Genomic DNA, 71,809 nt, shown 5'->3' with positions numbered 1-71,809 from the left:
TTTCCAGGAAGGCTGTCATCTGATGACAAAATTTCAGCTAACTTCCTAGAATCTCACACCCTCCATAGAACCTAGATTCATCTATTACTTCATTTAATTGTAGGAAATGAGTTGCTTCACACGCATAGATATTTGGGGCCAACAAGCACAGCTTCCTGGATGTCTCCATTTTAAATGTGAGATTCCATCAACATTCTAAAGGCAGCAGCACACCTACGTGTCTCACAATTGCAGAAAAGAATTGAACCCTTTCCCTACACCGGGCCTCCCAGGGTGCTGGATCTGGTCCCTTGGAACCAGGAAAACCTGCTGAGCTCCTTCAAGTCTTAGTTTACCCATGTATAAAATAGGGTCTGGGCCTGATGCTCTGCAATGCCCTGTGCTTCACTCCAAGTTACCGTCACGCTTGAGAGGGAGGTGCAGGAGAGCGGGGACCGCAGCACCAGGGAACGCACCCCATGTGCAGGGAGAGGGCCCCAGCCGAGGGCTGCAGGAGGAGAAACGGGGCTGGTCTGGACTCCTCTGAGTTTCCAAGAGAAGGTGGAGGAGCTCTAAAGGCTGCGTCACTGTTTGCTGCTTTGCCATGGGATGCAGGTTAAGCTGGAACCAGGGTCAGCCTTAGAGGCTGTGCCCAAGGGTGTGACTTGGGGAGGGAAGCAGGGCTCTGCAGGACAAGGAGCCAGGCTCCCGTGTGGCCCCTGTGGAGAGGGCTCAGGGAGGAGGAGGACAAGCCTCATGGCCCGGATCTCATCCTGAGCAGCGCCAAGTCCACCCCGAGTCAGCACAGTCCCCATCCACACCTGCTGGACCCTAGGGAATGCCACGGTCACGGCACAGGCACAGCGGCTCCTGCAGGTTAAAGGAGGTGGAAGGGACAGGACCGTGGCCACAGTGCATGTCCTGGGACCGGCCTTGGACATGAAGGCCGTCAGCAGAGAGTCAGGGAAAGCCGAATGAGTCTGAGCATTAGATCATGAATGTGTCAGTGTTGATTTGCTGGGAATGCCCTTGGGGGTGGAGTGACAAACCAGGTTGGGACTCAGGACCCCTCAGGTGGTGGCGGCACCCACCTGCTCTCTGGCTCGCAGCGTCCGAAGTGGGCGTCTGTAGTATGCATCATTGGTGGCCTCATTGTACTCGCTGATGGCGAAGCGAAGGGCACGCTGTACCCACTCATCATTGAGGTCTGCATCATGGATGCCACCCACAAAATTCTTATTCTGCTCCTGGGGGCTCAAAAGTATCCTATCCTCCTCCTCCGGACTCGGAAGTATCCTGTCCTCCCTCGCCGCCAGGGCCACAGACAGGGAGGCCAGCAGAAGCAGCGGGAGGCACAGCAGCCGGGCCATGGGCTCCTCAGAGGCAGAGCACAGAGCTGGAGCTGCAGGAGGGGAGGCGGAGAGCTGAGGCGGGATGCCCAGACCAGCAGCAGCTGCGCGTTTATCCTGCTGGAGCAGCCCAGCCCCACCCCTTCCATGCCCGCCCCTCACTCCTCCTCCTCTTTCTGTCCAGGCCCCTCTTCCTCCATCTCTACTTTCACTGCCCCACCCCCCAGCAAGCTCGTGTCTGCCTAAGTTCCCCCTGTCCATATCCAGCCTCCTACCCCATCTCCTCCTCCTCCCCAATCCTGTCCTCATTGCAGCCTCCCCCGAACTGTGTCCCGCTTCCCCAGTGCTCCCCACTTTGAGTCACCCTGATCTCCACGGAGGTAACATTGATCCTTTGGCTGTGAAAGCAATGTGACACCCTGTTTACTCAGAAAAGGGGAAAAAAAAAACCCAAAAAACAAACAAAAAAAACCACAGGGTTTGGTCTCCTGGGGTCTTCAGATGTCAGGGGCATCCAGGAGCACTTGGTCACATTCTCAGAATCTCTGGAGCAGGGAGGTTATTTCAGAAAGTTCCAGAAGACCTTGCCCACACCCTGCTGTAGATAATTTCTTCGTCAAATTTAAGGGAATTAACCTTTTTGTAAAAGGTCACTGGCTTGTGTTTTCATAACTCATTATTCAATGAACAAACCTGTCACCAGCTACTCCCCGTGCCAGGAGTTCTAGGACTTGAAGACTGAACCTGGATGAAGAGCCACAGAGGTGACGTGCAGACCTGCCACCCAACAGAGATGTGACCCGAACCCGTGAGCAATTTAACATTTCTAGTAGATGCATTTTAAAAGATAAGAATAAATGGGTGAAAGTCATGTTAAAATATGTATTTAACCTAAGATAGCCATAACATTATTTCAGCCCATGGGACCAATTATTGAGATGCTTCATGGGTTTTTTTGTCTTGGTTTGTTTTGTAAGCCATTGAAATAATTCCCTGTGTATTTTTCACTCTTAGATCAGGAGTCATTTTGGACTGGCCCCATTTCAAGTGTCCCGTGGCACACGTGGCTGGTGGCTGTGGCAGTGCACAGTCCATTCCTGCACAGTGTGTGTAGGGGCGGTAGGTTATGATCACAAATTGTTATCAGGGAGTTAGAATTGCTCTGTTGGAGTGAAACAGAAGGGGGGGCTGCAGAGAGACCGCAGGACTCTGGTCAGCAGTGTGGTATCTGTGAGATTGGAAAGGCTGAGAAGCCCCAGGCAGCGGGGGGACAGCCAGTGCAAAGGCGCTGAGGTGGGGCTGGGCGGGCCTGCTCCAGGAGGAAGCTCCTGGAGCGGGTGTGAGCAGGGAAGGGAAAGACCTGGAGTCTCACTGTAACTGTGGGTGGGGCCGAGTAGAAGGTGCAGGGAGACCCCCGTGAGGGTGTCAGGAGAGGGAGCGGCAGCCGCAGGATGAATGTGGGAGCCCATGGGCCTCTCTTGCTCCAGCCCTAGGTGAGACATGCTTTGGACTTTTTTGCTCTGTGCACTGCTCCGAAGACTTGCCCTATATTTTAAAAATTGCCTTGAATGAGGTAGAATTTACATACAATGAAGTGCCTAATTGTACCTGCACAATCTGGAGGATTTCATTAATACGTACACCCATGTTACCACTTTGTCCAGACCTGTGACATCTGCCTTGCCCCAGACCGGGTGTCCTCCTGCCTCTGCAGCCCACTCTCGTGCCCACCCCGCCCTGGCAGCCCCCATCCAGCCCTGCAGACTGCGTTGTCGCCTGTCCTTAGCTTCCCAGGAATGAGTCCTGCAGTCCGAGCCCCGGGTGTCTTTGTCCTTTGCTCAGCGTGGCTTTCCAGCAGCCCCTGAGTTGCTTCATTGAGGGGATTGTGAGTTCTCCTCCCCAGACCCAGGACTGTCAGAGCCCCCAGCTCGGGAGGCTGTGGGCCTGGGCTGGAATGTGACTCCAGGAGCTGGGAGCAGGGGGATCTGAGCAGACAGCTGCTCCCCGTGTTGTCTCAACCCCACCCTGCAGGCCTGAAGGTGACCCTGTGGCAAATGCCCTTATGGTGAGGTGGCAGGCTTAGCCAGAAACACCCGGAAAACCTGGGCCTTTGCAGGGCACCCAGAGGACTCTCCTGGGAGTGGTGGAGATTGAGGGTCTGCCAGCGTCTGCCCGGACCCGCTGTGATCCTGGGGCTCGGCTATGGCAGGGCTGGATCGGCAGGAACTCAACAGTGGAAACAACGTTACTGATGGGTTCATGTTCAGTGTTAGAACTGGGGACCTTGTTACCCAAGGCCCAGCGGTCTTCTCACCCCACTGTGAATCCAGCACCCCTAGAAAAGCCATGCACCCCACCAGACACAGTAGGTGTTCCAGGCATGGTGTTTACTGCTGGGAGAGGGAGGGAAGGTCTTCAAACAGGGCTTCACATGATGCCTCCTATGAGACAGGAAAGTGGGGAGAGATCCCCAGACAGGGAAAGAAAGGAAGTCCCTTACTAGCATAGTGAGCAGAATGGTCATCTCCAAAGGTAGGAGCGAATTCTCTGCTGTGGCTCCCACCTTCCTGGGACACCTGGGAGTCCAGTCCCAAGAAGACATGTTGTGCAGAGGGTAAGCTGAGAGCCAGGCAAACTTCTCCAGTGACGAGAAGTTTGCGTGGCTTCTTTATCACTGGAAAGGAGACGCAGGTCACCCAAACTTCTTTATCACTGGAAAGGAGATGCAGGTCACCCAAACAGCGAGAATGTCCTGGTGGGTGAAGTGAGAGGGAGGGGCTAGAGTGCCGCCCTGTGCCCCATATGTGATGACATCGTGGGTAGTCATCCTCTGTCTGGATGCTGGCATGCACGGCTGGGAGGATCAGCTGTCCTGATGCAGCAGCCTCTCTAATGTCAGTAGGAAACATACCAGTGTAGGCTGCTCTTAGGAGGAGGTACCAGTGGTGCCCAGTATGGAGTGATAGGAAATGGCAGGTTAGGGTAGGTGGCCAGCTGCTCCAGATGTCTGAAGACCTTAGGCAAATGTGTCTGTCATGCATCTGGAGAAAGAGCTACTTTGTAAAGCATAATGTCTGGGGGTTCAGACCAGCAGAGATGGGCAGGGTTCAGCAGTGAGGTATCAACGTGGTTGAAATGATGGAGCAGGCAGGTGTGGTGGGGTACCTGTAATCCTAGACAATTAGGAGGCTGAGGCAGGAAGATTCCTTGAGTCCAGGAGTTCAATTCCAGCCTGTGCAACACAGTAAAATCCCCATTCCAAAAAAAAAAAAATGAGAGAACACTTCATTCCCTGATTTCCGTAGTCCACAGTTTTAAGGATACACTAGGAGGGGCCTAGTGTAGGGATACGCTAGCAGCTATGGACTGAGGACCAAGCCTGGGGCGTCCAGCACCCACATAACCTGGAGGAGTCCAGCTGCCGAGGAGGGGGCATGTTTCCCTTCTGCCAGGTAAGAAGAGAAGGTCATGTTTGTCTAGGCTACCTGGGTGGCTACTGATCCCATATTCTGAATTAGTAAGATGAGAAATTAGGTGAGTGGTAGAAGTTCTCTGGAATAAATGAGCAATGGTAAGTGAACACTAAACAATACTATAATGAATGAATGACCAAGCACAGAGAGCATCATATAAAGGCCAAGTGGTGAGGACAAGTTGGCCAAGAGTTGAGAGTCTGCACATTTGGGTTTTGAGCAACCGACACCGTGGTCTGTGGTAGGAGCTGAGACTGAGGAGCCACAGAATTTGGTGGCTTCTCAAACGGGAAACCCAGGAGCCTTCTTTATGGAGCGCCTGGAATTCTCTGGGGTCAAGCTCACCTCTTACGCACTCCCTCCCTCCTTCTTTTCTCCCTCTCCTCTCACGTGGTGGATACCTGGATGCTCCTAAAGTATGAGCCCCAATGTTGACGACACATTTGGCTCTGCTAGGACACGTGGATGCTTCTAAACTATGGGCCAGTGTTGGTAACACATGTGGTTCTACCACATCGTTAGGAAGCTGTGATACTCACGAGAAAGCCTGCTGGTAGCCCCTGCAAGGAAAAGCGAGGGAGGGCAGAGCCCAGTGTCTGAGGTCTGACTGTTTTGCACTCCATGGAGGGAAAGAGAACCCTTTCTCTCAGGGACCAGAGTATGAACAGCCTTCGTGACTTTGGAAGGCAAGTTGACATTTATTTTTCAAAAAGAGCATGTGCCACTGCAAATTCAGTGATTGAAGAACCATGTATGAATGGAGGGGTCTAGGGGAGGCCTCTGGGCTCTAGGGCTGCAGGCTGGTGCAGCCAGGGCTCCATCTGATTCCTTGGGCTGCAGCCTGCTGAGGCCTGGCCACGAGGAAAACTGATGACTCTGAGGAGGTGAGTCATCTCCTGGACATCTCTGGATGAACAGACTTTCTAATTCTGTTTGGGTTACTGCTGAGACTTCCCTGTCACTGTTTGTGTAGCCTTAAATATCAATTCCATTAGCAAAGTGCAGTGACTGTGGAGAGTGTTTCCTGTTCCTGCTTGGAATCCTGTTCAACCCAGTCACTGAGTGCTGGAGGTCATCGGGACAGACCTGCCTTCTCCGTGACCCTGACTGTCCTCTCCTCCCTGTCACAGAGGAGCTGGATCCAGAGACAAGACTCACCTTGACCAAACCTCAGTTAAGCTCCTCTGAGCCTTCTTCTCCCCTAGGCCTCAACTAGTCCCTAGCTCCAGACCTCCTGTCCTTGCCAGGGCCATGATGCTCAGTTTTAGGAAAGAATCCTGCTAAGTCAGTTTAGAAAGAATCCCCCACTGTTGGTATCTGATCACCCTCAACATCTGATCAAGTTCCTCGTTCCTCAACTTTGACGTCTAAGGCTTTGTCCTGCCTTTAGCAAGAATTCTGTCAGGTCAGTTTATCTAGAAACTTCTACCTTTGATGTCTCTGCTTTATCCAGTAACCCTACCACCCCGATCCTTGGCTATAAACCCCCACTTCCCACTTCCCCTTGTATTTGGAGTTGAGCTCACTCTCTCTCTTACTGTGAGAATGTTGACACCTACTGCAATCATCTTGAATCATCTCAACCAAGCTCAGGCTTCAAGCAGTAAAACTGCACATCCTCTTGCCCATGACGTCATCACTGGACATCCTGCAGGCTCCAATCATTCATCATGTCCAGTGTTACGATCATTTTGGCCCACACCCCTGCCTCCCATCCTGTATCCCCCTGTTAGATAATAACCCCACTATTCTCTATGGTCCTGCCCAGAGATTGGCTGTGACTACCGGCAAGTTATTCAATCTCCCACTGCTTTAGTCTCATCATTTTAAAAACAGGGATACAATGCTTCCCAGCATCAGTGAGTTATTATGACGGTGGGCTGTGTAATAAGATGCTTGCACGATTTCATTGGCCTATGGCATCGACCGATTAGTTATTTTGTTCACATCTGTAGTCATGCTGATAGTCACTCACCTAGGATGGGATTGTCTGGGCTGGCTCTGCTCCACGCCTATCATCCTTCTCCAGGGACCAATGGCCGACATTTTTCATATTCTCAACATGGCAAGAGCAGTGCACAAGAAGGCAAGGTGAATCGCTCAAAAGTCTCTGAAGCTTCTGGTTACTTCACACCTGCAACTCTCCCTTGGCTAAAGCAACTCACATGGTCCAGCCCAAAGGAAGGTGATGGGGAAGTGCACTCTGCCATAGAGGCCATAGAGGGTAGAAAACAGGGAGTTAGTATTTCGAAAAATAGTCTAATATGTCCCAGTAGTGTGCCACACTGACTCATGGGGCATCAGGAGAATTTAATGAAATACTTGTGAAGTGCTTAGTACAGTGCCTGGCATATCTATGCTTCTAGCTATCAATCTCTCAATTAGTCTAATCTGCCTAATTAATTTAGGTATGCAGGTGTGAAAGGAAAATAAATCTCGGGATCCCTAAATCATTAAGCCAAAGGGAAAAGTCAAGGTGGAAACTGCACCGGACGAAACTGCCTCTCATTCTATTCCTAAATAAGATAGCTACAAAGATTTAAAAAGCTGCCTACTTCTGGCACAACTTGCCCACAAGGAAATTCCTCGTGGGCAAAGGACAGACAGAACTCAAAGTCATCCCTCTGCTTACGTGAGACAAATGCATATCTGATTGCTTCCTTTGCCGTATTGTTTCATTAAATATTATTCCTGTAAATTGCTTATTCAGTTAAAGGCTAATCAGATACTCAAATGAATGCAGCCGTTTGTCTTTTATTTACCTATGACCTGGATGCCCCCTGCCTACTTCCAGTTGTCCTGCCTTTCTGGACTGAACCAATATATACTGATTGATGTCTCTAAAATGTGTAAAACAAGGTGTAACCCAGCCACCTTGTGTCAGGTCTTTTAGACTGACTGACCCTGCCATATGTGGCGTGGTAACCTCTGTGACCTGCACATACACTCCAGATGAGTTCCTGGAACTAGAAAGTCTGAAGTAACTGGACAGTCACAAAAAGGGGAAGAATGATCAGTGTTTGTGGCATCTAATTAACTTTGAGAGATTCTTCTATTGTTCCTTATTCCTGCCTCAACTGATAAGGCAATTGGACTTTATAACTGACCTTGGTCAACCTCCTGACTCCAGATCCTCTGACCCCCTCCCAGCTTGCAAAAACTGCCCTAAATTGTAACTTCTGTAACTTTCCTCTGCCTACTTCAAACCTATAAAGCCAACTCCTATCCCACCACCCTGCACTGACTCTCTTTTAGCTGGGTTCTGTACTCAACCTGCCCATGCCCTGGTGAATAAACAACCGCATTGCTCACACAAAGCCTGTTTGAGGGTCTCTTCATTCAGAGTGCGTTTAACACCTTGGACGCAAGTAATCAAAAAACTACCTGAAGCCATGTCATGGGAGTGTCCTTAATCTTGGAAAAATAAAAGATCTAAATTGAGACTAGTCTCAGATACTCTTGGACCAAAAGTAAATCTATTTATCTATCAGATCTATTTAATCTATCCATCTATGTGTCCATCCATCATGTTTCCTGTTTCTCATCTTTCCCTAACCAATAAATGTCGAAGTCCTGTAACGTTCTGTTATCTGTATGTCCAATGTGTCCTCCACACTGCCACAGCTGTGAGAACGCTCATGGCTGTCTGGTGACTGTGTCCAGTCTTTGAGGAATCTTCACTGTACTCTGTACCTCTATTCCTGTGGTGTCCTACTCACTGCTGCAAATCAGATTGTGATCTTTGGCTCATGGCCTTCAATGGCTTCCAAGTGTCCTTAAATTGAAACTCTGATGTGTACTTTGCATCTAAACCGGTCCCTGCCTGTCCCTGGCCTCCTTGGGGCTTCCTGCAGGCCAGGTGGGCTCTGGCTTGGCCTTTGGATGAGTGTTTGGACAGTTCTGCCTCTGGAAATTTCTGTGGAATTCTAAGTGCACCTGGTCCTGGACCTATTTAAGAACTTTTGGAAGGCTGATCCTCGAGGGGAAGCTTGATGTAGTTGTAGTGCTATGGAAAGAGGATGCAAGTCAGTGAGAAGGCAGATGGAGAGATGGAGATCATGGAATACAGTCTGGATTTGGAAGGAAAGGGCTGAGCCCCACGTGCCCCGTGGTAGTTGCAGGCAGAAGCAGAAACCACATAGTCTCTTGGGGAGGAGATTTTCCCTCTTTGGACCCCTCATGAAGTGTACTGTGGGTGTCTCCTGGGAGGAGTGTTCAGAACATCCTGTACCCATCAGTTACCTACTGTTGCATCAAGTATCTGGATAGAGATGAGGTATCCCAGAGGAAGGCACCGAAGCCAGGAGTCAGGAGCTGAGTTTACCATCCCCCACTCCATTCATCGTAGAATCTGGTGAAACCACTCCCTCCAGGCTGGCTTAGAAAATTCTAAATATCTGAAAAAGAAGCAAACAGAAATAGGGGAGCCAAGCTGGGAGTCCCCAGTCCTACCTGGGTTATTTCTCTTGTGCATCAGATTATAAAAGTTAAAAGTGGATTCCAGCCTCTGTGATTATTCCGATTTGCTCTCTAAAGGAACAGCCATTCAGTGGTCCCTTGCATTCTCCTTTGCCTTTCTTTCAGCATGTCGCTTTAGGGTGACGGTGGTGTTTGACAGTGTGAACTGGGATCCACCCCTTTTCTCACTGAAGTGCTGTCTTAACAGTCAGAAGCCAGGACTTGGGCAGTGTGAGGACCAGCGTGTTCTGCCTCCACAGACCTTCTGGGTTGCTTATTTGTATCTGGGAAGAGTTAAGAGCTGTCCTGGATCTCTGACATATGGGTGGCTTTTATGATTTGCCAAAAGGAAATTTTTAAAGCTTCTGTTTCTTTACAACCACCAGCTTAATTACTTATGGGATGTAGGTTGTCACGGGGGCAGAAAAGGGTTTATTCAGGAAAAGAGTGGAGAAGGTGAACCATGGAAAATGGGATAAATCATGTTTGAATCAGTTGCTGTTCCATAGGAAAAACCCTTAACATCTTAGGGACTTAAAGCAAGCAAATGTTCCTGTCACGCTCTAGAGCTTTCAGGTGGGCTGCACTCAGCCGATCTGATCTGGCTTGGCTTGTGTCTTCACCCTGGCGCCCATGCTGAAGGAGCAGTGTCTGCTTGGGTCACGTTATCTTCATGAAGGTTTGGAGGGAGCAGGAGGACCTGCCTCTCACATCTGCAGGGTTAAGGTCTCTGCCCTTGTCACATCTGTTAACATCCTATAGGCTCAAGCAAGTCCCGTGACCTTGCACAAAGGCAGCGGGGGTTTATGCTGCATTTTCTGGAGGGAGTTACTGCTGGCCACATGTCAGAAGGCATGGATGTATAGCTTTTTTCCAGCAAGAGAGACTGCTGCTCATCAGTCCTAGCCCACCCTCCTGAATCTAGGACAACCCCTCTTCTCTGTGCCGTGACATGGCACATGCTTCCAGGAAGTCTGTGGCTTTTGTGTTGGTGGTGACTGTCTAAACTTTTGCTAACAAGGCTGATGTTTTTCAGTCTCCTCTGTTCTCCCTGTGGTATCTGGGAGGAGTTGGCTCCCTAGAAGGGGGTCCTCCCTATGAGGAGAACTCCTTTCTGAAGGCCTGTGTTTATTCTCTATAAAACCAGGCCAGCCAAAGGGTATGGCCGTGGCCTGGTAGAATCTTTTTTGACTCACATTTTGTTACATATTAATTGCTGAGTTCTTCCTAACAGAGAATTCACTTCTCCCCTCACCCAGTGTGGGTCATGTGGTATCAGAATCATAGCCAAATAATTGTGAAGGTGTGCACGTGTGGGATGGGGTCTTATAAGGAAAACGCAAGAGAAAACAGAAGAAGGGGGCTGGAAACAGCAGTGACCCCCCTGAACTGCAAAGGGAGGTGCAGGTAGAATGAGGGGTGGGGACCCTGGCCATCTCCTGTGAGGTGACAGCATCTGGGAGATGTGGAGGGAGCTTCTTCTCAGCCTCTGCCCCTGCATTCTCTCCAGTACCCCAGTCCCTTCCTCCTCACACCCTGTCTCTGCTCTAAGGAACAGTGCAGGGTGTGGATGCTACTGAAATGTATTCTTAGTCATCAGCCAGTCTCAAGCATGCGATGGCTTGGCCATTTCCCTGACTTATGTACGCTAGGCTGAGAAGTTTCGAGCTGTTTCCGTGACTTCCCAGCTGGCTGACAACACAGGCCTGTGCATGTCGGGTGGTCCTGATGCAGAACTTTGCCGTATTTTGAATTTTTATTCTTTGCACCTTTTTTTATGGTAGTGATTTCAAACTTACAAAATGTGGAAAGAATAATGTAAAGAGCTCCTGTGGACACTCAAATTCTCCCACTCTAACATTTCTGTCTCGTGCTTTTCCTTCTCTTTCTGTACGTGTAAAAACTGTTACAGGTTTTTCTGAGTCACTAGAGGCAAATTGCAGAGATGACCTCTTTTATCCTTAGATGCTTTCCTGTGTGTGTCCTAGGACATTCTGTAACAACCTCAGTGCAGTGAGCAAAATCATGACTCTAGCGTGGATACATACCTTTCTTTCATCTGTTGTTCAGAGCTTATCAATGATGTATATTTGCCAAGCTTCCTTAGTCTCCTTTAATCTGAAACAGCTCTTCATTGTTTCTTGTCTTTGTGATCCTGCCATTTCTGAAGATAATTGGCTATTTTGTAGAACCTTTTGTTCTGCATAATTCTCTTCATTTAAAGAGGTATAATTTGTCAACGTTTATTTCATAGATTTATAGGCGAGTGTTGTCCGTATACCTATTGGTTTCACTTTGATCTTCTATATTCAGAAAAAAAAAACACAATCAAAAAGAGACTTTAATAACTAATTATAAGATAAACATGAAGAGTCTTGCTTTGGGCTTCAGTGTGCACTGTGCAGTTCATTTTGAAATTATTTTTGTGTTCATTCATTTCTCTTAATTTTTGTTGCAGTTGAGAGTTTATTTAAGCACAGAGATGAAGGACAGAGTGGAGTTCCGGACACAATTTCAAGTTGCCTTGAAGACTGATCTGTAGAACAAAAGAGAAACTCAAGATTTTAAGGAAAAATAAGTACAAATGAAGAGAAGGTGTGCATGCAAAGGTTGCTAATCAGTAATTCTCATTAGTTTACCGAAATAACTTTGACTCATGATTGACTATGCATTGTTGAATTATAGGGTGTATGGCATTTAAAAATGTATTTATTTGAAATTAATTTGTTTAGATTTTTATGGATTTAGGGGTCCAGGTGCAGTTGTGTTACATGGATATGTTGTGTGGAGGTAAAATCTGGGCTTTTAGTGAAGATTTCCAAAATTGTATATATTTTACACAATAGGCAGCATTCCACGTTCACCCTCGGTCCATCCTTCCACTGCCTGGAGCCTCCAATGTCCATCATTCCACTCAGTGTGTCCACGACCACGGTTTAGCCCCCACGTATAAGTGAGAACGTGTAGTTCTTGATTTTCTGTTTCTGAATCATTTCATTAAGGGTAATGGCCTCCAGTTCCATACACATTGTTGCAAAAGTCATAGTTTTATTCACTTTTATGGCTGAATAGTATTCCATGGTACATAGCAACCAGATTGTTTTATTCAATCACGTGTTGATGGACACTTAGGTTGACTTCACAAGTTTGCTATTCTGAATTGTGCTACAATAAACATACAAAAGCAGAAGTCTTTTCTATATAATGATTTCTTTCTTTTTGGGGGGTACCTGTGCAGTAGTGGAATTGCTGGATTGAAGGGTAGTTCTATTTTCAGTTTTCTAGATATTATCATACTGTTTTCCATAGAGGTCATACTAATTACACAGCCACCACCAACACATCTTTTCCAATATCTTGCTTTGTGACTTTTTTTGAGACAGGGTCTCCCTTCATTGCCCAGGTTGGAGTGGAGTGGCATGATCATAGGTCACTGGAGCCCCAGCCTCCTGGGCTTTAGTTCTCCTGGCTAGCAGCAAGGCCCACACTACCACACCTGGCTGTTTTATTCTTTTTTGTTGAGACAAGGTCTCACTCTGCTGCCCAAGCTTGTCTTGAATGCACGGGCCACCCACTTTGGCCTCTTAAAATTTTACGAGCATTTTTGACTGTTTAATAGCAGTCATTATGAATAGTATAAGATAATATCACATTGTGGCTTTAATTTTCATTTCTCTGATATTTAATGATCTTAAACATTTTTTTACATGTTTCTCATCTGTATGTCTTTTATTGAAAAATGTCTGTTCATATCCTATATGTTTATTTTCTATAAAAACAGGCCACCAAAAGGGTATGGCTGTGGCCTGGTAGAATTTTCTCTGGCTCACATTTTGTTATATATTAATTGCTGAGTTCTTCCTAATAGAGAATTCACTTCTCCCCTCACCCAGTGTGGGCCATGTGGTATCAGAATCATAGCCAAATAATTGTGAAGGTGTGCACGTGTGGGATGGGGTCTTATAAGGAAAACGCAAGAGAAAACAGAAGAAGGGGGCTGCAAACAGCGGTGACCCCCCTGAACTGCAAAGGGAGGTGCAGGTAGAATGAGGGGTGGGGACCCTGGCCATCTCCTGTGAGGTGACAGCATCTGGGAGACGTGGAGGGAGCTTCTTCTCAGCCTCTGCCCCTGCATTCTCTCCAGTACCCCAGTCCCTTCCTCCTCACACCCTGTGTCTGCTCTAAGAAACAGTGCAGGGTGTAGATGCTACTGAAATGTATTCTTAGTCATCAGCCAGTCTGAAGCATGCGATGGCTTGGCCATTTCCCTGACTTATGTACGCTAGGCTGAGAAGTTTCTAGCTGTTTCCGTGACTTCCCAGCTGGCTGACAACACAGGCCTGTTCATGTCGGGTGGTCCTGATGCAGAACTTTGCTGTATTTTGAATTTTTATTTTTTGCACTTTTTTTTTGCTAGTGATTTCAAACTTACAAAATGTGGAAAGGGTAATGTAAAGAGCTCCTGTGGACACTCAAATTCTCCCACTCTAACATTTTTGTCTCATGCTTTTTTCTTCTCTTTCTATACGTGTAAAAACTGTTACAGGTTTTTCTGAGTCATTTGAGGCAAATTGCAGAGATGACCTTTTCTATCCTTAGATGCTTTCATGTGTGTGTCCTAAGAACGTCCTAGGACATTCTCTAACAATCTCAGTGCAACGAGACAATCATGAGTCTAACGTGGATACGTATCTTTGTCTAGTCTGTTGTTCGGACAGTTTATCAGTGGTATTGATTTGCCAAGCTTCCTGAGTCTCTTTCATCTGGAGCAGCTGTTTACTGTTTCTTGTCTTTGTGATCCTGTCATTTTGAAGATAATTGGCTATTTTGTGGAATGCTTTCTATTGGGGTTGTCAATGGATTAGATTCAGGTTATGCATTTTTCCAAATGAAAATTAGAGAAGTGATATTGTGTTTCTCAGTATGTCATTCCAGGAGGCCACGACACCATTGTCCAACTGCTGATAGATGTCAACATTAATCTTGAGATTCAGATAGTATCTCCCATGTTTTTCCACTCTGAAGTTACTTTTATCTTTGTCTAATCAGTATTTCATGGATCAGTACTTACAAATTAGGTTTACATTTAACTTCTAATTAAACTGACTTTCAACCATTAGCATATAATGATAATTATTGCCTGAATCAATTGTTATTGTAATTATTGTGACTATTTTTTTCTAACTTCATCATTTCTTCTATATTTATTAATGGCATTCATTGCACTGTAAGGATAAATTTCTTGTCTCATCTTTCTATTTATCTATATTTCTACCTACCTATGTTCTTGCTCTCCATAGATCTAACTCATGTTCTTACTTTACTCAGTAAGTTATAACCTGTTACCACTATTATTCCAGTATGTAGATTATCTCACAGTTGGCTGTGAGAGCTCCTTTAAGCAGCTTCCTCTGTTCTCTTGACTTGTTTTCATTATTATTCGAGCCTAGCCTTATCTTTTCATGTATGAATAACAGTAAGTTTCAGATCTATTTTGTACTTTCCTTCACCTAATCTAGAATCACTGGCTGAAATCTGTGGTGAATCTAGAAAGCGAAACCACGTTCTTCCTGTGCTCACTCATTGCTACTGAAATGCCTCGGTACCTCTGTCACTAGGTATTATCCTGGGGTAATTTTGTTTTCTAGGGCACATTGATAATGTCTAGGACATTTTTGGTTGTTGCTACTTGAGAGGATGTGCTACTGGCATTTGCTGGATAGAGGTCAGAGATTCTGATAAACACTGTGCATTTTTTCCCCGTAATGGTAGTTTAGAAAATATCACGTGCCTCAACTGCTTGGAAATAGCAAAATAGTATACAATGATCCGCTGTGGGAGCTTTAACACAAGAAGGACAGTGGGAATCCACTGGAATCCGGAAGGACACCTCAGGTTCTGGAAAGGAAAACTCAGGCAAGTAGTCCCTATGACAATGTGCTCCTGAGAAAAACGAGTGATGGCCCAGAATGCGAGGGGGCAGAGATTTATCTTCTGTGATTTACCTTCCCACTGGGCATTCCATGGAACCAGGCTACTTTGTTTATCCCAAGCCCTGGAGCTAATTTGGGGAGATGCTCGGACACTCTGAGAGCGAAAGACACTGGAAAAACCTGCTGGCATTTTCCCAGACCTAGGACTAACAGCAGTGTGCCGTTTCTAACCTAGCCTCATGGAGTCAGTCATTCTTTGGTGTCCCAGCAGCTTGCCCACAAAGTCATTTTAGTCTTTACCCAGATTGGAGTGCTTGTGCTGGAATGGGGTAGGGGTCTTCACAGCTAGAATTGGGCAGTGATGGATGGACATTGCCCCAGTAGTAGGTACTGGAATTGTACTCACCCTTATTGCAAGTCTGGGGCAGGAGGAGGGCGACTGCAGCTATGGTTTCTCGTGGGTGATGAGACTTGCAACCAAGGTCATCTTGGTGCCAGGAACTGGTCTCTGAGTGTTCCTGCTGGATGCCCCAGACTTCTTCCCTGAGACTGTGGAGTAGCTGGACCCTCTCTGCTCCACACTCAGGCTGATCTTTAGGTATTTAGAGCAGCCACTCATTCAGATCAGCAGGCTAAGGACGCCTACCCTTCCTATGTATAGACTGTGGTGCAGCAGGACCCTCTGTACTCCACACCGAGGTAGATCTCCAGGCATTCAGAGAACCTGTGTGCCTAAATCAGCAGCCTTCACTGCCCTACCCTTCCTGTGCAGAGACAGTGGTGATGAGTGATCTGCCTCTGCTCCATGCCCAGGCAGAGCTCCAGACATTTAGAGCACCTCTCACCTGGAACAACAGCCTGAGCTGCCCCAACCTTCCTGTGCAGAGATTGTGGTATAGCCGCACCCACTGCCCTCCATGCCCAGGAAGATATCCAGGTACCTGGAGTACCCAATCCCTTGGATTAGGAATTTAGGCTTTCTACCACCTGCAGAGAACTTGAGTCCAAGGCGGTTTCTCACATCTATGCCTAGGCACATCTCTGGGCCCTCAATTGATGCCCACTGAACTCACACTCAGTGCTGGTACTTGAACCTGCTTTTGGAGGATGTGTAGGTGTGCCTGCCCATCTTGGTCCCCTCATCCAGTGATGAGCAGGGAGCACTTCAGGATCAGCCCATTGCCTGAGGCAACAGAAAGCTTCTTCCAGTAATCACAAATCAAGCATATAGCCATCTGCTTTAGCCACAGCCGACTCTTACAGACAAGCACTGTCTGTTGGCCCGTAGTCAAACCACACAGCCAATATAAAACCTGCTGACAAAAGAGTATAGCGTTATATAAACAAAGCCAAAAACCCTATAGTCACACCCCCTAAAGAGGGGTAGAAATGGAGAGAAAAACACTGACAGAGAAAAAAAGAAAAAGAAATTCTGTTTGCATGAAAATAATTACAAAAATTAGAAGTGCCAATGTGTCCAGAGGAGAAAAAAGACAGCACAAGAATTCTGGCACCATACAAAATCTGAATGTTGAGACATCATCAGAGGATCACATTATCTCTCCAGCAACGGTTCCGAACCAAAATGAAGACTCAAAAATGACAGATACTGAATTCAAAGCTTACATCATTGCAAGCTCAATGAGATCCAAGACAAGGTTGGAAATCAACAAAAAGAAACTTCCTAGGCAATCTAGGAGATGAAGAAAGAAAGACACATTTTAAAAAGAAATTAACCAGAGCTTCCAGAATTGATAAACTCCTCTTAAGAAGTTTCAAAATACAATTGAAAGCTTTATTATTAGACTAGACCTAACAAAACAAATCATTTCAGAGCTTGTAGATTGGTCCTTTGAACTAACTCGGTCAGACAGAAAAAACAAACAAACAAACAAACAAAAAACCCAAACCATTCTTTGATAAATATGAGGTTATATATAATGACCAAACCTCTGTATTGTTAGCATTCCTGAGAGAGAATGGGAAAACACAAACAACGTGGAAAACATATTTGAGGGAATAATCTAAGAAAATTTCCCTCTCCTTGCTAGTGTTGTAGACATCTATCCAGACACAAGAAATATAGACAACACCTGCAAGATACTATACAAAATGAACATCAAGGCCTATAGTTATCAGGCTTTTCAAGGTCAATTAAATAAAAAATCTTAAAAGCATCTAGAGAAAAATGTCAGCTCATGTACAAAGAAACTCCATCAGGCTAACTGCAAAGTTCTCACTGGAAACTCTACAAGCCAGAAGTGATGGGGGCCTATTTTCAGCATTTTTTATGTCTTTAAAAAGACATAAAATTTCAACCAAGAATTTCATATCCTGTCAAACTAAGCTTCATAAACAAAGAGAAATAAAATCTTTTTCAGACAAGCAATCACTAAGAAAATTTGTTACCACTAGACTGGCCTTACATGAGATACTTAAGGAAGTACTACACGTGGAAACTAAAGTAAGGTCTCTGCTACCACAAAAACAAACTCAAGCACACAGTCCACAGACCCTGTAGAGCAGCTATGCAACAGAAACTGCAAAGCAAACAGCAAATAACTTCATGAGAGGATCTAAATTTCATTTATGTTTTAAATGACCATATGCAGTAATAGTTATCATTCTTCCCATTGTACAGATGAGTTAACTGAGTCTCCTGGAGATTACATCCCTTGCTCTCTCTGTAGGGGCTCCATCGCCCTATTTTCCCTTCACCAGTGAGACTTCATTCTCTCAGCTGCTGGGAGTGTGGCCACTGAAAGTTCACAGCTGAGTCCTTCTGTGGGAATAGATCTGAGTCGAAGGAACCTCCTTTGTCCAAGTTCATGCCCCTCCTGGAATTGCCTATTTTGAATAATAGGTCTATATGGGGGTACAAAGTGTTGACTCTTTTGCCCACTACCACTCTGAGGCCATCCCCATTGCAGAGCTCCCCATGGGAGCCTGGCTGTGGCCTCTGCTGAGCAACACTCAGCCTGACTTCTCCCTCTGCCCCACCCCACATCCCTCCTTCCCCAGCACATGTGTCAGGCAGCCTCTTGTCCATGAATCCCATCTGAGTCTGTTTCCAGTAATGCTAACCTAGAGCTGGTGGAGTCAGGACCCACACGGCAAATATCCTGCCTTTTTAACTGCAGTGAGTGTTAGGTCCGTGAATGTTTGGAGGATGGGTAATTCTTGTCTAGGAGGTTAGAAATCTCTCTACTCAGGATTTGAGGGGTAGGATGTTCCAAATGTTCAGACGTGAGACCTATTTGGAAAAACGATGTTTTATCTGAAAAGGTACCTGCTCTTGAAAATCTCTTACTCAACCAGGAACTACTTCTCCCCTTTAATCCTCAACAATATGAAAAACAATGCTCCCATTTGTATTGAACTTGGTGAAATAGTTCACTTACCAGATTTCTTTTGATCTACCTGATGAGGAAAGTTGGGCAGGTAACACAAACCCCTTGTAATTAGGAGAAATTAAGTAGAAGGGAATTTGGAGACAAGAAAGCAGGTCATGTAATTTTCAGTTAAATTTTGTTCCCATTGCACAGTAAGCTTCATTTACCACCCTGCTCTGGGATTGGCGCTTAGTGGTGTGTCAGCCCCATCATTCCCAGAGCATCCTGGCTGCAGGTAGCAGGGTCCTGAGAAACACTGGCATCCTCTCCCATGAAGACACTGGTCATTTATCAAAGGCCGTGGGGTGGTGGTCACAGAGTTAGTGCAGTGTCCTCGGCAGGGGCCCAGGTGGTTTCCCTCCATCTTCTCCATCATTCCTTGAGCTCTTGTTCTTGAGCACACTGTTCATGAGTGAAAGGTGGACACCGTAGCCCGAGGCATCCTGTCCCACACTACAGCCTGAGAGGTGAGGAGCAGGAGCAGGGGGAGGTCACGGGGCATGAGAGGAGGGTGGGGAGAGAAAAAGAGAGAGAGAGAGAGGATTCTTTCCAAGGTCTCTTTCATTCAGTATAAGCTTTGTGTGTGTGTGTGATGACCCATCTGCCTTCTTAGATGTTACTGCCTGGACTTGGGTCCTTTGCCCCAAAGGTGAGGGAGGCTAAGAAGTTCATTGTCTGATGCTTTCAGCCTTTGCACCCAGGGGCAGGCAGGAGAAAGGAAGTAGGAAAAGGCTGGTGAGGTTTTCAGAACAAAGTTTCTTAATATGAGAGTCCACAAAGAGTTTGTAGAAACTCCATTGTACTCCAAAGGTTACAAGTGTGTATGTGCAGGAGTGCGCATACACACACACACACACACACACACACACACACACACCATTTCTACAACTTTCATCAGATTCCTAATGGGGTCAGTGACTGTACACCGTTCCAATGTTGAAGTGTGGATGCTGGGATGTAAATGCAATGTGATGAGCTTGCACTGAAATGAAAGGCAGACTCACCTCTCAAGCTTTAGATATCCATTACTTTCAGCTGAACTGGGCAGCAGTAGGCTACCGCCTCTTTACATTCAATATGAGTAGAATACAGGAGAATGAAAGAGGATACAATCAAACACTCTTAACCCGAGCCAGCAACCACCTGCTAATCGCAGTCATTGAGCCCGCAGTGATGAGTTCTCTGGTGGTGAAGGCTTTGTGGGAATGTGACCTAAGATACCCTCTCTTCCCCGGGAGCTGAGTAGAGCTGGGAGGGGATGTATCTGAAACCATTCAGTACCATGAAAAACAAGGAAACATTCATTAAGTACTAAGCGGCTTTCAAAACTCAGGGAGCACGTGAGAACACCTTATGCTGGAAATAAACTAACGATTAACTGGTAGCTGATAAGCTGTTAGGCATATGCGGGCATATCAACCACACCAATAGGTCATTCAGCCTTAGTATTTGTTAGTTATAAAAATGGAGATATAGGGAGGACCCAAGGAGAAATAACCTATAATCTCATCACCCAAACACTTCTACCTGACGCTAGAAAATGGGTAGAAAGAACACACACATTTTTGTAGTATTCAAGTAGAAGAGAAAGATTCTAAATAAAAAAAAGCAAAAGCCAAATTTTCTACCTCCCTACCAAAACTACCACCTCTCTTCTGTGAAAACCCACTGTTAATAAATGCAAATGACCGCTTGCCTCTCCCTTCTCCTACGTTTTGGATGTGTATGTGTATATACAGATGTGTATATATGTGTCTAAATGTCTATACAGCCACTCAAACACACACATATCTACTTTTGTTTTTACAGCAAGCTTTTTTATTGACACACCCTATATACCTTTCTTTCAGTATAATAATATATTCAAGATATATTAAAATTATTTTCAGTTTAACATATATAGTGCTATCTAATTCCTTTTTTTCTTTTTTTGAGACAGTGTCTCACCGTGACACCCACTGTGTCATGATCTCGGCTCACTGTAACCTCTGCCTCCCAGATTCAAGTGATTCTCCTGCTTCAGCACCACGATTAGCTGGGATTACAGGTGTGTGCCACCATACCTAGCTAATTTTTGTAATTTTAGTAGAGACAGGGTTTCACCATGTTGGCCAGGCTGGTCTCGAACTCCTGATCTCAAGTAATCCACCCGCTTCAGCCTCCCAAAGTAGTAGGATTATACATGTGAGCCACTGCACCCAGTCCTAATTGCTATCTAATTCTTAATAGCTCTTCCATCATATGTGTGCTCTACAATTTATTTGAGCAGTCTCTACTGATGACATCATTTATTGAAGTTGTGCTATTACCAGGATATTGTCATGCTCATCCACAGGTTTCACTGAGTATTGGTGACACTATTGATGATGTATTAATAGATTCTTGACAGTGATTGGTGTAGGGGGCGGGCAGGTGGTCTAGCCCTGGCCGATGAGGTGTGAGAAGGAGTGTGCTAAGGAGTGCATAGGAGGAGCTTACTGACATTCTGGAAAGAAATGTGGAACAGAAGCTTTTCCCTACGCTCTTTCTGCCTCTGGATGTTGGTGTTGATGGTGTGATGTCCGGAGCTGTGGCAACCAGCTTGCTACCAACTTGAGACTGAAGCATCATGAACAGAAAGGTAAGAATGAAAGAAACCCAGGAAAGCAGAGCTAGATGCAGGGACTTCTATCCCTAAAGCCTGTCTCACCTAAGGGCTTCTTTTTTTTTTTTTTTTTTTTTTGAGACGGAGTTTCGCTCTTGTTACCCAGGCTGGAGTGCAATGGCGCGATCTCGGCTCACCGCAACCTCCACCTCCTGGGTTCAGGCAATTCTCCTGCCTCAGCCTCCTGAGTAGCTGGGATTACAGACACGTGCCACCACGCCCAGCTAATTTATTTTTTTGTATTTTTAGTAGAGACGGGGTTTCACCATGTTGACCAGGATAGTCTCTATCTCTCGACCTCGTGATCCACCCACCTCGGCCTCCCAAAGTGCTAGGATGACAGGCTCGAGCCACCGCACCCGGCCAGGGCTTCTTATTATGAAAGGTAGAGAATTCCCTTTGCATTCAAGCCGTTTTTAATTGGGGCCTTTCTTTACATGCAGCTGAAAGTCTCTTGCCAGGTCCCAATGCCCGGGCCGGTATTTTCTGCTGAATCTCTCTTTCCCGCACTTCTTTGCCACGCCTCCTCCTACTTCTGTGGCTGGTAGAGTCCCATTTCCTTTTGCCCCGTCCACTCTTGCATACATTGAAATCTTCTTATAAAAATCCAGAAGACATTCAATGATGCTAATGATATTTAAGTACAGAGCTTTTCAAAAAACCCACAAAAGGCTCTGAGTGGCCTAGGTTTACTTGGCTGGGTGTTTTGTACAATTAAAGGTGTGTATTTTCATTGCAGTCAGCTAAGAACATTGGCTTTTTCTACTCTTTCTTCTTCCCATTCACATCCCTCTGGATGGCGTGGGGTGGACACAGGCATTTTGGTCTCTGGCTAAGAGGAAGTTGGGTTGGGAGGCATTTAACCCGGGGTGAGGGGAACACATTTCCATGCTGCTCAGTCACTCCTCTGCATAGTCATGTTGTCTCAAAATGTCCTGGTGTAGGAGTGGCCCCAGACAAGGCCCTACCGTCCCCTTGGGTTTTACCAAAGCAGCAAGGGGAGGTAGTACCTTGATCAGGAAATGTCCCCAGCACCTCACATTGGAAGCCTGTGATTAGCAGAGAGGAAAGAAGGTTTTCAATGTGTGGAGCCAGAGGCCAGTCTGTGGATAATTATTCCCAGAACAAGCATGGAATTTTTTTTTTAAAAATTTTACTTTAAGTTCTCGGGTACATGTGCAGATCTTGCAGGACTGTTGCATAGGTACACACATGGCGGTGTGGTTTGCTGTCTCCATCCCCCTGTCACCTACATCTCCCAGCACAGGGCACTGCCTCCTCATGTAGGACACCACGACCCAGCAGAGGGCACCATCTCTCAGCGCAGCACACCACCTCTCATAGCGCACAGCCTCCCAGCACAGGGCACAGCCCCTCAGCACAGGACACTGCCTCCCAGCACAGGACACAGCCTCCCAGCACAGGGCACAGCACAGCCCCTCAGCACAGGGCGCAGCCTCCCAGCATAGCACACAGCCTCCCAGCACAGGGCACTGCCTCCCAGCACAGGACACAGCCTCCCAGCAGAGGGCACTGCCTCTCAGCACAGGGCACAGCCTCCCGGCATAGCCCACAGCCTCCCAACACAGGGCACTGCCTCCCAGAATAGCACACAGCCTCCCAGCACAGGGCACTGCCTCCCAGCACAGGGCACAGCCTCCCAGCAGAGGGCACTGCCTCCCAGCACAGGGCACAGCCTCCCAGCATAGCACACAGCCTCCCAGCACAGGGCACTGCCTCCCAGCACAGGGCACAGCCTCCTAGCACAGGGCACTGCCTCCCAGCACAGGGCACTGCCTCCCAGCATAGCACCCAGCCTCCCGGCATAGTTCACAGCCTCCTGACAAAGGGCACTGCCTCCCAGAATAGCACACAGCCTCCCAGCACAGGGCACTGCCTCCCAGCACAGGGCACAGCCTCCCAGCAGAGGGCACTGCCTCCCAGCACAGAGCACAGCCTCCCAGCATAGCACACAGCCTCCCAGCACAGGGCACTGCCTCCCAGCACAGGGCACAGCCTCCTAGCACAGGGCACTGCCTCCCAGCACAGGGCACTGCCTCCCAGCATAGCACCCAGCCTCCCGGCATAGTCCACAGCCTCCTGACAAAGGGCACTGCCTCCCAGAATAGCACACAGCCTCCCGGTACAGGGCACTGCCTCCCGGCATAGCACACAGCCCCCCGACACAGCACACAGCCTCCCGACACAGGGCACTGCCTCCCAGAATAGCCCACAGCCTCCCGGTACAGGGCACTGCCTCCCGGCACAGCACACAGCCTCCCGACACAGGGCACTGCCTCCCAGAATAGCACACAGCCTCCCGGCACAGGACCCTGCCTCCTCATGCAGGGCACCACCTCTCGGCGCAGGGCACCACCTCTCATAGCACAGAGTCTGAGCACAGGTGGCACTTCTCTGTGCAGGCAAAACCTCCCAATGTAGGACCCCACCTCCCAGCACAGGGCACTACCTCCCAGCATAGGGCACTATCTCTCAGTGTAGGACCCCACCTCCCAGTGTAGGGCACCACCTCCCATCATAGGGCACCATCTCTCAGTGTAGAACATCACCTCCCATCTTAGCATGTAGCCTCCCAGAACAGGGCACCACTTCCCACTGTAAGGGACAACCTCCCTGCCCAGCATAGGGTATGAGCTCTCTGCATAGGGCACTGCTACATTTGCAAGAGGTCAGACTTGGAGGAGGGGCTGGTAGACAAGGAGACTTTCATAAAGGGTCTGTCAGACCCCTTCCTGTGTGCCCAGCCCCAGACAGCCAAGAACTCAGAGAGAGCCAATGCTTTTAATTGCAGTGTTTAATTGCAATGTTTAATTGCAGAAGGTGGGGCGTGTGCACCATGCATCAGTACTGTAAGAAGCAAGGAGCGAGGGCAGAATCCCCTGCTGTGCAAAAAGACCTCCTGATACTTTCTCTGCCTGTCTCCTGGTGCAGGCCCACAGAGGAGGCCTCCTCGACGGCAGGAACCACCAATCCAAGGGCGAGAGCACTACAATGGCATGGGAGTGGAAGGTGGTTGGTGGAGCTGGCCTGGCACAAAGCACTAGGCTTTCTCACACCTGGATTCCACCAAGGACATTACGTCCTCCCAAGGAACGTCATAGACCTGGAAAGAGCAGAACTGTTTCTGTGAAAGGAAAGAGAGAGGGAAAATCAGTGTGGCTTGTAGTTAAGGCAGGAGGTGACCAGCATGAGATATCAGAGTGGGGGCAAGGATGGATGGAGGTGAGACACTGGGCCCCACCTGCTCCTGCTGAGTCCCAGAGCACTGAGCCAAACTGAACAGTGATGGCTCCACTCCCTCGCAGGGGGGATGGAAGGCTCCAGGTCCCCAGGGGGCATTGCCCCCAACCCCAGCCTGCAGGATTCCTGCCCCAGCACAGCCATGGGAGGAGCAGCCTGTGCAAGGCCTTGGGAGCCCCAAGGGTGCCGGGAGGGGGAGGCGGCTCACTGCTCCCAGCTCCTTCCCCCTCCAGCACTAAGAGGGAAGAACCCAGGGCAGGGGAACTACCCCTCAAAGAGCTGGGGCATGGGGAGGGGGCATCAAGGGGATTGCGGCTCTCCCCAGAATGGAGACCTCACAAGGAGGCTGGTGTCGGCTGAGCGGGGCAGGTCCCGGGTTCCGCGGGTAACAGGCCTCTACTTTCCTCTAATCTGCTCAGTGTGGCTGTGGCTGCAGGCAGATGCCTGAGGCTGGGATTAGATAGAGCCCTTTTACCTGCCCAGCACCCAGCCCTGCAGCTGCTTACTGCAGTCCAGCAGGCAACACCCCAAAGCACACAGGGTGGAGCTCCCAGTACCCCCATTCCCAAGCTAAAGCCCTCTTAACAAATCAAATTCATCACCCCCCCACCCTTGCGACCCCATCTACATGCACACACATAGGCATCTATATGAACTCACCCCAACCCTCACCCACGTGGATCTATGCACAAACCTCCCTACCTCCCACACACAACATGCACACACACATGCTCCCATGCACCTCCCCACACACTCACACGTGTATGTATACACATGCAGCTTTCCTTGTGAAAACCACAACTGCATGCCTTATCTCACAAGTACATGCACAGTCACATAACTTCGAATGTACAACCCCCAAGTCCCTCCCAACACAAATCTGCCCGTGTGTGCACAACACACATGCGTCTCCCCATACACATGTACACATGCCTGCAGGCCCTGCTCCAGGCATACTCATACACACACACATGCTCTTCAACACATGTGAAGGAGCACGTGCACACACACACACACACACACATACACACCTCTGCAGTACACAACTGTCCCTGACCCACAACACGCACATACCTCCTGACAGTTGTCCAAGTTGGGCTGGGACTTGGCACACGTGGTTTGGGCCATCTCTATGTCAAAGTGGTAGATCGTCCCGGCCACGACCTACACATGGGAAAGAGCAGGATGCCCAGACAGTGCTCTCCATCAGTTTCATGCACACACAGGCCTTTCACTGTGACTGAGTCACTGGACTTCCTGGGGCTTCATTCCTGCCTTCATGAGCTGCCCCTACTGCTACCACAAGGCACACACTTATCTCCTGCCGGCTGACAGCAGCGATGTGCCCCAGGTCTCCCTGGTAACTTTTTTCTCTGTGCCAGTGCAAAGGATTCACTGAATCCTGCTGGCCCAGGGGGCAGGGACACTGTACTTCTTCTAAGAAGGTTGTCATCTGATGATTAGATCTCCTGTAACTTCCAGTTTCTAGCATTCAGCACACGGAGCACCTCACTTCTGCCATTTAACTCAGATTGATTCCCTCATTTGTCGGTAAGATATGAGACGCTTCACACACATCGATGTTTTAGGCCAATAGACTTTCTCTCTAATGCCTCCATTCTGAGTGGGATTTTGGCCCCAGTATTTCTAGACTCTCACACCTTAAACTTGCTCTGGCAGAAGAGAATTGAACGCTTTCCCTACACAGGGCATCCTGGAGACGCAACTTGTCAGAACTGGGGAGAAGGAACCCTGAAACCAGGCTGTGGAACCAAGAGGAAGTTACGTGCTCTCTAGGGTGTGAGTCTACCTGTCTGTAAATTAGGATCCCTGACTCAGTAATCCACATCATCCACTACTTCACTCTGAGTTACTGTCACACTTCAGGGAGACTTGCTGCCAGAGGGCCTCAGCTGATGGCTGCAGGAGAAACGGGGCTGGTCTGAACTCATGTAAATTCCCAGGAGAAGGTAGAGAAGCTCTAAAGGCTGTGTCAGTGTTTGCTACTCTGCCATGGCACACAGGTCAAACTGGGCCCCGTAGCCCCACTGAAACTCCTTCCTGACTCAACCCCCGACTCCGCATTGCAGGGTGACTGCTGTCCTCATCCAGCTGAGATCTAATTCTACATCACCTGGCAGAGGCAGAGTCATCAGGCAGGCTCCACCCCAGCAGGAACTCCCCAGTCCTGGGCTGCAGGACGTGGTCAGCCAGCCTCAGGGTGAGGGCTGCTAGCCCTAAGGGGCTGTGCCCAGGGGTGTAACTTGGGGAGAAAAGGAGGGTTCTGCAGGACAAGGAGCCAGGCTCTGGTGTGGCCCCTGCAGAGAGGACTCAGGGAGAAGGACCAGCCTCATGGCCTGGATCTCATCCTGAGCAGCACCAAGCCCACCTCGAGTCAGCACAGTGCCCATCCACACCTTCTGGACCCTGGGAAATGCCACAGTTGTGGCACAGACCCAGCGGCTGCTGCAGGTTAAAGGAGACAGAATGGACAGGACAGGGTTGAACCCATGCACTCGTGCTCGGGGCGCCGCTGGGCATCAAGGCTGTCAGTGGACAGTCAGGGAAAGCTGAACGAGTCTGAGCCTTAGATCATGAATGTGTCAGTGCTGATTTGCTGGGAATGCTCTTGAAGGGGCAAAGCAGGCTATGGCATCCCTGGTGTGGTGGTAGCACCCACCTGCTCTCTGGCTCGCAGCACCTGCAGCGAGTCAGTGTAGTACACGTTTTTGCTGTTCTTCTTCCACTCACTGATGGCAAACTCCAGGGCACGCTGTACTCTCTCATCATTGAGGTCTGCATCATAGAGGCCACCCACAAGCTCCGGATTCTCCTCCTCGGAGCTCCAGGCCAGGGCGCCCAGCAGGAGCAGCAGGGTGCATAGGAGGCGGGCCATGGGCTCCCAGAGGCAGAGCACAGAGCTGGAGCTGCAGCAGAGGAGGGTGAGAGTCTGAGGCACGACGCCCAGACCAGCAGCAGCTGTGCTTTTATTGGACAACCCTAGCCCCACCTCCTTCCATGCTCCACCCCTGACTCCTCCTCCTCCTTCTGCCCATCCCCCTCTTTCTCCATTTCTCTTTTCATTACACCGCCCCCTGCCCCCCCCCACCCCCACACACGCAACCTTCCTCCTTGCCTAGGTTCCCCTGCCCCTCCTGGGCCTGCGCCTCCATTTCCTCTCCTCCTCACTACTCTCCTGCTCCTCCTCTCCACTGCTCCCAAGCTTGGCTCACACTTACCCCTAGAGAGGGGACACTGTTCCCTGGGCTGTGAAAGCACTGTGACCTCCTGTTTCCTCAGGAAAGGGGAAGTGCAAGGCTTGGCATCCTGGGGTCCTCAGTGTTCCGAGGCATCTGGCAGAGATTGGTCAGGGTCTGGGAATCCCTGAAACAGAGATGATTTCAGGAGCTCCTGGAAGGCTTATTCCACATCCTGCTCCGGGAAACTTCTTTGCCAAACATAAGAGAATTAATCTTTTGCGAAAGGTCATTAGGTTCTCTTTTCATGAGTCCTCGCTTTTCAATAAACAAACCCTTCGCCAGCTCCTCCTGATACCATGTGGTCTAGGACCTGTAGATGGAGCCTGGGTGACCGAGCCATGGGCAGAGATGTGACACAAACCCACGAGCACTTTTCAGTTTTCTAGTAGACACATTAAAAAGGTAAAAAGAAACTTGAGGATGATTTTAATAATGTTTCTTGTTTAACCTAATATATCCAAAATATTATTTCAACACGTGAGCACAGTTGTTAATGAGATCGTTTACATTCTTTTGAATGCGGGTAAGTCTTTGAAATTCCCTGTTTTTGTTTGTTTGTTTGTTTGTTTGCTTTTTGCACTTAGATCAAATGTTACTTTGGACTGACCTCAGTTTAAGAGCCCCATGGCCACATGTGGCTGGTGGCAGTGATTCTGCATCTTAGGGTGTGTGGGAGGATGAGAAAGCCATAACCAATAATTCATATGAGGAAATAAGTCCCTCGTTGGAAGTAAGAGTATGGGGTAGAGAGAGATGGTGCCACCCGGCCTGGTCAGGGAGTCTCTGTGAGGCTGGAAAGGTGCGAAGCCCTGCCTAGACAGGAGACAGAGCCCCAGGCAGCCGGAACAGCCAGTGCAAAGGCCCTGAGGTGGGGCTGGGCGGGCCTGTTCAAGGAAGAGGAAGCTTCTGGAGGGGGTGTGAACAGAGAAGGGGACAACCAGGAATCTTACACTGACTGTAGCTGGGGCCAGGTGGAAGGTGCAGGAAGACTGCCATGGGGTGTCAGAAGAGGGAGCGGCAGCCGCAGGATGAATGTGGGAGCCCACGGGCCTCTCTTGCCCCTCCCCTCTGGGAGCCATGGTGCCAGCGCTGGTCCTCTGTGCACTGCTTGGAAAACTCACTTGATTTTTAAAAATTGCTTTGAATGAGGGAGACTTTACATACAATAAAATGCCTAACTGTATGTGTCTAACCTGGGAGATATATTTATTTTTATGGATTTTGGGGTACAGGTATAGTTATATTATGTGGATATATTGCACAGAGGTAAAATCTGGGCTTTCAGGGTACCCATTACCAGAGAGTGTACAGTGTACCCTCTAGGTGGCATTTCACCTTCACCACCGTCCCACTCTCCCACCATTGGAGCCTCGGTGTCTGTCATTCCACTCTGCATGTCCCTGTGTGCCCATTGTTTAGTTCCCACTTACAAGTGAGGGTATGCAGATTTGATTTTCAGTTTGAGTCATTTCACTAAAGATAATGGCCTCCTTATATGTTGCTTGAAAAAACATAATTTCATTCATTTTTGTGTCTGGGTAGTATTCCATAGTGCACGTGCACACATACACACACACACACACACACATATATGCATATACATGGAATAATATTCATATATACACACACACAAGCACATATATGCATATACATGGAGTAATATTCATACACACACACCCACCCACACACACACACACACACCAGATTGTTTTATCCAACTGTCCATCGATACCATGGCTTTGCTATTGTGAAAAGTGCCACAAGAAACATACAAGTGCAGATGTCATTTTTACATAATGATTTCTTTTTAGGATACCTATCCAGTAGTGGAACTGCTGGATCACAGGGTAGTCCTACTTTGAGTTGCTTGAGAAATCATCATCCTGCTTTCTGTAGAGGTTGTACTGATGTGCACTTCCACCAACAGTGTATAATTGTTTTCTTTTCCCCACATCTTGTTCAATGTCTGTTTGTTTTTGACTTCCTTTTGAGATAGGGTCTCATACTCTTAGTCAGGCTGAAAGGCAGTGGCAGAATCATACCTAACTATAGCCTCAAACTCCTGGGCTGAAATGATCCACCTGCCTCAGCCTCCTAAGTGGTTAGGACTACAGGCCCATGCCAAGAAATTTTTATTTTTTGTAGAAACAGGGTTTCACTATGTTGTCCAGGCTGGTCTTGAACTCCAGTGCCCAAGGAATCCTCCCATCTTGGCCTCTCAAAGTGCTGTGATTACAGACATGAACCACTGGGCTCTGGACTCTGCTGTCTTTTGACATTTAATAACAGCCTTTCACCCTGGCATACAATGATATCTCACTGTGGTTTCAATTTGCATTTCTCAGATATTTGGTGATGGGCATTTTTTCACATGCTTGTTTTCCACTTGTATGTTGTCTTTTGAAAGACACCTGTTCATATCCTATGCCCACTTAAAAAAAATTTTTACTTTCAATTCTGGGATATATGTACTAAATGTGTAGGTGTGTTTCATAGGTATACATGTGCCATGATGGTTTGCTGCACCTATCAACCTGTCATCTAAGTTTTAAGCTCTGCATGCAGTAGGTATTTGTCTTAATGCTCTCCCTCCCCTTGCCCCCCATGTGAGAACATGTAGTGTTTGTTTTTCTGTTCCTGTGATAGTTTGCTGAGAATGATGGTTTCTGGCTTCATCTATATCCCTGCAAAGGACATGAACTCATTGTTTTTATGGATGCATAGTATTTCATGGTGTATATGTGCCACCTTTTCTTTAGTCAGTCTATCACTGATGGGCATTTGGGTTCCAAGTCTTTGCTATTGTAAATAGTGGTGCGGTAAACACACATGCACGTGCATCTTTCTAGTAGAATGATTTATAATCCTTTGAGTATATACCCAGTAATGGGATTGCTGGATCAAATAGTATTTCTGGTTCTAGATCCTTCAGTAATCACCACACTGTCATCCACAACAGTTGAACTAGTTTACCCTCCCACCAACAGTGTAAAAGCATTCCTATTTCTCCACAGCCTTGCCACCATCTGTTATTTTCTGACTTTTTAAATGATTGCCATTTTAATTGGCATGAGAGGGTATCTCATTGTGGTTTTGATTTGCATTTATCTAATGACCAGTGATGGTGAACTTTTTTTCATGTGTTTGTTGACTGCATAAATGTCTTCTTTTGAGAAATGTCTGTTCATATCCTTTGCCCACTTCCTTTTTCTAATAAATACATTTAAGTTCCTTGTAGATTCTGGATATTAGACCTTTGATAGATGGATAGATTGCAAAAATTTTCCTCCATTCTGTAGGTTGCTGGTTCACTCTAATGATAGTTTCTTTTGCTGCGCAGAAGCTCTTTAGTTTAATTAGATCCCATTTGTCAATTTTGGCTTTTGTTGCAATTGCTTTTGGTGTTTTAGTCATGAGGTCTTTGCCTATGCCTATATCCCAAATGGTACTGCCTAGGTTTTATCTAGGATTCTTATGGTGTTAGGTCTTATGTTTAAATCTTAATCTGATTGCCATGCAATCTCTAATGATTGTTTCTTTTGCTGTACAGAAAATCTGGAGTTTAATTAGATGCCATTTGTCTATTTAGGCTTTTGTTGCCAGTGCTTTTGGTATTTTAGTCATGAAGTCTTTGCCTATGCCTGTGTCCTGAATGGTTTTGCCTAGGTTATCTTCTATGGTTTTTATGGTGTTAGGTCTTATGTTTAAATCTTTAATCCATCTGGAGTTGTTTTTAGTGTAAGGTGTCAGGAAGGGGTCCAGTTTCTGCTTTCTGCACATGGCCAGTCAGTTATCCCAATACCATTTATTAAACAGGGAATCCTTTCCCCATTGCTTGTTTTTGTCAGGTTTGCCAAAGATTAGATGGTTGTAGATGTCTGGCGTTGCCTCTGAGGCCTCTGTTCTGTTCCATTGGTCTATATTTCTGTTTTGATACCAGTACCATGCTGTTTTGATTAGTGTAGCCTTGTAGTATAGTTTGAAGTCAAATAGCATGATGCCTCCAGCTTTGTTCTTTTTGCTTAGAATGTCCTTGGCTATGGAGGCTCCCTTTTGGTTCCATATGAAGTTTAAGTTGGATTTTCCCCTTCTGTGAAGAAAGTCATTGGTAGCTTGATGGGGATAGCACTGCATCTATAAATTACTTTGGGCAATATGGCCTTTTCATGATATTGATTCTTCCTAATCATAAACGTGGAATGTTTCTCCATCTGTTTGTGTCCTCTCTTATTTCCTTGAGCAGTGGTTTGTAGTTCTCCTTGAAGAGGTCCTTTACATCCTATGTTAGTTGTATTCCCAGGTATTTTATTCTCTTTGTAGCAATTGTGAATGAGAGTTCGCTCATGATTTGGCTCTCTTTAAGTCTGTTATTGCTGTACAGGAATGCTTGTGATTTCTGCACATTGATTATGTATCCTGAGACTTTGCTGAAGTTGCTTATCAGTTTAAGGAGATTTTGGGCTGAGATCATGGGTTCTTCTAAATATACAACCATGTCGTCTGCAAATAGAGACAATTTGACTTCCTATTTTCCTAATTGAATACCCTTTATTTCTTTTTGTTGCCTGATTGCTCTGGCTAGAAATTCCAATACTATATTGAATAGGAGTGGTGAGAGAGGGCATCCTTGTCTTGTGCCAGTTTTCAAAGGGAATGCTAGTTTTTGCCCATTCAGTATGATATTGTCTATGGGTTTGTCATAAATAGATTTTATTATTTTGAGATATGTTCCATCAATACGTAGTTTACTGAAGATTTTTAGCATAAAGTGCTGTTGAATTTTGTCAAAGGCCTTCTCTGCATCTATTGAGATAACCATGTGGTTTTTGTCTTTGGTTCTGTTTTTGTGGTGGATTACATTTATAGACTTGAGTATGTTGAACCGGCCTTGCTTCCCTGGAATGAAGCCTACTTGATGGTGATGGATAAGCTTTTTGATGTGCTGTTGCAATCAGTTTGCCAGTATTTAATTGAAGATTTTTGCATCTATGTTCATCATGGATATTGGCCTGAAGTTTTCTTTTTTTGTTGAGTCTTCTGGGTTTTAGTATCAGGAAGATGTTGGTTTCATAAAATGATATGGGAAGGATTCCTTCTTTTTGTATTGTTTGGAATAGTTTCAGAAGAATTGGTACCAGCTCATCTTTGTATGTCTGGTAGAATTCAGCTGTGAACTTGTCTGGACATGGACTTTTTTTGGTTGGTAGGCTATTAATTGCTGCCTCAACTTCAGCCTTTGCTATTGGTCTATTCAGGGTTTCAACTTCTTCCTGGTTTAGGCTTGGGAGGGTCCAAGTGTCCAGAAATGTATCAATTTCTTTCACGTTTACTGGTTTATGTGCATAGAGTTGTTTGTAGTAATCTCTGATGGTACTTTGTATTTCTGTGGAATCAGTGGTGATATCCTCTTTATTGTTTTTTATTGCATCTATTTGATTCTCCTCTCTTTTCATTTTTATTAATCTGGCTAGTGGTCTATTTTGTTGATCTTTTCAAAAAAATCAGCTTCTGGATTTATTGATTTTTTTGAAGGGTTTTTGTGTCTCTATCTCCTTCACTTCTGCTCTGATCTTAGTTATTTCTTGCCTTCTGCTAGCTATTGAGTTTTTTTGATGTTGCTCCTCTAGCTCTTTCAATTTGACCATAGGATGTCGATTTTAGATTTTTCCTTCCTTGTCATGTGGGCATTTATTGCTATAAATTTTTCTCTAGACACTGCTTTAAATGTGTCCCAGAGATTCTGGTACATTGTGTCTTCATTCTGGTTGTTTTTATTTCTGCCTTCATTTCATTGTTTATCCAGTCAACAATCAGGAGCCAGTAGTTCAGTTTCCATGTAGTTATGTGGTTCTGAGTTAGTTTCTTAATCCTGAGTTCTAATCTGACTGCACTGTGGTCTGAGAGACTGTTTGTTATGATTTCCGTTCTTTTGCATTTGCCATGGAGTGATTTACTTCCAATTAAGTGGTCAATTTTAGAGTAAGTGTTATGTGGTGCTGAAAAGAATGTATAGTCTCTGGATTTGGGGTGGAGAGTTCTGTAGATATCTATTAGTTCTGCTTGGTCCAGATCTGACTTCAAATCCTGGATATCCTTGTTAATTTTCTGTCATATTGATCTGTCTAATATTGATAGTGGAGTGTTAAAATTTCCCACTATTATTGTATGGGAGTCTAAGTCTCTATAAAGAGACTTACTTACTCTTAACAAACTACAAAGTTTGTTAAGAAGTTGTTTTATATGTCCTGGTGCTCCTGTGTTGGGCGCATATATATTTAGGATCATCAGCTCTTCTTGATGCATTGATCCTTTTAGCATTATTTAATGCCCTTCTTTGTCTCTTTTGATCTTTCTTGGTTTAAAGTCTACTTTATAAGAGACTAGGATTGCAATCCACCCCCCCCCTTTTTTTTCTCTCTCCATTTGCTTGGTAAATCTTTGTCCATCCCTTTATTTTGAGCCTATATGTGTCCTTGCATGTGAGATGGGTTTCCTGAATACAGCACACTGATGGGTCTTGACTTTTTATCCAATTTGTCAGTCTGTGTCTTTTGATTGGGACATTTAGCCCATTTACATTTACAGTTCATATTGTTATGTGTGGATTTGATCCTGCCATTTTGATGCTAGCTGATTGTTTTGCCCGTTAGTTGATGCAGTTTCTTCATTGCGTCGATGCTTTCTACCATCTGATATGTTTTTGGAGTGGCTGGTACTGGTTGTTCCTTTCCATATTTAGTGATTCTTTCAGGAGCTTTTGTAAGGCAGGTCTGGTGGTGGGTGACAAACTCTCACAGCATTTGCTTGTGCATAAAGGATTTTATTACTCCTTTACTTCTGAAGCTTAGTTTGGCTGGATATGAAATTCTAGATTGAAACTTCTTTTCTTTAAGGATGTTGAATATTGGCCCCCGCTCTCTTCTGACTTGTAAGGTTTCTGTCAAGAGATCCACTGTGGGTTTGATGGGCTTTCCTTTGTGGGTTACTTGACCATTCTCTCTGGCTGCCCTTAGCATTTTTTCCCTTGATTTCAACCCTGGTGAATCTGACGATTATGTGCCTTGGGGTTGTTCTTCTTGAGGAATATCTTTGTTGGGTTCTCTGTATTTACTGGACTTGAATGTTGGCCTGCCATGCTAGGTTAGGGAAGTTTTCCCATATAATATCCTGCAGAATGTTTTCCAGCTTGGATTCATTCTCCCCATCACATTCTGGTACACCTATTAGGTCTTTTCACATGATCCCATATTTATTTATTGAAGCTTTGTTTATTTCTTTTTACTCTTTTTTCTCTAATCTTGCCTTCACATTTTATTTCATTGAGTTGATCTTCAATCTCTGATATTCTTTCTTCTACTTGATAGATTCAGCTCTTTAAACTTGTGTATGCTTCATGACATTTTCGTGCTGTTTTTTTCAGCTCCATCAGGTCATTTATGTTCTTCTCTAAGCTGGTTATTCTAGTTGGCATTTTGCCTGACCTTTTTTCCAGGTTCTTAGTTTCTTTGCATTGGAATAGAACATGTTCTTTTAGCTCAGAGAAGTTTGTTATTACCCACCTGCTTAAGCCTGCTTTTGTCAATTCATCAGACTCATTCTCCATCCAGCTTTGTTCCCTTGCTGGTGAGAAGTTGTGATCCCTTGGAGGAGAAGAGGTGTTCTTGCTTTTGGTGTTTTTATCCTTTTTGCACTGGTTTATTCCCATCTTCATGGATTTATCTACTTGTGGTCTTTAAAGTTGGTGACTTTTGAATGAGGTCTCCTTTATTTAACGTTGAAGCTATTTTTTTTTTCTGGTTTTTTTTTTTTTTTTTTTTTTTTTTTTTTAGTTTTCCTTCTAACAGTCAGGTTTCTCTGCTGCAGGACTGCTGTAGGTTCACTGTAGACCTCGATTGCCTGGGGATCACCCACGGGGACTGCAGAACAGTGAGGGTTGCTACCAGTTTCTCCTTCTGTTATCTTCATCCTAGAAGGGTACCTGCCAGATATCAGCCTGAGTTCTCCTTTATGAGGTGTCTCTTTGGCTATACGGAGGTTGGGGAGCGGCTTAAGGAGACAGTCTGGCCATTATCAGAGCTCAGGTGCTATGCTGGGAGCTCCGTTGTTCCATTCAGAGCTGCTGGGCAGGTACGATTAAATCTGCTGCATTTCTTTCTTCTACCTGATTGCTCCTGCTAGCACTTCCAGTACTCTGTTGAATAGGAGTGGACAATGAGCCTCCTTGTCCTGTTCTGGTTCTTAGGTGAAATGCTTTCAACTTTAACCCAATCAGTATGATGTTGGCTATGGGTTCGTCACATATGGTCTTTATTATTTTTAGCTATGTACTATCTATGCCCAATTTGGTAAGGAATTTTATTATGAAGAGATGCTGTATTTTGTCAAATACCTTTTAGACATCTATTGATATGATCATATGATTTTAGTTTTAAAGTCTCTTTATGCGGTGAATCATATTTATTGACTTATGTATGTTAAAACAATCTTGCATCCCTTGAATCAAACCCACTTGATTGTAGTGTGTTATCTTTTTGATGTGCTGCCAGACCAGTGTGCTATTTTTTAGTTGAGGAATTCTTCATCTATGTTCACCAGGGATATTGGTCTGTAGTTTTCTATTTCTGTTGTATCCTTGCCTAGTCCTGGTATCAGGTTGATGCTGGCTTTGTAGGATATTAGGGATGATTCCTTTCTTTTTGAATTTTTGGAATGATTCCAGTAAAATCACTATCACTTCCTTTTGTATGTGTCACAGAATTCACCTGTGAACCTGTTTGGTTCTGGTCTTTGTTTTGTTGAGAGTTTTTTTTTTTTTTTTTTCTTAATTACTTATTCAATTTTACTATTTGTTATTGGTCTGTTCGGGATTTCTGTTTCTTCCTGGTTCAATCCTAGAAGAACGTATGCTTCCAGGAATTTATCCATTTATTCTCTATTTTCTATTTTTTTTTTTTCCTTTTGAGACAGACCATCTTTCTCTTCTTGCTGAGACCACCTTGGTTGCAGAGACCCCAACCCAGGCGGTGCTGAAAGAATTAAGAAACAGACACAGAGATAAAGAGCAAAGAGGTATGGGACAGACAGGGGACCTCAGCATTCCCAGCGAGAGCCTCAAACAGAGTCTGATCCACACATTTAGTGACAGCAAGCAAGTGATAATTATCACTTAACTAAAAGTATTCTTCCAAAGGAACAAAGCATTCTTTATTAGCGGCAAGGAACAGGCTCTGGCATGCTTATTTACTGCAGCTGCAACACGCCGTTAAGGCATGTGTCGCTCACGCTATTGTTTATGGTTCAGAAGCCCCCAGAGCAGTCCTCCGCCCAAGGGCGGGTCAGGTCTTTCTTTCCCTGGCTCCAGGAAACCAACACCTCTAGTCATGTCCGCCACTGCCAACACGAGGATGTCACAGTGCTATAGCTATTCTGTGTATGTCTAGTTTCTTTAAGGCCTGTTTATATCAGGCTTAGGGCCTGCTCGAAATGCTCCCAACAGAGTCTCACTCTGTCATGCCGGCTGGAGTGCAGTGGCATGATCTCAGCTCACTGCAAAGCCTGTCTTCTGGGTCTGTTTTCCTGCCTCAGCTTCCCAAGTAGCTGGGATTAAAGGCATGCACTACCATGCCCTAATTTTTGTATTTTTAGTTGTGATGGGGTTTCACCATGTTGGCCAGCCTGGTCAGGAACTCCTGACCCCAAATGATCTGCCTGCCTCAGCCTCCCAAAGTGCTTGGATTGTGGTGAGAGCCACTGTACCCAGCCCATTTCCTCTACATTTTCTAGTTTGTGCACCAAAATTTTATTCTTCCTTCCCCACAACTCAGAGTGTTTTGCATTTTGCTTTCCTGTCTTTGAAAGGCATCTTTTATATAGATAATATATTATATATATTATCTGTATTTATATCTAACGTGTTATATGTATATATATGATGAAATATATATAAATATGGCCCAACTTCTTCTAATTTCTCATCTGTACTTCCAGCTCTTTGGGAAGCTTAAATCAAGTTCAAGTCCTCCACAAACCAACTCACTATCTCATGTGATGAGCTCACCAGCAACCAACACCCAGGATGGAAGTTCTGTCACTTAGTTCTCACACTCAGTTGGTGACTTCAGATTCCAAAAGCTTCTTGCAGCTCTGAGACTCCATGCTGCTTCCCAGCCTCTGGGAAATACAGGTGCTCAATACCCCTGTATTTCCACATTTCCCATTGCTCTGTCCTAATGCACCCTGAGTCTTGGCTCCCTTTAAGACTGTCGGTTTCTGTTTTTTATAACAAATCTATGATGAACATGTATAACAAATGCTCTTGCATTCACACAAAAATCAGTGGGGTTAGTGTATATTTCAGTGTATAACAAACATTTGTAAAGTGGTTGTGTAGCAGGAAAGGCCACAGGAAAAGAATCTCCCAAACACTGAATACAGGAGGAAGGAGTTTATTACAGCCAGGAGCTAAGGAAATGATTTATCCAAATTCAACTCTTCTAACAAAGGAAGGTTCTGCCTTTACATAGGCTTGTACTTTAGATATTACATGTGGAAGTATCTTAGGTTTATAGCTTTAGAAATCACATATGAAAAGGGTCTCGGTTTACGGCTTCAGGAATCACATGTGAAAAGGTCTCTGTTTACAGTTTCAGGAATCACATATGAAAAGGGTTCCGGTTTACAGTTTTAGGACTCACATGTTAAAAGGTTACAGTTCGATCTTGTTTTAAGTAAAAATAGTGTCTTTTAGGGCCAGGCGTGGTGGCTCACGCCTGTAATCCAAGCACTTTGGAGGCCAAGGCGGGCAGATCACCTGAGGTCGGGAGTTCAAGACCAGCCTGACCAACATGGTGAAACCCTGTCTTTGAAGAAAAAGAAAAAACCAAAAACAAAAAAAAACAAAAAACCTAGTGTCTTCCGGGGAGTTTCCCCAAGACCAAGCCTGCCACCTACAGAAAGATGAAACAGGAGGCGCCAGTCAGCTTTTTCTTCTATTGAAATGCAGTGTGCTAGTCCAAGAGGACATTGATATCGGAAGCCTGGGTCTCCCTCTTCACCTGTACCATCTTACACTCCCACCCAGGTATGAAATTTCCGCTGGCTCCACAGCCTTGCCTCTGAAGCTGTCAGGTCTTTTTTGCCCCTCATATACAGAAATAATCATTGTTAACATTTTCTTGTCTTTCTCTCTCTCTCTCTTTATATATCAAGTAATGCCAAATAGATTATTTCTTTCCTTTCTAATATATTATAACGTTCTTCTATATCAAGAAATGCAGATGCCCTGGCCAAGATCTCTTCAGCGTTCGCCTGCTCCATCCCCTGGTTATCACCATTCCCCCACCGTTCTACTCTCGACTTCTATAAATTGACGTTTTAGAGTCCACATACAAATGAGATGATGTGATATTTGTCTTTCTCTGTCTGGCTTAACACAATGTCCTCCAGGTTAATCTGCTGTCACAATTGACAGAATAACCCGTGACCTTCTCTGATGCATTTCCCCAAACTCTCCAAGTGCTGTCTCTCAAACACCCCTTTCAATATTGTGTTCTCTGCTGAAAAGTTCTATAGGGCAACCACCCTCGACCTTACTACTGTGGCTCACAGGCCCTGCTGGGCACAAGGCGCTGCTCCCTCCAGCCTACACTTTTCCACACCGCGCCCTCCGCGAGGGAGTCCTGCAGATCCCTGCCAGACCGCGCCCTCCGCGAGGGAGTCCTGCAGATCCCTGCCAGACCGCGCCCTCCGCGAGGGAGTCCTGCAGATCCCTGCCAGACCGCGCCTTCGCAGCCTGTTTTCTAGTCCTCATTCTGAAACTCCTGCCTCCAGTCTCTTCCTCATTCTCACTCCTTGTCCGCAGTCTAAGCACAGGTGCCATCACTCACAGGAAGCCCCCCTCCCTCGGACCTCCATCCTTCTAGGCTGGGGCGGGCTCCTCCTTGGTGGTGCCTGGCATGACAGCCGCCCACCCTGGGGACTGTTGCTGTCCACAGCCTCCCCAGCACTCGGCACCATGTGGGCACTCAGCACATGGTGCTTCTTGAAATCGGCTATGAGCTGACGGCCACGACAGGCAACAACCAACAGATTTGTGTGCAGTGGTTACTTCACATCCTCATCACATTATTTTAATTCTAGAATATATTTTAATATGAGGCATCAGTGAGGAAAGAGACCCAAGCATCTAGGATCACCTCCCCCTTGACTTCCACACTGCATTTCAGTAGAAGAAAGGTCTGATCGGCTGGTGCCTCCTTAATCGCCTTCCTATAGATCAGATTGCAGGTGTAGTATGGGGGAATCTTTCCAGAAGGCATTGTTTTTACTTAAACAAGCTCAAACCCCACCCCATGCCTACTCCATCGATCTTTTTTGTTTGTTTTTTTGACAGAGTCTTGCTCTGTCTCCAGGCTCTAGGCTGGAGTGCAGTGGCACAATCTAGGCTCACTGCAACCTCCGCCTCGCTGGTTCGAGCAATTCTCCTGCCTCAGCCTCCCAAGTGGCTGGGACTACAGGTGCGCCCAGCTAATTTCTGTACTTTTAGTAGAGACGGGGTTTCACCATGTTGGCCAGGATGGTCTCAATCTCTTGACCTCATGATCCACCCGCCTCAGCCTCCTGAAGTGCTGGGATTATAGGTGTGAGCCACCGCACCAGGCCTCACATAATTTCTAAAACCGTAATTTCTAAAACGGTAATTTCTAAAACCGTAAACCCAACACCCTTTCACGTGCAATATCTAGAGTTGTAAGCCTATATAAAGGCAGAATGTCTCTTTATTAGGTGAGCTTGGCTGTTAGACAACTATGTCACCTTGCTCCAGGCCGAATAAATCACCTCTTCTTTCCTAGTTCGATGTCCGAGAGTTCTGTTTCTCTTGGACACTCCTGCTTCATCATGAGTAATTTTCCAAATATTTTTCGTTATTCTTGTGTATTTTTACAAATGACTTTTAGTGTCTTCAAAATTATTATCATGTATTTTGAAGGGAACACAATTAACTACAGATTCATTTGAAATCTTCACCTTACTTGTTCTTCCCATACAAAAATGTAAGCTCTAGTCATATAATTTATTTTATCTCTCTTCTCAGTAAATTTTTCTTATTTTTCCACAAAGAACTTGCTCATCTCTTTAAAAATATTTTATTATGATAAAATATATCCAACATGAAAATTGCCATTTTAGCTGTATTTAATTGTAGAGTTTTGTGGCGTTAAGTACATCACATCATTCTTCAATGAGAGATTTTTTTTTTTTTTTCCACCCAGACTGAAACTTTGTAGCCATTAAACGTTAACTACCCACTTCCCTATTTCCCAAGGCCTGGTAACCACCATTCTACTCTGAGCCTCTGTGAATGTGGCTACTGAAGGTAGCTCATATAAGTTGGATTCCATGGTATTTGTCCTTTTTCTTGTCTCATTTATTTTGCTTCTGTATAATTTCCTCAAGGTTCATTCATATCATGACATGTGTCATAATTTCCTTTCTTTTTAAGGTGGAAGAATATTTCCTTGTATGGGTATATCAGAGTTTCTTTTTCCATTTATCTGTCAAGGGATATCTGAGTTGCTTCTACATTTGGCTCTAGTGAATAACACTGTTATGGATATTATGAACATTATTTTACAAAGTGCCTTTCTCTTTAAAAACATTGCTGTCCATTTTCTTGCCTCTAGAAGCGAGATTTTGTTCTTCACCCATTCCGATGACTTTCTGCTAGCTTCTAGGAAAACTATTGATGTTTGGGTCTTTGCCAGGCATTCAGCCGTGTTGCCAAATATCTATATTGATTTTCATAACATTTAACTTGATTCTTCTGAGCTTTCTAGACATATGAAGAAATGTTTTATAAATAAGACTAATCTTATTTTTTCCTTTCTCATGTTTTTAGCTAACTCAGTAATACACCTCTTGGCATTTGCAGGAGGTCATGTTTTATGTGTCTTTTTATTCCCAGGACTCAGCACGACAGGAGGCATCTAGGAGTTGGTTAAGAGCCGCTTGCTGGGTAACAATTTGTGCTCCACATGGGGGCATGTGAAAATCTATCCCCCTTGCCGTATGCATATCTTACTAGCCAATAATTACATAACATAATGCAGGGTTCAATGTCACTTTTCAAATACCCTTTTTCATTTATTTCTTAAATGACCATGTGCAATAATGGTTATAATTCTTCCCATTGGACACACGAGTTAACTGAGTCTCCTAGAGATTACTGCACCCCTTGCTCTCTCAGTGGGACTCCTTCCCCCAGTTTTCCCTTCACCAGTGAGACTTGGTTCTCTCAGCTGCTGGGAGTGTGGCCACTGAGGGTTCACAGCTGAGTCCTTCTGCCGGCATTGATGTGAGTCGAAGGAACCCCCTTTGTCCAAGTTCATGCCCCTCCTGGAATTGCCTATTTTGAATAGGTCTATATGGGGCTACAAAGTGTTGACTCTTTTGCCCACTACCACTCTGAGGCCATTCCCATTGCAGAGCTCCCCATGGGCCTGGGTGTGGCCTCTGCTGAGCAGCACCCAGCCTGATTTCCCCATTCCACATCCCTGCTTCCCCAGCACATGCGTCAGTGAGCCTCTTGCCCATGAATCTCCATCTGAGTCTGTTTCCAGTAACGCTAACCTAGAGCTGATAGAGTCAGGACCCACACAGCAAATATCCTGCCTTTTTAACTGCAGTGCGTCTCAGGTCTGTGAACGTTTGGAACATTTTTGTTTAGAGATTGGTTATCTCCCTTCCACAGATGATCCAGAGGTTCTCACACCTGAGACCTGCTGAAGAAAACCAATGCTTCATTTGGAAAGTTACTTGTTCTCAAAACCCTCTTACTCAGTTGGATCTCTTTTCCCCTTCTCATCCTTAGTGAAACACAAACCAAAATGTCCATCTGTATTGGACTTGCTGAAATATTTTCACTCACATAATTTTATTTGATCCACCTGATGAGGAAGGTTGGGGAGGTACCAGAAACCCCTTGGACTCTTAAGTAAATAAGTAGGAGCTAGCTTGGGGATAAGGTGTCAGGCCATGTAATTTTCAGCTAAATTATGTTCTTGTCACACAGTAAGCTTCATTTACCACCCTGGCTCTGGGACTGACACTTAGTGATGTGTCAGCTCTATTGCTCCTAGGAGCATCCTGGCTGCAGGTAACTGGGCTCCTCAGAAACAGTGGCCGCCTTGCCCATGATGCCCACTGGTCATTTATCAAAGGCCGTGGGGGTGGTGGTCACAGAGTTGGTGCAGTGTCCTCAGCAGGGGCTCAGGTGGTTTCCTTCCATCTTCTCCATCGTTCTTTGAGCTCTTGTTCTTGAGCACACTGCTCATGAGTGAAAGGCGGACACCATAGCCCGAGGCATCCTGTCCCACACTACAGCCTGAGAGGTGAGGAGCAGGAGCAGGGGGAGGTCACAGGGCATGAGAGGAGGGTGGGGAGAGAGACAGTGAGAGAGAGACACAGAGAAAGAGAACTCTCTTCAGAGGACTTTTCTCTGTTTATCCAGCAGATACTCCTTAGTAGCAACCTGCAGAGTGATTGGCAGCTGTTGGCTGGACCTGAGCTGTATTTCCGCAGGGGAGAGGAAGGCTGGGAAGTTCATTGCCGGATACTTTTAGTCTTTGCACTCAGGAGCAGGCAGGAGGAAGGGAATTGACAACAGCTGGTCAGGTTTCCAGAACAAAGTCCCTTAATATGGGAGTTCATCGAGAGCTTGTAGAAACTCCATTGTTCTCTGAAGCTTATGAATGTGTTTATGTAGGAGTGTGCACACACACACACCATTTCTAGAACATTCATCAGATTGCTAATGAGATCAGTGGCTGCACACCATTTCAGCGTTTGCTTATGGGTGCTGACATGTGGATGTAATGCTCTGGGCTTGTGCGGAAGTTAGATGCATACCAACCTCTTCATGGTGGTTTCTTACTTTCCATGTAACTGAACAGCAGCAGGCTACCTCCTCCTTACATTCAATGGGAGTAGAATACAGGAGGATGAAAGTGATGGAGCACTCTAAAGCCGGCTCGAGTCTCCCTGTGAATTGCAATCATTGTGTCCACAGGAACGGTGAACTTTGCTAGCAAATGCTCCTTAGGGAATGTGAGCGAACATTCCTTCTCTTTTCCCCAGGAGCTCACAGTTTAGCTGAGAGAGGATCTACCATTCAGTGTCATGAAAAAAAAAAAAAAAAAAAAGGAAAAAAGCGTTGAATACCAAATGGCTGTTGCCACTCAGGGAGCAGGGGGAAACCCCTTACGCTGAAAATCAACTCCTGATTCACTTGAAGTTAACGTGCTACTGACATATGCAGGCATATCAACCACACCGATAGACATTCAGCCATAGCATTTGTTAGTTTTTAAAATGCAGACATAGGGAGGAGACAATGAAAAACAACCTGGCTGAAAAACTACTGTGGTCGTGGAGAGGAAATGGAAGCAGATGCTCCCCACTCTCCCTGCCAGACCCCCCTCCTCCTGGCTTCCTAGGCATGGCACATGGGGTGTTGGCCTCAGGGCTGTTTCAGCAGCTTCCCCTTCGTCATTTCCCCCTCACTGTTCATGGCAGCCATGCTTGGTCAATGCAGCTCTGAGTGGGGAAGGTATTTCAGAGCCCTGGGCCAGAGGCACCTGCACTGAGGGCTGCACCCCCTCTTTTTGAACTAAAATAGCAAAGAGAAGGGCCACGTGGGCCGGAGCCACGTGTCTTAGGACTGTGACCTAAGCCTCCTGCTTGAGGTACAGATATCTACTATTCCATGAATGATGCTGACATGAAGGAGATGTCTTTGATTAATTGAAACATCCTCCTTGGAAAAAACCAGTCCACTGCATGCCAGTCCCATTTGTGTTTTAACTTCTCTATCCTTAATATTAAGTTTGACACAAGGACTTTTTAAAACTTCAAGTCCAGAGAATGGGTCGGTGGGTGTGAATTGCCAAAACCCTCCTAGGGCACACCCACCTATCCTGGAGCATACCCTCCCAGGACGGATGAGAGCCAGTGCTGCCTTCTCTGTGTGATCTTGCCCGTCTCTGATCTGGTCGGCATTCTCCCCATCAGTTTGCACACACACACACACACACACACACACACACACACACATACGCACGCACACATACACTCTTTTGGACTTTGTTTCCATGTAAGGGCCCAGTCTCCTGTGGAAAGAAGCAGACATCGATCGCTATGTATTTAGTGTCTAGGGGACTGGATGAGGGAAGCTGAGTCCCTGGAGTCTGCTCAACTCTGCAGGCACAGATGGAATCCACAGCCTGGCTAGCTCCACCGAGGCCTGGCCCCTGCCTGTGGACACAGCCAGCCCCTCCTCCTGGTCTCACCAGGAGCTCAGACCAAAGCAGCAGCCCAGCTTCCGGGGCAGCAGCCTGGGCGCCCGTCTCTCCCTGACCCCTCACCAGGGGCTGCTGCGGCTGAAGGCCTGGGTCCCTAGCCCCTGGCTGCTCTCTCCCTGTTCTGAGGCTCAGGTCTCCTAAAGCCACGCAGCTCCTCGGATGGCCTTGCTGTGGCTGCCTCAGCTCCCAGACGCTCCTCTGATCTCCACACCAGCAGAACAAGGAGGCTTCACGAGGGAACGATGGACACCCCGCCTGCGTGCACATGCCCAGACAGCCAAGAACTCAGAGCGAGGCGATGCTACTGTTTTATTGCAGGAGGTGGGGGGAGGTGTGCGCTGCACACAGGGGCTGTGAGAAGCTAGAAGGAAGGAGGGAGGGCAGCACCCCCTGCCGAGCCACAGAGGCCTCCTGCCGCCTTCTCTGTCTCCTGGTGCAGGTGTGGGGAGACCTTCCCCAGAGTGGGGGCCCCTAGTCCAGGGGTGGGAGACTACAGGGGTGGGAGTAGGCGGTGGTCGGTGCAGCTGGTCTGGCACAGATCCCTAGCCTTTTCGGCACTTGTAGCTCACCATGGAAATTTTATCCTCCCAAGGAACTTCGTAGATCTGGAAAGAGCAGAACTCCTGGGAAAAGAAAGAGAGAATCAGTGTGGGTTACAGTTAAAGCAAAAGATGCCCAGGAACAGGACATCAGAATGGGGGTGAGAATGGATGGAGACGAGATACTGAGCCCCCCACCGACCCACCCCTGCCAGGTTCCTGGGCACCGAGCCCAACTGGGCAGTGACTGTTTGATTGCCCCTCCCAAGGCTCCAGGTCCCCAGGTGGCACTGGGCCCTCACCCAGCCCGCAGGATTCCTGCCCCAGCACAGCTCTGTGAGGAGCAGCCTGTGCAAGGCCTCGGGAGCCCCAAGGGTGCAGGGCAGGGGGAAGCGGCTCACTGCCCCCAGCTCCTTCCACCTCCAGCACCCAGGCCCGCACTAAGAGGGGATGGAGGGAAGAACCCAGGGAACTGGAAATTGCAACTCAAAGTGCCCGAGGTGACAAGGAGATGACAAGGACCGTGTGGCTCTCCCCTGAGCAAAGACCTGAGAAGAAATCCCGGGTCTTTGGAGAGGCTGGTGTTGGGTGAGCTGGGGCAGGTCCAGGGTTTCTCAGCTAACAGGCATTTAATTCCCTCTAATATGCGCAGTTTGGCTGTGGCTACTGGCAGGGGCCTGAGGCTGGAATTAGACAGAGCCCTTTCTCTCTTCCCAGATCCCAGCACTGCAACTGCCTCTTCCCAGAACCCAGCCCGGCACCTGCCTCCTCCACCCCAGCAGGCAACACCCACAGCACACAGGGTGGAGCTCCCACTCCCCCCATTTCCAAACTAAAGCCCGCTTAGCAAATCAAATTCATCACCCTGCCCTACACCACTCCATCTGCACACACAAGCATCTACATAAGCTCACACCAACCCTCACCCACAATAATCTGTATGTGAACCCAAATACTCCACACATCCACACACATGTGCATACACACTCCTGTGCACCTTCCTCATGTGTGTACACACACACACCTTTCCACATGCATACCCATATGTGCATACCACCCCACACATACATTCATGCACACACAAAACTCCATATGCACAAACGCATTTTTTTCACTTCACAATACACATCTGCACATGTGTGCCAAACACACATGCATCTACCTATGCACATGAACACATCATTGCATGCATGGCTCTGCAGAGATCTGCACGTGTGCACACATACCCTCCTGAACGTGTGCAGTACAGGCACACACTCGCACACACTGCTCTGCATGCTTGTTGCCCCTGACCCACATCAGGCACGTACCTCTTTCAGTTCTGGCTGGTCATTGAAGGGACAGTTGTCCAAGTTGGGCTGGGACTTGGTGCATGTAGTTCTAGCAAACTTCACATTGAAGAAATAGTTCATCCCACCCACGATCTACAAGCAAGGAAGAGCAGGAGGCAGGGACAGCATGCTGTCAGTTTCACGCGCACACAGGCACTTCAATGTGACTGAGTCACTGGGCTTGCCTGGGGCTTCATGCTGCCCACACTGTCACCCAAAAGGCACACGAGCCACTTTCTCCTGCTGGCTGGCAGGGGTACTGTGTCCCAGGTCTCCCTGGTAACTTCTTTTCTCTGAGTAACTCATAATGTCTCATGCAGCCCAGTAGGAGGAGAATCAGAAGCAGGTCAGATGAAAAGCCAGGACCTAAACCCCCCTTCACTGGACTCAGTAACAGAAGGCACAGCTCTGGGCAGCCAGCCGGGGTGGGACAAAGAAACAGCCCTGGCACCAGGTGTTCAGGGCAGGGTCTAAGCCTCAAGAGAATGCTCCTTCCCACGGCAAAGGATTAACTGAATTCTGCTCCCTGTGCTCAGGGAGCAGGGACACTGAAGCTATCCCAGGAAGGCTGTCACCTGCATGCCAGGAGCTAACTTCCAGCTCATTCAGCCCATAGAACACCTCATTCCCTCTATTAACCCAGATTTATTTACAGCTCATTTACAGCAGGAAATAAGAGGCTTCACATACTTGGATGTTTTGGGCCAATGAGAAAGAGACTGCCTCCCTAGCGCCCGCATTCCAGGTGTGATTTTGGCAGTATTTCTAAAGTGAGTCACATGTCTCACAGTTGCGACTTCAGTAGAAAACTGAGTCCTTTCTCTGCACAGTGCCACCCCCAGACATGACCTGTCACAACTGTGGCAAAGCATATGATGAGTGTGGAAAGTAAAAAGTCCTCATCAGAGTTTCCTTTCTTGTTAAAGAATGAACAATAAATGTCAGAAATAGTTTCTTTTAAAGACTAACTTCAAAGCCTCCGTGTGTGTGTGTGTGTGTGTGTATGTGTGTGTGTATTTGCTAATAACTCTTTGTTAAGCCCTATCCTATGTAGCTGTTAGATACAAAACATAAATACACTCTATGTCCTTGTACTTTAACCAACATATTTGTTCTGAACATGCTCAGGCAGGTCCCAGCTCGCAGCCCATGCCCCTTCCTTACTTAGAAATGTTATTACCTTTCTAAGTCCTTGCACAAGCAACTTCGTCTTTTCCTTTGTTCTACGTTGCTTTTACCTATTTAAGAAAGTTGTAAATTGCCAGCCACTCAAGTTTAGCTTAGACTGTGAAGTCCAGCGCGCACCAACAAAGATAAGATACGGTGGTAAAGACCCAGTGTGTAAAAGATAAATATTCCTGCCTTTCCTTTGTTTAGTGTGCTCTCGTGGCAAGATTGCTGATGAGTAGCACCCTTTCTGCAGAAAGTAAAATTGCCTTACTGATAAAACTTTTTGTCTAAATGCGAATTTGTCCTTGCAGCACCTAAGAACAAGCTGTGCCCAGGGTGTGACTTGAAGAGAGAAGCACGGATATGCAAGACAAAGGGCCAGGCTCCCGTGTGGCCCCTGTGGAGAGGACTCAGGGAGAAGGATGAGCCTTATGGCCTGGATCTCATCCTGAGCAGTGCCAAGCCCACCCAGAGTTGGTATAGTCCCATCTGCACCTGTTGGACCCTGGCAAATGTCAACACCATGGCACAGACACAGTGGCTGCTGTAGGTTAAAGAAGGCTGAGGGGACAAGACAGGGCTGAACTCATGCCCTCATGTCCCAGGAACGTCCTAGGGCATGAAGGCTGGCAGTGGACAGTCAGGGAAAGCTGAATGAGTCTAAGCTTTAGTTAATGTTGATTTGGGGGGAATGCTCTCATGGGTGGGACTTAGGACCCCTGGGGTGGGGACAGCACCCACCTGCTTTTCGGCAGCCATCACCTGACGGGGGCGGCTGTAGTACTCATCCTGACTGTCCTTGTTGTATTCGCTAATGGCGAAGTCCAGGGCACGCTGCACACTCTTGTCATTGAGGTCTGCTGCATGGACGCCACCTAACACGGCCATCCCAGCTTGGGCTGAGGCACTCCCAGCCACGGCCATCATCAAGGCAGTCAGCAGCAGCAGTGGGGTGTTCAGGGGCCAGGCCATGGTCTGCTGGGACACAGAGCAAGGAGCTGGAGCTCCCTGAGAGCAAAGAAGCATGGGCCTGAGGCAGGAAGCCCAGGCCAGAAGGCAGTTGTGCTTTTATCCTGCTTGGGTGCACCAGCCCCACCTGCTCCCTGGCCCTGCCCCTGGCTTCTCCTCCTCTTTCTACCCCTCCTCCTCTGTCTGTATCTCCCATTCCATCCCCAACCACTTCCCTCTCTCCCTAAGTTACCTTTGCTCCTTCCATACCTCCTTCTCCTCCTCGTCCTCACTCCTGTCCTCACTGCAACCTCCCCCAGCCCTGCCCCTCTTCCCCAGTGCTCAAAAACTTGGCTCACCCTGGACTCCAGAGAGGTGACACTGCTCCCCAGGCTGCGAAACCTGATGACCGCCTATTTCCTCAGGAAAGAGAGAAATACAGGGCTTGGTCTCCTAAGGCTTCAGTTGTGAAGGGTATCCAAGAGCACATGGTCACGGTCTGGGAATTCCTGGAGCAGGGAACCTGCTTCAGAAGCTCCAGGATGACCTTGCCCATGCACTGATCTAGGGAACTTCTTTGCCAAACATACAGTAATCAACTTTTGGAAAAAAGGTCATTGGGTTCTCTTGTCATAACTCATCATTATTCAAGAAACAAACCTGTCACCAGCTTCCCCCTGCACCAGGCAGTCTGGACAATGGAGCCATGGATATAATATTTCAGAGCTGCTGCCCAACAGAGAGCAAAGCCCAGGGGCAACTAAAACTTTCTGGGAGACACATTTGAAAAGGTTAAATGGTACAGCTGAAAGTCATTTTAGTATTTTAATGTTAACCTAATATATCCAAAATACTTTCAACACATAAGAATTATTCTTAAGGAGCTAGTTAACATTCTTTTGTGTCTGCGGAATGTCTTGAAGTTCCCTGTGTATTTTTTACAGTTAGACCAAGCGTCATTTTGGACTGGCCCCATTTTAAGTGCCCTGTTGCCACGAGTGGCTGCGGTGGCTGTGGTACTGCATAGCCCAGCCCCTTAGGGTATGTGGGAGGACAGGGAGTGGTCATCAATAATTTAGATTAGGGAATTATAGTCATTCAGTTAGACAGAGATGGGTGCCACTGGACCCTGGTCAGGGAGGTCTCTATGAGAGACCTCCCTGGAGAGGAGGAAAGGTTGAGAAGCTCCAGGCAGCCGAAACAGCCAGTGCAAAGCCCTGAGTTGGGGCTGGGCGGGCCTGTTCCAGGAAGAGGAAGCTCCTGGAGGGGGTGTGAGCAGGGAAGGGAGTGACCTGGAATCTCACCATGACTGTAGCTGGAGCCAGGTGGAAGGTGCAGGGACACTCCTGGAAGACAGTGGGGGTGTCAGAAGAAGGAGCCGCATCTGCAGGATCAATGTGGGAGCCCACGGGCTTCTCTTGCTCCTCCCCTCTGGGAGCCATGCTGCCGGTGCTGGTCCTCTGTGCACTGCTTGGAAAACTCATGTAATATTTTTAAAATCACTTTGAATAAGGTAGAATTTATATACAATAAAATGCCTAATTGTATGTGTCTGACCTGAGAGATTTCATAAATGCGTACACCCATGTTACCACTTTGTCTAGACCTGTAACTTCTGCCTCGCCCCACATGCGGTCCTCCTGCCTCTGCAGCCCACCCTCGTGCCCACCCCACCCTGGCAGCGCCCATCTGGCCCTGCAGACTGCGTTGTCGCCTGTCCTTAGCTTCCCAGGAATGAGTCCTGCAGTCCGAGCCCCGGGTGTCTTTGTCCTTTGCTCAGCGTGGCTTTCCAGCAGCCCCTGAGTTGCTTCATTGTGAGGATTGTGAGTTCTCCTTCTCCCCAGACCGAGGACGTGGCCAGCTGCGTGCCCTGTTGGTTGTCAGAGCCCCCAGCTCGCGAGGCTGTGGGCCTGGGCTGGAATGTGACTCCAGGAGTGGGGAGGTGGGGCTCTGAGCAGACAGCTGCTCCTCGTGTTGTCTCAACCTCACCCTGCAGGCCTGAAGGTGACCCTGTGGCAAACACCCTTATGGTGAGGTGGCAGGCTTGACCAGAAACACCCAGAAACCCTGGGCCTTTGCAGGGCACCCAGAGGACTCTCCTGGGAGTGGTGGAGATTGAGGGTCGGCCAGCGTCTGCCCGGACCTGCTGTGATCCTGGGGCTCGGCCATGGCCAGGCTGGATCGGCAGGAACTCAACAGTGGAAACAACGTTACTGATGGGTTCATGTTCAGTGTTAAAATTGGGGACCTTGTTACCCAAGGCCAAGTGGTCTCATCCCACTGTGAATCCAGCACCCCTAGAAAAGCCATGCACCCCACCAGACACAGCAGGTGTTCCAGGCATGGTGTTTACTGCTGGGAGAGGGAGGGAAGGTCTTCAAACAGGGCTGCACATGATGCCTCCTAGTTAGACAGAAAAATGGGGAGAGATCCCTAGACGGGGAAAGAGAGGATAGCCCCTGGCCAGGTGCTTGTGAGCAGAATGGTCACCTCCCAAGTGTGGGAGTTGGGTCTCCTCTGTGGTCCCCAACTTCCCTGGCCACTGGGGCCGGTGTCTCAGGAGGATGTGTTGTGCAGAGGGTAAGCTGTTATATACATAAACAAGTCTTTCCTGTTTTGTTGTTAGGAAGAAGGTGCAGGTCACCGACATAACAGGCATATGGTAGTGAGTGGAGTGTCCGGTGGGGGCTGGAGTGCTGGCCTGCTTTCCTGTATGTGATGCCACCACCAGTGGTTATCCTCTGCAGGACACTGGAGCGAGCCACAGGGAGGGTCAACTGACCTGATACAGCGACCACTCTAATCTCAGTGGAACAGACCCCCGTGTAGGACATTCTCAGGAGCCACAAGAGATGCATCCAGTATGGGTGATGGAAGTGGAAGGTTAGGGTAGATGGACAGCTGCACTAGCTGCTGGGTGACTTTGGTCAAATGTTTTGCCTTCTCTGTGTCACGTATATGGAAAGGTGAGGTGCTTTGTAAATTGCAGGGTCTAGTGGTTCAAAACTTGCAAGATGTGTTTGATTCTGCAGTGATGCTTAAGCGTGGTTGAAATTTACAGTAGCTCAGTGTTATACTGTACCTTACAGCGACTCTTGAGATTGAGGTGGGAGGATCTCTTGAGCCTAGGTGTTCCAGACCACACTGTGCAACACAGTGAGATCCCATCTCAAAAAAAAAAAAAAAAAAAAAAAAAGAAGAAGAAGAAAAGATGGAGCCTTAGTTGCCATAGCCTACAGCCCAAGGGACGGGCCAGCAGGGACCCAGAGAGAAACAATAGACTCAGGACCAAGCCTGGGGCCTCCAGCACCCTTATAACCTAGAGGAATCCAGCTGCCCAAGAGGGGGCATGTTTCCATTCTACCGGGAGATGAAAGAAAAAACTGTGTTCTCCCAGGCTGCGTGTTTCTTGATCCCATGATTGAATTAGTAGAGTGAGAAATTAGGTGAGTGACAGAAGTTCTCTGTAAAAAATAAACAATAAAGGGGAACACTAAAATAAACACCTAAAGACATAAACATCACCTAATGTACAAGTGGTTAAATCGAGTGGGCCAGGAGTTGAGATTTCGCACATCCAGGTTTGGAACAACTAACAATCAGTGTTGATGATAGGAGTCGAGACTGAGCTGCCACGGGAGTTGGTGTCTTCTTAAAGGGGAAGCCCAGAGCCTCCTTTATGGAGTGCTGGTCATTCTCTGGGGTCAAGTTTGTCCCTTACACACCTTTCCTCCTTCCCACTCCCTGCTCCCAAATGTGGGGGATGTGGGATGCTCCCGGCCTATTGGCCGCCATTACCATCAGATGGTGAGCATCTGAGCTCTGATGAGGACAATGCCATGTTATTATGAACTGTGACACTTGCCAGGAAGCAGGCCAGAAGCCCCTGCAGGAGAAGTGGGGTGCAGAGCCCAGCATCTGAGGTCTGATAGTTTGGCCCTCTATGAGGGGAAGAGAATCCTTGGGCAGTTTAGGCTCAGGGATCAAGGTGTAAATAGCTCTTAGGATTTTAGATGACAGCGTTGCTATTTATTTTCTCAAGGAGTCTGTTCTTCTGAGCAGAGCCAGTGACTGGAGAACCACAGCCAAGCGGAGAGGACGGGGAGAGGTCAGGCTGTTGGATGGTGCATCCAGGAACTTCCCCGACTCCCTGGTCACAGTCTTCAGGGGCCTGGCCCAGAAGAAAACAGATGGCTCTGAAGGGGAAAGCAATCCCGTTGGCATCTCTGAGTCATCAGAGTTTTTTTTCCTCATCCCCATCCGGGTCACGGCTGGAACTTCCCTGTCACTGTTTGCATAACCTTAAATATCATTTCCTTTAGTAGAGTGCAGTGACTGTGGAGAGTGGATCCTGTCCCTGCCTGGAATACTGTTGAACTCCATCACTGGGTGCTGGAGCTGGAGCCAGAGGCCATCAGGACAGGCCTGCCCCCTCCTGTGGCCCTGCCTGCCCTCTCCTCCTGTCACAGAGGAGCTGGATGAAGCCACAGGACTCTCTCTAATGAACCTCCCAGGCTCCTCTGAGCCTTCTTCTCCACTGAGTCTCAACCTGGGTCTCCAGTGCATTGCCCAGTTTTAGAAAAGAATCCTGCTAAATCATTCTCGGGAGAATCCTGCTCTTCTCGGCATCTGATCACTGCTGACATCTGATCAACTCCTCATCCCTCACCTTTGATGTCTAAGGCTATGTCCTGCCTTTAGCAAGAGTCCTATTTGGTCAGTTCAGCCAGAAACCCCTGCCTTTGAGGTCTCTGCTTAGTAATTGTTTCCTCACTTTCTGCCACTCCCTGCTCCTTGGCTATAAATCCCCCCTTGCTCTTTTCCTGTTTGGACTTGAGTTCACGCTACCTTACTGTGAGAGTGTTGACCCTATTGCAATTGTCTTGAGTTATCCCAACCAAGGCCAGTCTTCCAGCAGTGAAGCTCCTCAGCCCCCTGTCCATGACATCATCACTGGACTTCTTGCTGGCACCACCCAGTTCTGCATGTCTATTGCTACAATCATCATTTTGCCCACAGACCTGTCCCCCATGGAGAGCGTCTAACGTAGGTTGGATTCGGAAGGAAGGGACTGCCCTCCACATGTCCCATGGCAGTTGCAGACACCAGCAGAAACCACGCAGTCTGTGGAGGAGGAGATTTGCCCTCTCTGGACCCTACATAGGGTGGACTGTGGCTCTGCTGGGAGAGGTGTTCAGATCATCCTGTGTGCGTCAGTCACCTGTTGCTGCATCAGAAGCCACCCAGAATCTTCCTGACTGAAAGCCACAGGATGTGTGGATTCTCACACCTCTGGAGCAGTCAGAGGCTCTTCCGCTGGTCTTGCTGGGTTCACTGGGGGGCGGCATTCAGGTGGGGTAAGCTGGAAATGTGCTCAGCAGTATGAGAGAGACTGTGTGTATATGAGAGATTCTCTCTGTGTGTGAAACTGTGTATTTGTGTGTGACTGTGTGTGTGCATGTACTTGGACAAGTGGCGAGGTATCAATCCCTCCTTGGGAGTCTGAGCTATCAAGTTGCCCACTGCTAGTCCCCCAGTGAGCGTGGTTTATCCCCATTCAGCAGCTCCTGCACCCCTCTAGAGCACTCCATTGCCCTTCTCTAGGGTCTCTGAGTTTGCACTGCAGGATATGTTATGATTCTCAGGAACTCAGCAACACCAGATTCTTCCTAGGGTAGCAGCGCAGTGGAGATGCTCCCACTTTGCCTCCTCTGCTATCTTCCTTTGGGCACACCCTATGCCAAGGCATCCTCTATTCATGAGACTCCCAGGCGAGGAAGGAAAGTACACGATGTTTATCAACCATCTCTGCGCCTCTTTCTGTGCTTCCTGTGTTCTAGACAGGGGCACACTGTCTGTTTGCTCAATGCTGTGGTACCAGCCCTAGCACAGGGTTCAGTAAGGAATTAGTTGAGTGAATTAATGAATCCTCCAACAGTCTTTATGAAAGGTGTTTCTATATTTTGCAGATGAGGAATCTGCAACAAAAAGCTTCAGGACAGCGTCTGATGCAAGCGCACAGGACCACACACTGATGTCATCACTGCTGAGCCCTGCCTGGGATCTTGGAGCTCTCCAGCAATGTCTCCTTCCTAAGGGTGGGTGTTGGGTGCATGTGTTCATTCGGTCAAAAAAGAGGTATGGTGTGCCTGCTGTATGTCAAGAATTATCTTCTCATCAGCAAGCATACTCCTCTCTATTTGGGGATATATGAAGAACAAAATGACAATGTGTCCAACGTTCTTGCCAGTCTTCTTGACACAGAGAAGCTCTGGAGAAAAGGTGACAGTGTTGCTGTTAGAGGCTCTGCTGGCTGGGTCCCAGGACACTTCTTCTGGGACACTCTGTGCTTCCTGTCTCTCTTTCCAGGGTGATTTCTTATCCTTCCCCAATTGCATCTTGATATTTTCTCACAAGGTTTTGTCATTTTTCAAATGATCCAAAGGTCATCCTAACTCTTGCAATTAGAAGTGCCAGTTGTAATAAATAGTTGTAGAATTATCACAACCTCATGGGTGCTACTGGCAGATGTTCACATGACATTATCTCGTTCCCACTGAAAAAGTCTCTGATACACCCATAAAGGCATTTCATCCAATATGCATATTCGGTGCCTTCTATGGTCCAGAGATTGTTCATAGACATTTGACAGAGAATAGGATGAATACAGTATTGCCTTTACCTGGCTTGTAGACAAATAATGTCCTACCTAAAAAGAGAGACCCGGAAAGACCTCTCTGAGGATGCGACTTGGGAGCTGCATGCTGCAGGAGGAGAAGCAGCCACCTGCAGAAACCCAAGGGAGAAGGTTTTCTGGCAAAAAAGCAGCATGAACTTACCCTGAGGGAGAAAGGATCTCAAGTGGAAACTCCTGAATTGAGAGTCAGGGACCAGCAGGCAGGAGAGGTACAAAGACTGGCTTTGGTAATGAGCAGATGTTAGTTCCTGCCAGACCATATTCATTATGCTGAAGAATTTACATTTTATTCCAAGGGTAATGAGAAGCCTTTGAAGGGTTTTACCAGGACATGACGTGACACCTTATATGTTATTAGAAGACTGGCATAGCCACAGGGAGGGAACAGGTTTTTAGTCAGTTAGAATGGGAGGGTGGAGAGCAGTCAGGAGGACATTACAGTTGTCCAGGAAAGGGAGGACAGTGACCTGTCCCTGCAGGGGCTGGGAGGGGAGGTGGCTCGCAGGAGGCTCAGGATGGCTGTAAGGGGTGGTGAGACAGGACTTGCTGAGGGCTGGGGTGAGGGCACAGTGGGCAGGAAAGAATGGAACTTCAGCCCTGGTCTGAGCATGTGGCATGGTAATTATTGAAATTATTGAACTAGAGGAGACATGAGGATGAGCAGAGTGTCAGGGTCTGGGTCTCAGGAAGGAGCCAAGAGCTGTCCTTAGGAGATTCTTGGCATGTCATGCATGTAAGACTGTGGATCTAAAGTGTCAACCCCTGTGCCCAGCCTAGAGGGGCCAGATTTTATTAGAGTGTAGGAGGGGGTATTCTTCATTTTGCTGATGGACTTCATTATAAATGGTATCACAATGGCTTTTTATTATAAAATGTTTTTAGTACCTTTTTTTTTGCCAGTGATATTTGGAAAAAGAAAACATTAATCATTCTTAATCTCTGAAAGCATGGATCACAGGAGACCACAGTATGTCACTTATGGCATTGAAGATATCTGAGGATGCCTGAGCTGTCTCAGAGTTGGCAGGAATGCGTTGGCACAGGAAGCATTGGCATTTTGCCCTCTGTGGCTGCACTCTTCCTTTCGCCCACTACATAGCCTGGCCTCTAGAAAAACTGAACTCTTTTGATGTTCTCCAGACACATAACTGTCCAGGCTCACATAATTTTGTCAAATGTTTACCTGGAGATGCCCACTCCACCCTATATCTTTGTCTCCACAAATGCTACGTGCTTCTCATGTTTAGGTCTACATAAACCTTGTCTATGAATCCCTCTCTGGTCCATGTAGCCCGCCAGGTGTGACCCTTTTGATTTTGGGGTGTTACAGCACTTTTATGTGCACCAGAGGAATTTTCTATCCTTCTCATAGGGTGGTTCCTACATGTGTGTCTATTTCTGTCACCACCAGGCCACGAGGTCCTAGAGGATAAAGACTGAGTCTCCTTCCCCATGTGATTTACCTCCCGGAGATCACTAAAATATTCACAAACCAAAACTAGCTAACACTAATAATGAACGTAACACTCAATAATGTATTATAATCTCACAATAACTACTTAGTAGGTACTTTTACTGTCTTTGTTTTACAGATGAAGTAACTGAGCCACAGAGATGTTAGGAAAATATGTCAAATTTACACTTTTGTCAAATTTACACTTACAAAATTACACTGCTTGTAAATGGAAGAATCAGGATTTTAACCTGTGTAGTCTGATTCTATGTTATTGCCATGACATGTGTGATGCCTCAGCAGTCTATTCTCAAAACCTCAACATAGAAATTCCATTTGACCCAGAAATCCCATTACTGGCTATATATCCAAAGGATTATAAATCGTTCTATTATAAGAACACATGCCCACGTATGTTCATTGCAGCACTGTTTTCAATAGCAAAGACCTAATTTGTTCCCTAATTTGGGAACCAACCCAAATGCCACCAATGATAGACTGGACAGGGAAAATGTGGCACATATAAACCATGGAATATTATGCAGCCAGAAAAATGATGAGTCCATGTCCTTTGTAGGGATATGGATGAACCTGGAAATCATCATTCTCAGCAAACTGACCCAAGAACAGAAAATCAAACACTGCATGTTCTCACTCAAAGGCAGGTGTTGAACAATGAGAACACGTGGACACAGGGTCAAAGGCAGGTGTTGAACAATGAGAACATGTGGACACAGGGAGGGAAGCATCACACACTGAGGTCTGTGGGGGGGAACTAGGGGAGGGACGGGGGGTTGGGGAGTTGGGGAGGGATGAGATGGGGAGAAATGCCAGATATAGGTGATGAGGAGGAAGGCAGCAAACCACATTGCCATGTATGTACCTATGCAACAATCTTGCATGTTCTTCACATGTACCCCCAAACCTAAAATGCAATAAAATATATATTTAAAAGAAACAAACAAAAAAAAATTTTTTTACATTTGAGAAATTTCATGTTGAGTCACAGCTATGCTACTTTAGAACTGTAGCTCAGTGGATGGGGTCATTTAAAAGGTCAAGGTCATCACCACCTCATATGGAACTTGACAATGATTGACATCCATGTGTCTTGGCCCAGACTCTCCTTTTTGGAATTACCATCTCCTATGTCACCTCATTGATTCCTCTTCATCATTTGTGATTCTGTAGATATTACATCTTCCATAAAGGTGACTGTCTAGATTGACAGAAGAAAACTCTGACAAGAAGATGCAAATGAAAGTGGTTTATTTGGGAGGTAGTCCCAGGACACACTCCTGGGGCACTGAGGAAATGATACAGGGAAGAGAAGGTGGCCAATACAGTAAATGTGAGCTCTCGGGCTACTGCCATGAGCACCCAGAGCTCAGTTCTGCTGGGAACTTTCAGGAGGTTGCATAGAACATGTCTGCTGGTGTCATCCCTTGGATGAAGAATGTGCAGCGCTATTAGCTCTCACACTTACTTGTGCCATGTGCACAGGTCAATTGGTGGGAATGCTGGCAATTGGAATGTGGGCTGCTAAGTGCTGAGGAAGTGAGGACCAACCAAGGGATGTGGGCTTGTCCTCTTCCCCCAGCCCTCTCTGTGGGTTTAGTGCCCTTCTCTGTGCTCTCCAGTGCCCTATTCTCTCCTCTGACTTCCACTTGCCTGTCTACCACCCAAAATTCTAGACTGAACATTCATCAGGTATGGAGGACTTGGCTCTTTTGCTTTCTTTTCTCCAGCACCCGATTTTGTTTCTAGCCTAAAATGTATACCCAACAAAGACAGTAGGAGTAACGAAATTAGTCCCATTTAATGAAAAGTCTTAAAAACTTTCATACATCTTTATTTAAAAACATTAATTTATGGAGAAATTCTCTTGAATAATTAAAAGAAATATTTTATAGAAGTTGGCAGGAACAAAAAATTGCTTTGTGTAACTTGAAAAATCATCTGCAAATATAAAATGCATAAAAGGGAAATGAGAGAGAGGGAAAATGTAATCATCAGCCTAGAGGCCCAAAAGTAAATAAGGTAGAAATGAAAATGAATCACAGGTGCTACAAAGCCTGTTGTTTTCCACTGAACAAGGAATTGGGTAAGAAATGCAGCCAGAAGCCGTGTGCTGGCACCTGAGCAGTTCCAGGTGGGTTCAGGGCAAAATGATCCTCTTGGCACCTTGGTGAATTCTATAAGGGAACGGATGAAAAGTGTGAGTGATCACCCAGGTACCCAGGAATACATGACTGCATAAAGGTAGATAAAATGTTTTTCTGCTGGGCGCAGTGGCTCAAGCCTGTAATCCCAGCACTTTGGGAGGTCGAGGTGGGTGGATCAAGAGGTCAAGAGATCAAGACCATCCTGGTCAACATGGTGAAACCCCATCTCTACTAAAAATACAAAAAATTAGCTGGGCATGGTGGCACATGCCTGTAATCCCAGCTACTTAGGAGGCTGAGGCAGGAGAATTGCCTGAACCCAGGAGGCGGAGGTTGCGGTGAGCCGAGATTGTCCCATTGCACTCTAGCCTGGGTAGCAAGAGTGAAACCGCGTCCCCCCCCAAAAAAAATATTTTTCTGTGTACTTTAAGGAATTTCAAAGATCCTACATTTTATTATACTCTGTTTATGTGATTTCAGGACCCCTATGTCCAAGATGTCCAGAAAAGGGGAAGAGATGAGCAGGGACAAAGAGGGGTCTGAGTTCTGCTTGTGCCTGCTGGTAGCCTAGTGCTGCCTGAAGAATCACAAACATCTGCCAGGTGCTGTTAGGTGGATATCTGTGGTCATCATTAGGGCTGTCTTCTGAGTATTTCAGTTTCTTCCCATGAGTGTAAGACAGGATTGTCCCTCTTCTTCCTTTGATTTTGATGTGGTCATGACTTGCCATGGTCCTGAAGAAGCAGTGAGCTGTCTGGACATCATGCTGGTTCTTGCCTGAATGCCATGTGCTTTTTTTTCATTGTGTTATTCTTTTACTTTGGCTATTTGAGCTGTTTTCCAGTTCCGCATACATTTTAAAATATTTTTTTCCAGTTTTGTGAATAATGTCATTGGTAGTTTGATAGGAATAGCATTGAATCTGTAAATTCTTTGAACACTATAGCCATTTTAGTAATATTGATTCTTCCTATCCATGAGCATAGGACATTTTTCCATTTGTTCATGTTATCTCTTTAAGCAGTGTTTTGTACTTCTCATTGCAGAGACCTTCTACCCCTAACCTCTCCAGTGAGCTATATTCCTAGGGGTGTGTGTGTGTGTGTGTGTGTGTGTGTGTGTGTGTGTATGTGTATGTGAAATGTGAATAAAACTGCGTTTCTGATTTGGCTCTCAGTTTGATTGTTGTTGATATACAGGGATGCTAGTGATTTGTGTACATTGATTTTGTATTCTCTAACTTTGCTAATGTGGTTTATCAGCTAAAGGAGCTTTTGGGTTGAGACTATGGGGGTTTCTAGAAATAGAATCATGTCATCTGCAAACAGAGATAATTTGACTTCCCCTCTTCCTGTTTGGATGATCTTTATTTTTTCTCTTGCCTGATTGCTCTGAGTAGGACTTCCAATACCTCTCTCAGAGGGCATTCTTGTCTTGTACCAGTTTTCAAGGTGAATGCTTCCAGTTTTTGTGCATGCAGTATAATGTTGGTTGTGGGTCTGTCATAGCGGGGTCTTATTATTTTGAGATATGTCCCTTCAATACCTAGTTTGCTGAGAGGTTTTAACATGAAGAGATGTTGAATTTTATCAAAAGCCTTTCCTGCATATATTGAGATAATCATGTGGTTTTTGTCTTTAGTTCTGTTTATGTGAAGGGTCACATTTATTGATCTTCATATGTTGAATCAACCTTGCATCCCAGAGATTAAGCCTTCTTGATCATAGTGGATTAGCTTTTTGATGTGTTTTTGGATTCAGCAGGCAAGTATTTTGTTGACAATTTTTGCATCAGTTTTCTTTTTTTGTTGTATCTCTCCCAGGTTTCTGTATCAAGATGATGCTGGCCTCATAGAATGGGTTGGGGAGAAGTTCCTCCTCCTCAACTTTTTGGAATAGTTTCTGTACGTATGGTATCAGCTCTTCTTTCTACTTCTGGTAGAATGTGGTTGTGAATGTATCATGTCCTAGGATTTTTTTGGTTGATAGGCTGTTTATCACTGATTCAATTTTGGAACACGTTATTAGTCTGTTCAGGGAATCAACTTCTTCCTGGCTCGTCTTGGGAGAGTGTATGTGTCAAAATATTCTTCCATCTCTTCTAAATTTTTAAATTTGTGTGTGAAGAGATGTTTGTAATAGTTTCTGATGGTTGTTTTTATTTCTGTGGGGTCAGAAGTAACATTATCTTTGTCATTTCTAATTGTGTTCATTTGTATCTTCTCCCTTTTCTTCTTAATTAGTGTAGCTAATGATCTTTCTATTTTATTAATTTTTTTCAAAAAAACCAACTAACTCCTGGATTTGTTGATCTTTTGATTTTTTGAATTTTTTTTTTGGTCTCAATTTCCTTCAGTTTGGCTCTGATTTTTCTTATTTCTTATCTTCTGTTAGCTTTGGAGTTGATTTGTTCTTGCTTCTCTAATTATTTCAGTTGTGATGTTAGGTTATTAATTTGAGATTTTTCTAACTTCTTGATATGAACATTTAGTGCTATGAATTTTCTTTAGCTGCCTTAGCTATGTCCCAGAAATTCTGGCATATTGTATTATTATTCTCATTATTTTCAAAGAACATGCTTTCTGCTTTAATTTCATTGTTTACTCAAAAGTCATTCAGGAGTATGTTGTTTAATTTCTGTGTAATTGCATGGTTTTGAGTGATTTTTCTTGTGTTGACTTCTATTTTCATGTGCCATTGTCCAAAAGTGTGTTTAGTATGATTTCAGTTCTTGTACATATGTTGAGGGTTGTTTTAAGTCCAATTATGTGGTTGACTTTAGAATATGTGCCATGTGGCAATGAGAAGAATGTATTTTCTGTTGTTTTGGGGTGGAGGCTTTTGTAAAGGTCTATCAGATCCATTTGGTCCCATGCTGAGTCTAGGTCCTGAATATCTTTGTGAATTTTCTGTCTTGATGATCTGTCTAATACTGCCAGTGGAGTGTTGAAGTCTCCCACTATTATTACGTCTCTTTGTAGGTCTCTAAGAATTTCTTCTATAAATCTGAGTGATCCTGTGTTGGATGCATACATATTTAGGATAGTTAGGTCTTCTTGTTGAATAGAACCCTTTGCCATTACATATTACTTACTCTGCCTTTTTAAAAAAATCTTTGTTGGTTTAAAATCTGTTCTGTTTGAAATTAGGGTTGCAACTCTAATTTTTCTGTTTTTGTTTTCCTTTTTCTATTTTTAATTTGCTTGATAGTTTTTCCCCCATCCCTTTATTTTGAGCCTATGACTCTCATTATGTGTGAGATGGGTCTCTTGAAGACAGCATATTATTGGGCCTTGCTTTTTTTTTTTTTTTAAATCCAGTTTGCCACTTTGCACCTTAAGTGGGACATTTTGCCCATTCACATTAAGGGTTAGTATTGATACGTGTGTATTTGATCCTGTCATTGTGCTGTTAGCTTGTTATTACGTTGGCTTGCTTGTGTGGTTGATTTACAGTGGCACTGGTTTGTGTGTGTAAGTGTGTTTTTATATTAGCTGGTAGTGGTCTTTCTATATTTAGCTCTCTTTTCAAGATCTCTTGTAAGGCAGGTCTGGTTGTAATGAAGTCCCTCGACATTTGTTTATCTGAAAAGGATCTTATTTCTTGTTCACTTAGGAAGTTTAGTTTGGCTGAATATAAAATTTTTGGGTTGAATATTTTTTCTTAAAGAATGTTACATATAAGCCCTCAATCTCTTCTGGCTTGCAGGGTTTCAGCTGAGAAACTTGCCTTTGGCCTGATGGGGATCCCTTTGTAGGTGACTTGTCCTTTTTCTCCAGCTATCATTACCATTCTTTGTTTCATTTCGGTCTTGGAAAATACGATGATTATGTGTCTTGGGGATGATCTTCTTGTGTAGAATCATTACAGACTCTTCTGTATTTCCTGAAATCAACTCTAGCTTTCCTCTGCACTGGCCACAGGCTTCCCATGTGCTGTGCTGGGAAACGTTGTGACCCAGGAGCCACCTCTGTCCCGGCTGCTTTGGGTCAAATCCTTGGCGGGTGATAGGGCCGGGGTCGGGCCTGTGGCCACTTTTACAGCAGGACCACTAGAGACAGCGTAACTATGCCCAGGAGTGACTGAGGGGCACGGGAGTGTTCCCCTCACCCCGGGTTAAATGCATCCCAACTCACCTTCCTCTTTGCCAGATACCAAAATGCCTGTGTCCACCCGCACAGCACGCAGGAGGAGAATCGGAAAGAGAAAGTCACAGTAGAAAGAGGCAATGCCGTTAAATAACTGCAGTGTAAATACTTGACGTTTTTAATTGTATAAAACATACAGCCAAGAACACCTGTTGCTGCCTCCCACTCAGACCCTTTTCTGCGGTGGTGAGGAGCCCTGCACTTAAACACCATTAGCTTCCTGGAAAATCCGCTTCTGACAACGTGGGCAGACTCCAGCATTCTCGCATCGTGGGTGGACAAAGGGGACGTGAGGGAGGAGACAAATCCACCAGCCACAAAGTAGGAGGAGACCTGGAGAAGAGGTGAGGGAAGGAGAAACTCATGCAGAAGAAACCTGCAGAGGCATCGGGACCTGCTCAGAGGCTTTCAGCCGCATGTCAACTAAGGCCCCAATTTAAAATGTTTTGAATGCAAAGGGAATGCTCTGCCCTCATGATGAGTCCCTGGGTGACGCCAGCTCAAGGGACAGAACTCCCAGTATCCAGCTCTACTTCCCTGGGATTCTCTCAGCCTTATCTTTCTGGTCTTGAAGCTTCAGCCTTGAGCTGGTAGCAAGGCGGTTGCGACAGCTCCAGACATCACATCGACACCAACATCCAGAGGCAGAAAGAGCCTGGGAAGAGCCTCTGTTCCACACCTTCTTCCTGAATGTGAGGAGGTTCTTCCTACTTGCTCCCGAGCTCACTGCTCCTCCTGTCTCATCGGCCAGAGCTGGGTCACATGCCCGCCCCCTACACCAATCCTTGTTAGGAATTCACATCACCCACAGTGTCACCAGACTCGATGAAACCTGTGTGTAGGATGGCAGCATCCTGGTAATAGCACAAACTTCAACATGATTAAAACAATGTCACCACGCAGACTGGTCAAGTAAATTATGGGGCACACGTGTTAGAATAGCCATTAAGAAGAATTAGATAAGCACATATGTGTTACAATGATAATAATCTTTAATACACATTGAATAAATTTTTATTGAAAAAAGGTGTACATGGTGTGTTAATACAAAGGTCTTTGTGAAAACAGAACTAAGCATATATGTGTACGAGTGTCTATATAGACATGTATATCCACATATACACATATGTGTATACACTTTCACATCAGAGACAGAGAGAGAGAGAAAGGGAAAAAAGAGAAAAGAGAGGAAAGCTATCATCATCGTTTCTCCAGGAGGAAAGAAAAGCATAAGAAATTATGAACTGTGGAGAGAGATCCAAGATGGCTGATCACTAGCAGCTCGGGATTGTAGCTCCCACTGAAAGCGCAAAGAATGAGAGGACGCCACACCTTCACATGAATTCTTGTTGCTCACGCACCAGGAGATTCCCAGCGGAGGAGCCCCACGGGTCGCCAGCGCGACTCTTGTGACCGGCAGGGCGGTTTTGCCGGCGCCTTGGAGCGACGGTTCTTGGTGCAGAGTCGGAAAAGCACCATCAATCTTAACGCCGCTGATTTAGTCGGCGCAGTGGGTTGCTCAGATTTCGGCGCTGAGAATCAGTAAGTTGGACGTCCACTCAGAAACCTAATTACAAAGACGGTGAATTCAAAGACCACAGATGGATAAATTTATAACGAAGGGAGGAAAACGGCCAAAAAAGGCTGAGAATGCCCAAGATCAGAACGCCTCTCCCTCAGCGGGGGATCACAGTTCCTCATCAGCAACGGAACAAGGCTTGATGGAGAACGAGTGTGTTCCAATTACAGAAGCAGGCTTCAAAATGTGGATAATGAGAAACTTCTGTGAATTAAAAGAACTTGTTTTAACCCAATCTAAAGTAACTAGGAACTTTGAAAAAAGACTTGACGAAATGTTAGCAAGAATACACAATTTAGAGAGGAATATAGGTGAATTGATGGAGCTGAGGAACACAATAGGAGAACTTCGTGAAGTATGCACAAGTTTTAACAGCCGAATTGATCAAGCAGAAGAAACGATATCAGAGGTCGAAGACCAACTCAATGAAATAAAACAAGAAGACAAGATTAGAGAAAAAAGGATAAAAGGGAACGAGCAAAGTCTCCAAGAAATATGGGACTGTGTGAAAAGACCTGATCTACGCTTGATAGGTGTACCTGAATGTGACCAAGAGAATGAATCCAAGCTGGAAAATACGCTTCAGGACATTGTTCAGGAGAATTTTCCCAGCCTAGCAAGGCAGGATAATATTCAACTCCAGGTAATACAGAGAACACCACGGAGATATTCCTCAAGAAGAGCAACTCCAAGGCACATAATAGTCGGATTCACCAGGGTTGAAATGAAGGAGAAAATGCTAAGGGCAGCCAGAGAGAAAGGTCGGGTTACCCACAAGGGGAAGCCTATCAGACTTACAGCAGATCTCTCAGCAGAAACCCTACAAGCCAGAAGAGAGTGGGGGCCAATATTCAACATCCTTAAAGAAAAGAACTTTCAACCCAGAATTTCACATCCAGCCAAACTAAGCTTCACAAGTGAAGGAAAAATAAAGTTTTTTTGTGAATAAGCAAGCACTCAGAGATTTCATCACCACCAGGCCTGCTTTACAAGAGCTTCTGAAAGAACCACTACACATATAAAGGAACAAACAGTATCAGCCTTTCTAAAAAAACTATCAAAAAGAGCATCAATATAATGAAGAATTTACATCAACTAATGGACAAAATAGCCAGCTAATGGCAGTATTAAACTCACATATATTATTATTAATTCTAAATTCAAATTGACTAAATCCCCCAATCCAAAGACAGGCAATTTGAATAAAAAACTAAAACCCATCAGTATGCTGCATCCAGATCCATCTCACATTCAAGGATACACAAAGACTCCAAACAAGGGATGGAGAAAGATTTACCAACCAAACAGAGAGCTAAAATAAATAAATAAAAAGCAGAAGTTACAATTAAGCAACAAAGATCAAAAGAAGCAAAGAAGGACATTATATAATGATAAAAGGATCAATGCAACAACAAGAAGAGCTAAAGATCCTAAATATATACGCACCCAATACAGGAATACGCAGACATACAAGACTTATAAAGAGACTTAGACTCCCACATAATAATAGTGGGAGACTTCAACATTAATATTAGACAGATCAATGAGACAGAAAATTAACAACGATATTCAGGACTTGAACTCACATCTGGAACAAGTAAATGTAATTAACATTTATAGAACTCTCCACTTTAAATATACAAAATACACACTCTTATCAGTACCACATCATATCAACTTAGAAGTTTAAAAGAAATCTTGGTTGGCTCCTTGTTTGTTATTCTCTTCCCTCATTTTCTTTTATATCTCCATTATTAAGGACAATTATAGGCATACCCATATTTAGACTGCATTCTAGCCTGGGCAATAAAGCAATACCCCCATCCTCTCTCCCTCTTCCTCTTTCTCTTTCTTCCTCTTCTTTATTCTTTTTCAAAAAAAAAAAAAAAAAGAAATTATGAACTGTGGATATCTCTGAAGAGAGCTCGTAGTGTGGGTAGGAAGATGGGTGATTTGGCTTTTATGTTTTAATTATGCATCTTTGTGGTCCATTTGAATAGATTACAATAGGTGTGTGTTCCAATTATTTTTAAATGTCAGCCACGAGGGTGTTTGAGCAGGTCTCAGGTCTGAGAACATTTGGATCATCCTGCCCCTCAAATCCTGATATGGGAGATATCCAGTCTCTTAGGAACTGCCCCATCCTCAAAGTGTTCGCAGACCCACACCCACTGTAGTTAAAAAGGCAGAATATTTTGTGCTGTGGGTCCTGACTCCACCATCTCTCGGTTAGGGTTTCCCAGAAACAGATTCAGGTGGAGATTCACCGGCCAAAGGCTCACTGAGGTGTGTGCTGGGGAGGCAGGGATGTGGGGCAGGGCGAAGGGAGAAGGCCGGCTTCCGTGCTGCTCAGCAGCTGCCGCAGACAGGCCCATAGAGAGCTCTACAATGGGGGTGGCCTCAGAGCAGTAGTGTATTAGGGCAAAAGGGTCAACACTCTGAACCCCCATATAGACCTATTATTCAAAATGGCAATTCCAGGAGGGGCGTGAACTTGGACAAAGTAGCTTCCTCTGACTCAGATCAACGCCCACAGAGAACTCAGCTGTGAGCCCTCAGTGGCCACACTCCCAGCAGCTGAGAGAATGAAATCACCCTGGTGAAGGGGAAACTGGGGGAGGGAGTCCCTACTGGGAAAGCAAGGGATGGAATTTTTAGGAGACTCAGTTAACTCGTCTGTCCAATGGGAAGAATTATAACCATTATTGCACATGCTCATTTAAAAAATAAATCAGAGTATATTTGAAAAGTAACTTTGAGTTCTGAATGCTGTTAAATAACTGTTCATTATCAAACTATGCAAGCATCAAACAAGGTAAAATTGGGGACACCTGACTGCAGCTCACATTCCCTGAAATGAACCTCAAAGAGTTATGTAGCAAGTGCTTCTCAGGTGATTCTTCCTGAGAATGAAAAGACCCACAAGATACGACCTCCGCAAATGCAAACAGGTTTATACCTGAGTTAGTTAAAAATGAGGGAAAGGAAAAGACAAGATTATCCTGGTTGTGGAAGATTTTCTCATATGTCTAGAAAGCGCTGAGGAATCAAGTTAAATGTTTTGAAAATCAATATAGGTGTTTGGTAATATGGCTGAATCCATGGCCAAAATCCAAACATCGAAAGCTTAATACTAGCAAAAACTGATTAAGATGTGTACTGGAAGAAATTGTTTCTAGCAGCAATAAAATGGCCAGAAACATTTTTTTAAATGATACATGCTTTATACGATAACGTTCATAACAATAGTATCGATCGTAGCCAAAAAATAAAAGCAACTCAGATATCCATTGATAAATAAATGGTTAATCAAAATATGGCATATCCATACAAGGAAATATTCTTCCACTTTAAAGAGGAAGGAAATTCTGACACATGCTACTAAGTGGATGAAACTTGAGGAAAACTTGCAAAGTAAACTAATAAGTCAGACAAGAAAAAGGCAAATATTGTATGATTCCAGTTATATAGCTACCTGCAGTAGCCACATTCATAAAGACAAAGTAGAATGGTGATTATCAGGGCTTGGCAGGAAAAGAGAATGGGGAGTTGGTGTTTAATGGGTATGGAGCTTCAGTCTGAGATGATGAAAAATTCTGTAGTCGAAGAATGGGGATGGTTGCACACCAATGTGATATACTTAACGCCACAGAACTCAACACTTAGATACAGCTAAAATTGCAGATTTTGTGTTATCTATATTACACCATAATAGACATGCAAGTTCTCTATGAAGAATAAGAAAAATTTACTGAGAAGAGAGAAAAATAACTATATAAGTAGAGCTTTATAATTTATTTTGTGTGGGAAGAACAAATATAAATATAGTGAAGGTGTTAATTTTATTTAAATGAGTCTAGAGATTTACATGTGCTCCATTATAAATACATTTTAACAATTTTAAAGATACTAAAAGTCATTTGGAAGAATAAACAGAAATAGTTTAGAACATTTAAAACTACTAATGAAGCCTTTTATGAAAATATATTCTAGAATTAAAAGAATGTGATGAGGATGTGAAGTAAGCACTGCTCACAAATCTGTTGGTTGTTGCCTGTTGTGGCCGTCAGCTCATAGCCTATTTCAAGAAGCACCACGTGCTGAGTGCCTGCATGGTGCTGGGTGCTGGGGAGGCTGCCGACAGCAACAGTCCCCAGGGTGGGCGGCTGTCATGCCAGGCACCACCAAGGAGGAGCCCGCCCCAGCCTAGGAGGATGGAGGTCTGAGGGAGGGGGGCTTCCTGTGAGTGATGGCACCTGTGCTTAGACTGCGGACAAGGAGTGAGAATGAGGAAGAGACTGGAGGCAGGAGTTTCAGAATGAGGACTAGCAAACAGGCTGGGAGGGCACAGTCTGGCAGGGGTCTGCAGGACTCCCTTGTGGAGGGCACAGTGTGGGAAGTGCAGGCTGGAGGGGGCAATGCTTTGTGCACAGAGGGCCTGTAAGCCACATTAGTGAAGTTGAGGATGATTGCCCTACAGAAGTTTTAAGCAGAGAACCAAAATGAAAGGGTGTTCTAGAGACAGCACTCAGAGCTTTGAAGAGAATGGATCTGAAAGGAAAAGTAATCAGACATTGAGGGGACTGTGGTCACATTTTAGAGCTCATGAGACTGGAGTCATGGCAGCCATCCAGGAAGCATCCCCTTCCATGGAACAAGACAGCCGAGCTGGCCTGCCACTAGTCCTGTAAGGTGAGGTCAGCCCAAAGCAGCCTCAAAAATGCACTTGCTGCACAAGGAGGCTTCAAGATCACCCCGCCATGGCCTGCTGTCCACACACCTGAGAAACTCCGATGTTGGAGTGACTTCTCCTCTAAGTACAAAGCTCCAGTTCCCCTGAGTGCCATTCCACAGCCCCTTAATGATCGGTAATAGACAAAATGTCTTGCGTGGCCTCACTGCACATTGAAGACTGAGCAATGCACTCCTTAGTGATTCATTTTCAAAATGCAGAAGCTCAATCTGCAAATAGCAAGGGGTAAGACTCTTCAGGGAACCAGTGCCCTGGTCCTCGCAGCGCTCTGAAAAGAACTGAATTACAAGAACATGGGCCAATGTGCAATGAAGAACTCTGTGTTTCTGTCTGAGTTCCACACCTAACCACCCTGTGAAACAGCTCCAGGGCTTCAAAGCCAGGGTTACATGAAGTAGACTTGAAATCAAATCTGGAGTATGAGACCCCAAATCTCCTTTTTCCTCAGACGTTTTTGCACCTGACTTTCCTGTCAAGCACCCCTTAGTTCTTCCAGCAGGAAAGCGTCTTTAGCCCGTTGCTCACCATTGTTCTGTTATAGAGGAGGTGGTTGAAGATTTAGGTAGACTGGGAAAGAGGGGGAGGGAAGGAGGTAGCCTGCAGATAGAGAAAGCTGATGAGAAGACTTGAGAACCTGGAAGGACAGGACAAGGGGAATAGTGTCATGCCAGGGGTAGTGAGCCTCGCGACTGGACTAGAATGAAGTCTTAGAGATGCAAGAAAGTTCTGAGGCTGAATAATACACTGAATGTGAGAGCAAAGTGATGCAGTTGCCATCCTGAGTGTCCGGCTGTAGTGGTAAAGTTACCACTTGAGATCTTCCATTTATTTGTGGGTGCTTGGAGTTCATTTAAGCTTTGGACAGTTGGATAGAGATGTCTATCAAAAAGCTAGACAAATAAGTCTAAAGTTTAGAAGAGGCTGCATCATGATTATATATTTACACTGAGTTGTCAAAAAAAAAAAACACAGTAAAATGCAAAACCACTCTGAATTGAAAGGAAGAAAGAGGAAACTTTTGGTAAATTCGTCTTTGTGCAAAGAGATCATTAGATGAACTAATTTGAGATCAATACAAATATTTAGATCATTTTACAGATGAAATCTTTGAAGACAGTAGAAGTTAAATAACTTCCCTAGGGATCACACTAAAAGCATGACACATAACCCAAACTAAAAGCAGACAAGTCCACTCCAAATCCTTCCCACTGCTTTGGGCTGAATTATGTCCCAATGGCACCAACAGCAAGACTCCCATGTTGAACTCCTAACCCCTAGTGGCTTAGCACTTTATCTTATTTGGAGCTAAAGATTTTAAAGATAAAATGAAGTTAAATGAGGTCATTAGTGTGAGTCCCCATCCAATATGCCTGGTGCCTTCATAAGAAAGGGAAATTTGGACAGAGGCATGCACAGAGGGAAGACGACGTGAAGGATCACAGAGAGAAGACCGTCATCTCCACACCAACGAGAGACTTAGAACAGATGCTATTCTCAGCACTCAGAAGGAAAACAATGTTGTTGGCATCTTGATCTTAGACCTCTTGATTCTAGGACTGTGATTTTGTTGTTTAAACCAGCAGTCTGCAGCACTTTGTCATGGCAGCCCTAGCAAACCTGTACCCCACCCTTCCTGCTCAGTGACACCAAACACTTTGCCTGAGTGTTGTCCTCACAGAGGCATCTGTATTCAGATTCTTGAAGTTGCGAATGTGGGTGAAATTCACTTTCAGAATAGCATCACATAAACTCAAAGGAGCCTTGGGTTTATTGACATGAGTTAGCTTGCAGTCTGAGCTGAGCTAGATATTGCTGATGTCCATATATGACCCAAGCCTCCTTTTCCCTTTCAGAAGATGTCACTTGTGAAACATGATTTTAGAGATGGTAGAGATCTTATTGGCAGTATGTGTGAGACAAA

The 71,809-nt window shown here is 46.0% G+C and overlaps 2 protein-coding genes across 2 annotated transcripts in view; both read right to left on the bottom strand.

Annotated features, from left to right (window-relative positions):
• LOC101034091 (cystatin-SN) overlaps nt 1-1,449 on the bottom strand; it is a 3,239-nt gene extending 1,790 nt beyond the window's left edge. Inside the window, exon 1 of the mRNA XM_039479722.2 lies at nt 1,071-1,449. Coding sequence (XP_039335656.1) covers nt 1,071-1,349 — 279 coding nt within the window. The 5' untranslated portion in view covers nt 1,350-1,449. The remainder of the gene's footprint in view (nt 1-1,070) is intronic.
• Nucleotides 1,450-42,961: 41,512 nt separating this feature from the next.
• On the bottom strand, nt 42,962-49,118 carry CST5 (cystatin D). The gene is made up of 4 exons (XM_010330781.2): nt 48,888-49,118; nt 46,956-47,069; nt 45,654-45,729; nt 42,962-43,131 (listed from the first exon to the last, which is right to left on the bottom strand). Exons 1-4 carry the CDS (start codon nt 49,116-49,118, stop codon nt 42,962-42,964), a joined length of 591 nt encoding a protein of 196 aa, XP_010329083.2.
• Between the last annotated feature and the right edge of the window lie 22,691 nt (nt 49,119-71,809).

Source organism: Saimiri boliviensis, chromosome 9 (genome assembly GCF_048565385.1).
Source record: "Saimiri boliviensis isolate mSaiBol1 chromosome 9, mSaiBol1.pri, whole genome shotgun sequence".
NCBI classification, from domain to species: Eukaryota; Metazoa; Chordata; class Mammalia; order Primates; family Cebidae; genus Saimiri; species Saimiri boliviensis.
Note: the sequence above shows the minus strand (reverse complement) of the source record. Positions and strands in the feature narration are given on the sequence as shown.

Bases quoted from the DNA above. Each gene is read 5' to 3' on its own strand.
- CST5 (XM_010330781.2), bottom strand. From the start codon at position 49,118: ATGGCCTGGCCCCTGAACACCCCACTGCTGCTGCTGACTGCCTTGATG. The intron at 45,730-46,955 runs GTACGTGCCTGA...TTCTTTTCCCAG, and splicing joins ACCAGCCAGAACTGAAAGAG to GAGTTCTGCTCTTTCCAGAT. The intron at 43,132-45,653 runs GCTAGGGATCTG...CTCACCTCTCAG, and splicing joins GAGCTACAAGTGCCGAAAAG to GCTGTAGTGTGGGACAGGAT.